The sequence below is a fragment of the Cervus elaphus genome, chromosome 18 (assembly GCF_910594005.1).
Source record: "Cervus elaphus chromosome 18, mCerEla1.1, whole genome shotgun sequence".
NCBI lineage: Eukaryota > Metazoa > Chordata > Mammalia > Artiodactyla > Cervidae > Cervus > Cervus elaphus.
Window position 1 is genome coordinate 123,200,544 of NC_057832.1, and position 68,911 is coordinate 123,269,454.

The window sequence follows — 68,911 nt, forward strand, 5'->3', positions numbered from 1 at the left end:
AGAAAAATACACTGAAAATGGGGAGAAGTATATAGAAAGGAGAGGAAGAGCTAATGAAAATTAACGACACAGCTGAACTCCAGCCAGAAGTGGATGTAACTTTATGTTACTCAAACGCATAAGCGCTGACCGAGGCAGCCTACGCCAGGGAACAAAGGTTTTGTAAGGACTTTGGTAATCCGGAATGAAATTGATAACCACAGTGAAAGCCGCGACATTAATAAAAAAGGGATCAATGACACAGACAAATATATTTACAGATCATCGCCTCAACTTGAGGCCTGCAAAGCCCCAGATGTATCACTGCTTTCAATTTTATTTATAGATCAATGTCTTAATGTGATGAATAGTTGGCTTGTAAACTAAAAATACTGAAAATCACAAAGTACAACCACAACTTTTTTCCCTTTGCTTCACTCGGCAGAGATGTCAGCCCAGGTCCGCGGCCTGGGGGCAGCTCCTTCCTTAGTCTTCTGTGAGTGGGCGTCACCTGGTGAGCTTACCCTGCAGCGAACAGAACAAACCACAAGCTCCGGCCCAAGGACGAGCTTGGCTCAGAGGCCGGCCTTCTCTGGGAGACCCTCCCCTGGGGGTCTCCCGGTCCACCTGGCCCCCTTGCTCACGCTCAGCTGCCCCCGACTGCTCCTGGCTAAAACGCGCAGCCGGTAGTTGACACGCATGCATGGGTGCTGAGGCACTTCAGTCCTGTCCGACTCTTCATGACCCCGGGGACTGTAACCCGCCAGGCTCCTCTGTCCGTGGGATTCTCCAGGCAAGAATACTGCAGTGGGTTGCCATTCTCTTCTCCAGGGATCGTCCCCACACAGGAATCAAACCCGCATCGCTTACATCTCCTGCACTGGCAGGGGGTTCTCTATCACTAGCGCCACCTGGAAAGTCTTTTTCTTAATATGGTGAAAGGAAAAGACGAGGATGTGAAGATTCACCTATCCACGCCCCAGTGGGATCTGAAGGCGTTTACTCACTCATTTATTCATTCATTCGTTCACTGCCTGCTTCCTGTCTGGAGCTGAGGCAGCCCCAGAGGTGGAAACAACCTGCAGGAAGTTGAAGAAGCCAGAATCAACCTGCTGCCTCCGCAGACGCAGAGGCGACCGCAGGAGTCCCTGGGACGGGGGTCCCACGGGCACAGCAGGCAGGAGCCAGCTCCAGCCACGGCAGGCGGACGGGGAGGCCAGGCCCAGGAGCCCGGCGGTGGGGGCGCAGAGGGGGAGGCGGCTGTCAGGGGACCGGAAAGGCTGAAGCCAGCTCTCAGGCGGAGAGTGGACTGCAGGGGACAAAGTCAGGCCTGGGCCCGGGGTCGATCGGAGTTGGACGGCTGGCTGCTGGGAAGGAGGCGGGCTGGTGAGGGTGCTGCAGAGGGGGTCACTGACCTGCCACCTGTCAGGTGGGCCAAGAGGACCCCCCGAGCAGGTCCCGAAGGGGAGGTCCTCATGAAGGAGGAAAAAGAACAGGCTCCGTCTTGAAAGCAGGACTCCATCTCCAGCCGGACTGTGGACTGTGAGCTATGTGCCCAGTGTCTATGGAAACGGCATGCCAACTGGAAAATCAGAACCCCCCCCACCATGGAAGAGCCCCCGGGCTCCTAGTAGACTCTCCGTGGCCTAAAAGAATACCCTAATTATCTGTGTAACCAAATAGAATCATGCATTCTATTATGCTTATTGGGGTATGACCACAGGCCTATTGATAATTGTCCACTGTTAACTCCCTAGGCTTAAGGCACACAAATCAGGTTAACTTTGATTGTATCTTTCTTTTCCTTTGTTCAGACTAGTTTCAGAGAATTTGGGGAGGTGGGTTTGGGCGTGTACACTTAGGGTATATACACTTTTCACAAAAACTGGTCAGGGTCCTTGGCTAAGAGGACACTCTGCCTTGAGCCCGCCGGTGTAATAAACTGCACTCCACTATCTGCATTGTCCTTCTGAGTGAGTTTGTTTCTTGGAACGCGTGGCTACAACACTCCCACTCTCTATTTGGAGGAGTTGGCCCAGGTTTCTGGTTGGAAATTGACATTATCTGTTCATTCAAAAAATATATTTATACAATTTCCCTAAGCAGGGCTTCCCAGGTGGCACTAGTGGTGAAGAATCTGTCTGCTCATGCAGGAGATGCAAGAGATGCGGGTTTGATTCCTGGATCGGGAAGATTCCCTTGGAGAAGGAAAAGGCAACCCATCCAGATGTTCTTGCCTGAAGAGTCCCATGGACAGAGGAGCCCGGAGGCCACAGCCTATGGGGTTGCAAAGAGTCATACATGGCTGAAGCAACTTAGCACACACTCACACCTAAAAAATGTGTAAGGTGATAACTTTGTAAAACACTTAAATGGTCCCCCCCCCACACACACACACACAGAGGAGTATCTGTTGTGGCACTGTTGAATAGTGCAGTATGTATGTTTTTAAAAGGAAACAAGTATTCACCATTAGCAGATTGGCTCCATAAAGTACGCCCTAAACCCACTGAGCAGTGAGGGACCCAGGGCCAGCAGGTCTCCCACGCTCACTGCAGGGGAGGCGGCGGGGCCCTGGGAAGCTGGTAGATGCAGATTCTGGCCCCAGGCGTCTGGGAGGGCCCGCAACGTGAGTTTCCAACAGGACCCCAGGCAGGCCGCTGTGGAGAGAGGTGACTGAGGTGGGAAAAGCCGAGCCGAACCGCCAGGAGCAGGCGGGCAACTGCTCGGCTCTGTGCCCCACTCTGGTGAGGCGCGATCGGAACGCCAGCTAACACGTGCATTGACTCTGGAAGGAAACGTGTTTCTGGGAGGAAGATGCTTGAGGCAGACCCCCTTTTTCTAATATTTATTTATGAGGCTGTGCGGGGTCTTTGTCGTCTGCACCAACTCTTAGTTGCGGTCTGTGGGTTCTAGTTCCCTGACCAGAGGTTTAGCCGAAGCCCCTGGCACTGGGAGCTCGGAGTCTCAGTCGCTGGACCTCCAGGCAAGTCCCCGGACTCCCCTTTCTTCACCACACATCTAACCATGATATTTCAGGGTTTTATAGCAAGCATGAATTATTTTTGTACCAGAAAAAAACAATATTTTAAAATAAGCAATCAGTAAATTGAAACAAAAAAAAAGTTTGGGAAGCTGAGTGTTCTGGACTGAATGTCTGTGTTCCTCCAAATGCGTGTGTGTTAGGGGGAAGGTGTTACGAGGTGGGGTCTTTGGGGGTGATTAGGTTGTGGGGGTGGGGTTAGGGTCCTTATACCCGGGTCCCCAGATGGGCCTGTAGACTCCCCCGAGGTACAGACAGTGCCTGAGGATGGCCACCAGTGAACCGGGAAGTGAGTCCCCACCAGATACCAGGTTGGGATGCCCGGATCTCTGACTGCCAGCTCCAGAGGCGTGGGGAGCCGATGTCTGAAGTTTCAGCCGCAGTGCATGGTGTTCTGTTGTAGGAGCCCACACGGACTAAGACACAGAGTGGAAGGTTAGACTCCAGCTGTGTATCATCTTACTCTTAATAGATCATCTGTGCTATTATTTTAAAGAGCTGTCAGCAGCCAGCAGTTTGTTTCAGGCTGGGGAGCAAGCGTCTGATGCAACAGCCTCCGTCCACCCATCAATTCTGAGTTGCCGAAGGCAGCCCTGCCAGCCGCCCGGCCGTCGCTTCGAAACGCAGCCCCGTTCTGCTCATCCAGCCTCTGCCCACGTCTTCACCGGCTCCCCACTGCACCCAGCATCCAGCCCAGGCCACCCCCAGGCCTCGCCCACTTCTCCAGCCCCACCTCTGGCCCGCACTTGCACACACACACACACACACACCAGCACTCAGCCCCACCACTCACCGTGGCCTGTGTTGCCCACGCATCAGTCCCGGTCATCTGTGGGCTCGTTCACGTTTGCAGCCAGATGTCGAAGCCCCCTCGTCCCCTCCGGCCAGCCCCTCTCACCAGAACCAGGGGAAAAGGCACGAGCAGTCCAGTGCCCCCAGGCCTGCAGCCCCGTCGGGGCTCCGAGAGGTGCAGCTCCCTCAGGTGTGGGGCAGACAGAGTCGCTACAAAGGCCACCTTCCCCGAGGATCCTGGGGCTGAAAAACACCCCCAAGACTGCCCATATCAAGGCCCCACACCGTCTTCGAAGTCATGGCTTCAGAGCAAGAAAACTCCTGAGCGAAAGCCGGGCCCTGGTGGGAGCAGAGGCGGAGGACCTGGGAGCCACTGACCCCGAGCCTGGCAGGGTACCAGCCCCTCCCAGAGCACCCAGCAGCAGTGAGCGATGAAGTTCAGTTCAGTTCAGTCGCTCAGTCGTGTCCGACTCTTTGCGACCCCATGAACCGCAACACACCAGGCCTCCCTGTCCATCACCAGCTCCCGGAGTTTACTCAAACCCATGTCCATCGAGTCGGTGATGCCATCCAGCCATCTCATCCTCTGTTGTCCCCTTCTCCTCCCGCCTTCAGTATTTCCCAGCATCAGGGTCTTTTTGGTTCCTGTTAAAAGGGGTGGGCACAAGGGTGACTGGCTCCCTCCCCCAGTCAGCACCAGAGAAATTACTGGAGGACTGCGGGGGGTGGGGGGGGGACCTGCCCTGGGGCCCCTCCTGCTGCCCCTCACCCCCACACGCCAGTCCTCCACCTCACTTCTCTCCAGGAATTGAGGACACTGGTCTGGACGGTCTCAATGCAGAGCGAATTAGACACCGCAAACGGCTCAGCCTTTGACGGCGGGTGAATCCTCGGGAAACAAGCCCTCCCTGGGGAGACCTCCGCACCCACGCGCAGGTGACCAAGAGGGACAGACCAGGAACGAGAGCCCCGCAGAGCTGCTGGGGGGGGGGGCGGGGGGGGGGGGTAGGACGGGGTCAGTTTCAATGTGGAACGAGTTACTTCAAAACTGACTGATGTTAGACAGCCCTGTGGGATGGGGCGCAGATCATCCCACTTTGCAGGTCTCAGAGCAGCGAGGTCAGGATCGGAACCCCAGCTCTGGCTGGCACCTCCATGCGGGCGTCCTCCCGTCACCATTCAGCCCTGAGTACTGTGGGCCCCAGCTCCCGCCTTCCCCGCTCCGTGCTCCTTTCCCGGTACAAACCACCCGGTTTAAAGCAGACATCTACAGGTTCGGTGCTGAGGCCAGAAGCTGGGAATCTAGGTGTGGGCGGGGTGGGCTTCCCAGGGCTGCAGGACAGGCCTCTGCTGTGGCCCGTCCTGGGAGCCCCAGCCCCCTGAGTCCTCACCCTGCCTCCAACCTCCCCGTGGGCCTCCCCAGCGGGAGCTGGGACTCCAGTCGCCGACTGTTCGGAACCCTTGTCCTTGGATGCAGGGCCTGCCCAGGCCAGCAGGGCCTCCTCCCACCCTTGTATCTGCAAAGGCCCTATTTCCACAGCAGGTCAGGTCCCTGGATGCCAGCAGACTTGAACTCTGGGGGCACCAGTCACGCCAGCAGGCACTCGTCCATGGCGCAATAACGAGGAACATCACCCAGGCAATCCCAGCAACACCAATGAAGCACAGGGGCTTCTTCACCCGGAGCCTGGAGGGCCGGAGGCCTGAGGCCGGAGCAGTGAGCACGGGAGGGCGCTCCCGCGATCAGCGCGCGGTTCCCACGGTGCCACCCGCCCAGGTGCCCGTTCACGCACCTCCCCAAGCATCCACCCCCTCAGAAAGCGCCGAGCCTTCTTTACCATCATCCCTAAGCTTTTCATTTTTAAGTAATACTGTGTGCTCACGAGCCCCTCTTGTGGGCTTGTGGGAGAGCCTGGAGGGACCCACCGTTCAAAACAGGCGGGGTTATTAGCTGCTTTGTTTTTGGTTTGACCACAGACGTTTGCATCTAAGACCAAATATTTCTCTTTTTGAATTTTAATTAATAGAGTTATTTTATGCCTGTTTTTTGTTTTGTTTTCAATCAACGTTTTCTTTTTTACCATGTATCTCGATTATTCTTTGCAGCGGCAGTCCTCTCGGTTTTTATGTTTGCATAGTGGTCTGATACGTGAAGATATCGTGGTTTGCTTACCTGGTTTACTATTGACAGACATCAGGGTTGTTTTCTGATTGTGAACCGCGCGGCTCCCTGCACTGCCAGCCTCCCGCCAGCAGGGGGAGGCGCCTCGGCCCGCCCTGCGCCGCGCGCCCCGCGCCGCTCCCCGCCCGGAAGTTCCGTCCCGGCCGGAAATCCCGCGTTGGTGCGTCCCCAAAGATGGCGGCGTCCGCCGGCGCTAAGGTGCCGGCGCGGGGCGGCTTCCGGGGGTGCATGGGCCGCGGGAAGCGCGCAGGCGGGCGCGGGCCGCGCCGCGGGCTGGGGGGCAGTGGGGAAGGGGCCCTGAGGCGGCTGAAGCTAGCCGTGGAGGAGTTCGTGCAGGGGACCGCGGAGGGCGGAACCCCCGGCGGCCGCGAGGGGTCCCGCGCTCCGGGCCGCGCGCGCCCGGGCGGGAGGAAAAGCCGCCGGGAGCTGAGGAGGGAGAAGCGGCACCTGAGGAAGGCGCGCCGGCTCCAGAGGGCGACAGGCCCCGCGCAGGACCCCAGCCCGGGCAGCGGCGGCGGAGCCGGGGGAGCGAGCGGCCCCCGGCCGGAGGCGGCGCGGGAGAAGGCCGACCGGCCGTCCGAGGGGCTGCGGCCCCCCCCGGCTCCGCCCAAGGCCGCCTCGGCCCGGACCCAGGCCCAGGGCACGCCCGGTAGGACCAAGACCCCCGCCGCTGCCGCCGCCGCCGCCTCCGCCTCCCGGAAACGGGCGCTCCTGGCGGCCAACGAGGAGGAGGACCGCGAGATCCGAAAGCTGGAGCGGCGCCTCGGCTTGAACAAGCGCAGGAAGAAGGGCGACGGCAGCAGCTCCGTGCCGCTCAGCTTTGCCCGCGACGGGCTCGACTACGTCCTGGAGGCCCTGGGCTCTGGGGAAAGTAGTGGCTTGTGTGAAAGCGGCAGCGAGGCGGAGGAGGGCGCGGGCCCGACACTCTCTGGGAGTGAGCTGGACACTGACGCCGAGGACGGATGGGAGGAACAGGACCTGGAGGGGGGCAGCGGGCAGCCGGCAGAGGATGCGTGGAGCGAGGAGGAGGAGGACGAGGACCAGGACGATGCCGAAGAGGAAGCGCGTGGAGCCCAGGGCGCAGCCAAGGAGGAAGGGGGCAGAAAGAGGGTCCGTTTTGCAGAAGATGAAGAGAGGCGTGAAAACTCCTCGGAGGGTGTGCGCACAGACGATCAGGTATCGTGTGCATGATCTCAGTCCTCTGGGATCTCCTTCAGACGAACGAGGGTTGCGCTTGGGTGTGGGTCTGTCAGGTCAGTACTCTTGCCTGGGGAATCCCATGGACACAGGAGCCTGGCGGGCCACCGTCCGTGGGGTCACAGAGTCGGATATGACTGGGCACACAGCAGGCAATAGAGAAGGGAGAAGACATCTCTAGAGACCTTTCTCTCCCAGGGACTTGGGGGCGTCCCCACCGCTGTCCTCAGGCTCCAAACCTGACTCCCCTCCCCCTTGCTTTGTTCCACCTCTGGTGTATCCCGGGGACAGCTGCAGCACCTCTGCCTGCCCTCACCTAGTCCTTTTCCTGTCCAGCTGCTCCCGGAGTGAGTCCTGCTAAAGCACAAGTTCAGTTCAGTTCAGTTGCTCAGTCGTGTCCGACTCTTTGCGACCCCATGAATCACAGCACGCCAGGCCTCCCTGTCCATCACGAACTCCCGGAGTTTACTCAAACTCATATCCATCGAGTCAGTGATGCCATCCAGCCATCTCATCCTCTGTCATCCCCTTTTCCTGCCCTCAATCTTTCCCAGCATCAAGCTCTTTTCAAATGAGTCAGCTCTTCACATCAGGTGGCCAAAGTATTGGAATTTCAGCTTCAGCATCAGTCCTTCCAATGAACACCCAGGACTGATCTCTAACACTGGCTTGGTGGAGATCTCACATTGAGGACCAAGTTCACAACCCATGGCAGGGCAGACAGGGGCTGGAGGGGTGGCCCCTCACCTGTTAAAACAGCCTCACCTCAGCGCGCACCTTGTAGAATTACTTCCTTCTCCACCTCTCACTGGTTCAGTGTTCTGTCTCTGTACTCACTATAACTTTCGTGCGCGAGGCCTTTCCTCATTTTCTCACTGATGCGTTTATCTGTTAATGTCAAACATCTCTGGGAACCTTCCCCTCCTTAAGGGTATGATCTGTCTCATTTCTGTCCCTGGTGCCTTAGCGCCTAGTACTCTGAGCAAGTTTCCACGTGCTGTCAGCTCCTCTCTGAGCACTGTCTTTTTGACTGTTCCCAAGTCTCTCTCATAGTTTGTGGAAGTGTAATTGACATACTAGGGGGTGTCTTACGATTAAGTTTCTGTGTGCATAAATGTGCTTTCTCAGTCCAAGCAAGGATCACGCCTTACAAAAAATGTTTCCTAAAGGCTTTGTCACTCAGGTGTCAGGGAGGGTTGGTGATAATGATGAATAATCCCGTAAGTTGAAAATCTAGGAAACAGTGAGCAGTAGGTTGATTTTAGTTTTACCATGTAAACTTAGATACTAGTTTTGAACAAGTTTGAAGTTTTTCCAAACTTTTTCTCCCAACGTTGGTGGTGCGTGTAATCTCGGTGTTTGTGCGTGGCCGTGCCCACTGTCAATTGAGGCTGGCACAAGATGTAGGGCCCTTGGGGGCACAAACCGGAGGTGTGCAGCCAGATCAGCAGAGCTCCAGAGGGAAGAGGGAGGTGTTGACAGTTACCTAAGTGAAGGCATGCTTGTCCAGGGCTGGAGCGGGCACTCAGGAGACACCTGGTGTTCACTAGGCAGCAGTGGGCAGTGGTGAGCGCCTGCCCCATTGCCTGGGAATCCAGTATCTAAGAATAATTTCTTTCTGTCCTTTCAAGCAGAGTCTTGGTGAAAATGGTGGAAAGTACGTCCCACCTCACGTGAGGCAAGTGGAGGAGACAGAGGATGCCCAGAAAAAGGAAGAGCTGGAAAGGCTCAAGAAGCAGGTCAAAGGTCTGATCAACAGGTAACCTCGAGACAGTGCATGCTGTGCCTTCAGGAGACCGGCTCCTTCTGACAGCGGAGGCGCGTTTCTGGGAGTTAACCAAAGCCTGGGGTGCTTATGTTAGCGGGGGCACTTCTCTCACAGAAGCAGTGCGTGTACACCCTCCCATCCCCACCCAGTACAGCGGTTTTTCCACATCAGGAAGTACAGACGTTTATGCCAGGTGACAATGGGAAAGTTGGAATTCTCCCAGCAGTACATGTGGATGTGCTCAGGGTGGTCCCTGCATCTGCCTGGGGACAGCGAGTCAGAATGGCAGCAGACGTCCTTGTCACGGTCTCTCTGGTCTTGACGGGATCCTCTGTGTGCTTCTCTGGGGCCGCATCTCAGCTGGAAGGAGAGCAGTTAGGTTATTTGCAGATCCCAGAGGATTGTGTGTTCCGTACATATGTGCTGGGTTTGGGGCTTGCCTACGCAGAATGGGACCTGCTAGTATATTAGTAACTTTTTCCCTTTTCTTAAACTGACCCCCAAAAACGGCAGCCCTGTCGCTCTGTCTTCCCACTTGTGCGCAGGCTGAGCGAGCCGAACCTGGCCTCCATCAGCAGCCAGCTGGAGGAGCTGTACATGGGCCACAGCCGGAAGGACATGAACGCCACGCTGACCGCCGTCGTGCTGAGCGCCTGCGCCCCGGACACGGCCATGCCCGCCCGGCTGCTCATGGAGCACGTCCTCCTGGTCAGCGTCCTGCACCGCACCGTCGGCCTCGAGGTAGGGCTGCCGCTGGCCGTCCAGGCGCCTCTCGTCTCAGTGGCTGGCTGCTGCGGCCCGGGACACCTTGCCTGTGTGGTCTCTGTCCAGGCTGCGCTCCGTACCCACATGATGTTGACCGGCTTCCAGTGCTGACTAGTCCTTGTTGGCTATTAGTCTCTCCTCCTCTGGACCGCAGTGTCCAGCTTGCCTTCGTCTTCTCTGGGTCCCCGCTGTGACGGTGACTGTTTCCGGTGTCTGAGCACAGGCCTTGTTGGACGGAAGGCCACAGGAGTGTGAGGGGAAACGGCATCAAGTGAGACAGAGGACAGTGCCTGGGCTTGGAGCATCAGTGTCCCTGGGCGGGCCGGGGGCCGCTGTGTCTGTGCCATGGCCCTGTGTCGGGATTCGGCGGACAGTGCGTCTGAAGCGCCCACTGCTCGGAGCCTGGCCTCCTCCCCCCTCCCCCGGGTTTTCGGTCCCTGCTCTGACCCCTGCGTCGGGTCAGGGGCCGCACGCTACAGGGCCTCTTCCTCACCCTTTCATTGACCTTGGCATCCGCTCGCCCAGGGTGGCGGCTTCCGGGGCTGTTAGGGAGCTCTGATGACAGGACTTTATACTGAGGTGGGGGAGGACGTGAATGAGGCCTCCTTTCCCAGATGACATCTGCATCAGAAGAGCTTGTGGATCCTTGGGACCTTACGCGTTACAGGTCTCTCAGCAGCAGCGCGCCCCTTCGGGTCTGACCCCTGTGCGCGTCCTCGGGGCTCCAGGCGGGATGGGCAGGGGTTCCTTCAGCCCCGCTTTGCAGGTGCAGACTTTTTCTTGATGTCTGCGGAATTCTGGTCTCTTCTTTTTTAAGGTCTGTTTGAATGTAGCAGAGTGGTGGTTACTGGAAGAGTGTTCCTCAGGGGCGTCTTCAGTGAGGAGGCCTGAGTTGGGTGTTTACAGTTAGGCCCTGTTCCCGGCTCCTTAGAAACCAGAGGACGTGTCCAGCCTGTCAGAGCTGCCCCTGCAGAGCGCTTGTGCCCTCCTTCCCATCGGCTGCCTTTCCCTGAGGTCCCCCAGCACTGCCTTACTTTGCGGACGACCCCTGCTTCTCGCTACAGTCCATCCTCACTGGGGATTTAACGCAGCCCCTGCTTCTCCAGCCGCCCACCCGGGCGTCCAGGGGTCGGGCTTACTCAGTCTTAAAGTGCCAGTCCCTGCCTATCCTTCCCGCTCTCCTAGTGGGTTAATGCCCCCACTGGAAGCTCCGTCAGCCCCCATGACCTAGATGGTTGATCCTTTCCTTCCATGACTGGCCACCTGCTCTGGTTCTGTCCCTGGGTCACTCACATCCGCTTTGCCTGCCTGGGTCCAGCCCAGCTGCAGTGGTCTGGGTCCCTGAGTCTCAGCTGGAGCATTGCCAACACGCTCCCCACCCCAGGCCCCCGCCCTCCAGGCCCAGACTGAGCCGGAGAAGTGAGCCGTGTTGGATAGCATGTTTTTAGAGATGTGGGTGTGTTCTTAGCAGTTTTCACAACTGTGTTTTTCCGAGGAACCGGAGTGGCTGCTGGCCACAAAAGGCACCTCCTTTGGAGGGATGTCTGAGCACCTTGCTCTTGTTCAGGCTCTCCTCTGGGAAGCTCTGTGCACTCAGACTCGAGTTCTTAAACTTTCTACCTGTGAGATCTCGTATCCTACCACCTGTGTATCTTATGTTAATTTTTAAAGCACTAAGTCTTTTAATACACGTCTAAGCTGAAAGAAGGGCCCCTGAGAATAACCTGCCAACTCGATTCTTGTTTGCAGTCACATGTTTTCTGCTCTTCGTCCAGGTGGGCGCCCACTTCCTGGAGGCGGTGGTAAGGAGGTTTGATGACGTGTATAAAAGCGGGCGAGATGGGAAGGAGTGTGACAACCTATTCACCATCATCGCCCATCTGTACAACTTCCACGTGGTGCAGTCTCTCCTCATCTTTGACGTTTTGAAGAAACTTGTTGAAACTTTCACGGAAAAAGATATTGAGCTGATCCTGTTAATGCTGAAGACCGTGGGCTTTTCACTGAGGAAGGACGATGCTTTGTCCCTTAAGGAGCTGATCACTGAGACTCAGGCCAAAGCCAGTGGAGCAGGTGGCAAGTTCCGGGACCAGACCAGGGTACGCGCCCCTCCTGACCTGCTTCCTGACTGCCTGAACGCAGCCTCGGCACGCGTGCCCCTTCCTTCCCGATGAGCGCTGTATCTCCTGCCTGATCTGGTGTTGCGGCTTTCTCTTCAGTGTGTGAATGAGCCTCCTCCTTTACTCTCAGGGGTTTAAGAACGTTCAGCTGTTCAGAAGAGGCTTACTGGGAAGACCTGTGGTGAGGGGCTCAGGTCAGCGCGCTTGACCGAGTGCTCTGGGCCTGTTTCCCCTACTGGAAGGTGGGGCCGATTGTGACCCCTGCCTCTGCTGGTCTGCAGACTGAGAGGCGTGGAGGAGCTGTGGGGGTCTGGGGTGAGGCAGGGGCCTCGTTAGAGGAGCAGGGATGGCCTCCCTCCAGGGAGCAGGCAGCGGCTGGCCTCAGGGCCTTGTGAACCTCCCAGGGAATCAGAACCTTATCCAGAGGCATGAGGCATGTGATGAGTTCTGAGTAGGTAAACACACGTTTTCATGCTCAGGTCACTTTGGCTGCAAAAAAGGAGAGAAAAGCCACCTTGGGGCGATGATTAGCAGAATTACATTGGGTGTGAGTCTAGGACTTAGAAGTCCTCAGACTTGAGGGGGTGGGAGACAGGGGTCAGAGGTCATGCCAGGTACCCAGCTTGGGTCTCCAGGTGGGCAGTAGGTTGTTGAGAGAGACAGACCGGAAAGGAAGACTGGCCCAGTTCTGAAATCCTGGGACGAGGGCCAGGTTCACTGTGAGGAGGGAGGCGGGGCTGAGCCTTCTGAGGGTCCTGGGGACCGCGGAGGAGGGTGAGGCGCCATGTCTGGTGCGGAGGGTCATGGGAGCCGAGCAGGGGTTCCAGACCAACACCCTGCTTTTGTGTTGGATGCTCAGGAAAAAGGCAGGGGAAAAGGTCAGTTCTTCACATCAGGTGGCCAAAGGATTGGAGCTTCGGCTTCAGCATCAGTCCTTCCAATGAACACCCAGGACTGATCTCCTTTAGGATGGACTGGTTGAATCTCCTTGCAGTCCAAGGGACTCTCAAGAGTCTTCTCCAACCCCACAGTTCAAAAGCATCCGTTTTTCGGTGCTCAGCCTTCTTTATGGTCCAACTCACACATCCATATATATGATTACTGAGAAAACCATACATAGCTTTGACTAGACAGATCTCTAGCTTTGACTATAGGGAGGTCAGCAGACATATGTGTTTAGCTCGTGGTGGCCGGAAGCTGGAGGAAGTGGGCGGGGTCGGGGGCTTGCTGAGGGCTGGGGGAGTGTGCTGAGCCCAGGGGCAGCCCCGAGTGTTCCCTGCATGCGGTGTGGGGGTTGTCTGAGCGCTCATGTTTGGGGGACTCTGCTCTGGGCCTGTGGGAATTCTCACTGCTGTGCTTGCAGCTCTTCTCTAAGTACAGTGTTATTTCCAGTTTGAAAGTTAAAGAAGGAGAAAGGCCAGGAGTGAGAAGGGGGCCCCTGAGGCCAGTGGGGCAGCGGGGAGCCCCGGGTGGGCGGCCACGTTGCTGTCGATGCTGCAAGACGACGGTCCCTCCCTTCCTGAGTTAAGGGCCACCGGTTCCCCCGTTTGAAAGGGCGGCTCCTCCTGCCTGTCTCAGGTCCGCTTCATGCTGGAAACGCTGCTGGCCCTGAAGAACAACGACGTGCGCAAGATCCCGGGCTACGACCCCGAGCCCGTGGAGAGGCTGCGGAAGCTGCAGAGAGGCCTGGTGAGTGGCTGCCGCCTCCCTGGGGAACCCGCCCCTCCTCCCTGGGGAGCACTCCTTCCTCCCTGGGGAACCTGCCCCTCCTCCCTGGGGAGCCCGCCCTTCCTGGGGAGCACACCTCCCTTCCTGGGGGCCTCCTCCTCTCTGAGGAGCTCCTCCTCCTCCCTGGGGAGCCCTCCCCTCCTCTCTGGGGAGCACTCCTTCCTCCCTGGGAGCCCGCCCCTCCTCCCTGGGGAGCTCTCCCTCCTCCCTAGGGAGCCCGCCCCTCCTCCCTGGGGAGCTCTCCCTCCTCCCTGGGGAGCCCGCCCCTCCTCCCTGGGGAGCCCACCTTTCCTCCCTGGGGAGCACACCTCCCTTCCTGGGGGCCTCCTCCTCTCTAAGGAGCTCCTCCTCCTCCCTGGGGGGCCGTCTCCTCTCTGGGGAGCCCTCCCTGTGCCTAAGCTCCCCGGGCTGCGCTATCCTGTGAGAGTCCTCCAGCAGACGGGAGCCACAGGTCAGGTGCCCATCCAGTCGCGGGGGTCCCCAGATGGGTGGAAGCTGCAGGTTTCTGTGGTGAGACCCCCCCTTGTGAGCTGTGGGCGCCCCTGCGCTGAGCCCTCAGCCACACAGACTCAACAGGCGCGTCCTCTGGCCGCGGTCCCACCCAGACCAGAGAGGTCAGCCTGGGGGTGAGGGCTCGTCTGTTGAAATTCCCTGGGACTTCTCGCCGTGGGCCCCTTGGGCAACTCCCTCAGCCCCAGACTCGGTCAGGTCCTGTCACCGCGTCCCATGGATCACAGGCCCCTTGGCGGCGTCCTCGCTGCCGGCCGTGGGCTCTCCCCGGGGCGCCCGTAGGACCGCTGTCCTCCCACAGCGCGTCTGGGGGTGGGCCCAGGGAGCTCACACACGGACAGGTCACCTCTGACGCTGGCGAACCTCCCAGGGGTTAAGTGTCCCGGTTGTCGGGGACTCGGCACAGCGGACCCGCACCGGAGCGCCGGAGCTGGAGCGGGAGCGTGCGGGGCGGTGCCCGCGTGCTGAGCCGCTGCGCCTGCGCGGGCTTCTCTCTTACAGGTGCGCGGCGCGGGCGCGGGGACGGATCCCGAGCTCCGAGTGTCCTGGGACAGCGTCCTGAACGCCGAGCGCGCCGGGCGCTGGTGGATCGTGGGGTCCGCCTGGAGCGGCACCCCGATGGTGGACGGTGGTCCGCAGAAAGATCTGCAGAGTCCGCGCGCGGGGACGGTGCGTGGGGGACCGAGTCCGTACGCGGCTGTCCCTGGGGTTATTTGACGATATTACAGAAGTTGCTGTGGTTTTGTGATCTCATGTAATTCCATTTCTGTTACTTCCTTTGAAAGTATCAGAACGTTAACTGAGAGACTTAGACGCAGAGAGGAGTGAGGGGATGCTAGGCCGTCAGACCCTGGCCGCCCTGCCCTCGCTCACACCGGCAGACCCTCCAGACCTGGTGGGTTCCTCCGGGGGTCTGTTCCGTCTCTTGCTGTTGCAGTAAGGGTGCTGAGAAATGAAGATTCAGCACTGACTCCTGTGGATTTACATGTAACTTACAATTATCCCCGAGGTCAAGCCGCAGGATTACACACATAAGGTTTTAGAAACTCGGTGACTGTACTGAACCAAAGGAGAAATTTCAGTGACTCGTCTGTACGATCTACGCCCTGTCGTCCCTCTTTCCAGGTTAGCTCGAAGATCCTAGAGCTCGCCCGCAAGCAGAGAATGAACACTGACATCAGGAGAAACATATTCTGCACAGTGATGACGAGTGAAGACTTCCTGGATGCGTTCGAGAAGCTCCTGAAGTAAGCCCCGTGTGCGCCTCCTACTTGGCCTGTGAGTCAGGGGCTGGGGCGCCCCCCTCCCCAGCGTCCCTCCTGCTGACTGGCCGCTGGTCACTCTGGGTGCGGACGGCTTACGATCTGATTAGAAGGACCGGGTGACCACCTGACAGCTCTCGGTGGCTGTCGTGAGTCGCTTAACTCTGCTTGTTGTCTTTCTGACTGTGTCTAAGTTAAACCTCCTGTGTGGCTTCCATACTCAGTTGTAACGAGATTTAAAAGCATCTGTGTTCTTTGACAAAGTACATCTAAAAAGCCTAGTATTAATTAATTTTCCTTTATTTGCTTCAAATTCAGAAAGAAATAAAGGGGAGGTATTGCAGGACTGTGCAGACCCCACACAGCACTAAAGGGGTGGGTCTTCCTGTGTCCAGACCCGCCCCCACGGGGACAGCAGGTCGGGCGGCAGGGACCGCGCTGCCGGCCCGCAGCTGAGGCTGCCCCTGGGGGTCAGTTGGCCCGGGGGCCCTCTTCCCGGGCCCAGCGTCCAGTCCTGCCCCCACCTTCTTCGCTCGGCTCACCTCTCCAGACGGCCGGACAGGGCGTGCTGGGAGCGCTATCTGCCTCGGGCTGCCGACATCAGGCAGGTTGAAGGTTCAGAGCTCCGGCTTCTGTCCTCCAGGCTGGGGCTTAAGGATCAGCAGGAGAGAGAGATCGTGCACGTCCTGGTGGACTGCTGCCTGCAGGAGAAGACCTACAACCCTTTCTACGCCTTTCTGGCTGGCAGGTTCTGCACCTACGAGCGGAGGTTCCAGGTGACGGGGCCAGGAGGCCGCCTGCCGTCCACTGACTGCGGGCCCCGAGCCGAGTGCGGCGGGTGGGCTCCCTGGATCCGCGGCCCCAGGTCCCCTTGCCCTGTCACAGATGAGGGTGCCGTGACCTGGTGCACCGGCAGGGCCTGTGTGGTCCCGTGTTTCTCTGATTTGAGGGACAGCATCTCACAAGAATGATAACTGTGAAGTAGTTTCAAACTACTGTGTACACGAAGCCAGTGTAGTTGTTTCTAAGAAGTCTTCAGCTTAAGGATGTTACATCTAAGTGATTAAGTACCATACTTTGGATTATGTTTGTAGTGATTATTCTAATAATTTGTGGAATTTTAACTTTTTCCGCCTTCTTATTCTACTAGATGACATTCCAGTTCAGCATATGGGACAAATTTCGGGACCTAGAAAATTTGCCAGCCACTAATTTTGCTAATTTGGTTCATCTGGTGGCCCACTTGTTGAAGACGAAGTCACTGCCACTTTCCCTCTTAAAGGTGTGTGTCACGTATGGACTGATTCAGGGCACTGACGCCGAATGTATACAGCTGAGCCTTGAGCCATGTGGGGTCAGGGGCACAGACCCCGTGGGGAGTCAAAAAACCCTCTGACTTTACAGTCGCCTCCGAATTCTGGTTCCACGTGTCAGGAGTCACCCCACTTGGGAGTGTGCGGTCCTGCCATGCATTTTAGGGGGGAAGTCCTCGTATAAGTGGGCATGCAGTCCAGAAGTGCGCTCAGGGCCCGGGGCCAGTGTGTTCGATCCCTTAGGAACACACGTGTCCTTGGATCCTGACTCGCCTGGGAAACGTCCTCATCATCCGGGCAGACGAGCAGGCAGCGTCAAGTTGCCGGTAGCTTAGGGCGCCGTGACAGCTGCTGGCTAATCTCCGTGGGGCTGGGGGCGCGAGTTCAGGGCCTGCTCACACACTGGCCACGTTAACCTCCTGTGCCTCTGGGGTGGGGGCTGGGGCGTCAGAGGCCGCGCGGAGCGTGCGGGCCCGCAGCCTCGCCCCACAGCCTGCCACGGGGCCACGGCACAGACCACTCTGGCTTTCTCGTTGCTGAGGGATCGCGCCTTCTGCTTGCTCGAGTTTCAGCCCAGAAGGGACAGCGCACGGCATGTCGCTCAGCTGCAGTAGGTCCTGGAGACGCCCCTGGGGCAGGCCGGCCCGTCCTCCCTTCACAGGGGTCTGACCAGGCCTCTGTCTACACGTTCACCCCGCCCAGTTGGTACAGGGTCTCCGAGCTGCGGCTGTCCTTTCCTGTAATTCAGCATAAGCCTGAAATGTGGCCACATTGATCTCTGCACTTCTCAGATTTTATGACTCTTGTATAGCGTCCCACTGTGTAAGGGTGCTGTGATTTTTATGTACACAGGTTTGTCCTTCCTGGACCTAGATTCTGTGTGTGTGTCTGTGTGTGTGTATGTGGTTTTAGTTGGGGTAGTCTCTCTGAGGTGTGGAGTGGTCACACCTGTGTGTGTGTGTGTGGTTTTAGTCAGGGTAGTCTCTCTGAGGTGTGGAGTGGTCACACCTGTGTGTGTGTGTGTGGTTTCAGTCGGGGTAGTCTTGCTGAGGCGTGGAGACGGTCGCACCGTCTCCATTCTCAGGAGCCCTGCTTCACTCGGCGCCCCTGGACTTGACTGAGCTCTGCTGAGTCCCCTCGCCAGCGGGCGCACAGTCTGCACCAGTGATGAGAGGGCCCAGGGCCTCAGCTGGTCGTTTTATAAAACTGGAAATAACCTTAGTTAAGGGGGCGGGGGAGGGGGTAGTTATCCCTCAGACTGTTTAGAAATCATTGAGAAGTTGGCTAAACCAATGTAACTTTATTATTTTTTTATCCTGACTCTATTAGGTTGTGGAATTCAGCGAACTGGACAAACCCAGAGTCCACTTCTTACGAAAAGTGTTGCATATACTGCTAATAGAAACAGAACTTGAAGATCTTGGTTTGATTTTTGCAAGGTTTGTTCCCAGCTTTTTTGATAAAACATATGGAAAAGAAAAGAGAAAGCATTTTCACTTAGGTTGTCTTAGAAAAGCAAGCTTGTCGTGTTTTATGTGTATTTAGGTGCAGCTTTTCAGTTTTAATTTTAATAACATCTTGTACATTAATCTGGGGGACAGGAGACTTGCCTAATGGTGAAATGAAGATGATTTGTGACCGATAGAACATGTTCTGCACTGAGCCCTCTGCTTCAGTGGGAATTGGGCATGTCTCCGTCTCTGGGGTCCCCCCAACGGAGCGAGAGGGCGGCTGGTCACTGACGCGTGTCCCTTCCTCCCCAGGGTGTCAGACAAGCCGGCGCTGGGCCTGCTACGTGAGGGCCTGAAGCTCTTCATTAGCCACTTCCTGCTGAGGGGCGCCCCGGAGGCTGGAGCCCTGCGGGAGCGGGCAGAACTATGTACCCAGGCCCTGCAGGGGCGGGGGGCCCTCAGGATGTAGTGGGTGGCGGGTGGGGTGCCCCTGTCTGCGCAGCGTCTCCTTGTATGGCTCGCGTGAAAGGCGGGTGCAGCTGTAGCCCCGACTGTGATGTGTAAAGTAGTGTATTTCACTCCAGAGCTATATTGCACTTGTATCTTAAAGCATCCTCAAATAACTATTTGTATCTTCGGGAGGGCGGGTGGACGGGGCAGGCGCTAGGCAGTGAGGAGACGGAGGAGTGGGTGTGCAGTGTCTTATTTTTTTCAGAGACAGGATGAGCTCGAGGCTGCAGTCTGAGAGATTGGTGGTGGTTGTATCTTTATGTATATCGGTTAAAAATTCAGAAGTCGTCAGTGAAACGTGCCTGATGTGTTGATACGTGAAGTGTCTGGGAGGCTGGTGTCCTGGGAAGGGGGCAGCTGACCCGGGCCTCGCGGGGTGGACGGTGCTCCTGGCTCCTCACCTCGGGTTCCCACGGGGGAATGGACAGCTCCCCTGAGTGTCACTGACTCCCCGCAAGGCTCAAGTCCCCACGTGAGCAGGCGGAGCCTGTGCCCGCCGGGCGCGCCTGCCGAGCGGGTTCTCGGGCAGGAACTTGGGACAGACCGCGCGGCGGGCATGCTCGGGCTGCGTCTGACGTGCAGGGCCCCCTCCGCTCGCTGCACCCGGGCAGAGCGCAGACACGGTAAATGTCCGTGTTGCTGAGTCCGGGTGAGGTTTATACAGATGAAATGTACTTTTGTAACTTTTCCTCAAGTTTTAAGTTATTTCAAAATAAAGAATTTTTATAAAACATGCATGCTGCAGAACTCATTTTTTCAAGGTCTGAAATACTCTGATGTCTTTTCACGAATTGAGCTAATTTGGATCAGTGTTGCCTCCTTTCTTTCACCTTTAGTCTCTGCCGCGCTGGGTCCTTGTAGCTGCGGGGCGTGTCTCCGGCTGCGGCGTCTCTCCGGCTGCGGGGCGTGTCTCCGGCTGCGGCATCTCTCCGGCTGCGGCGCGTCTCTCCGGCTGCGGGGCGTCTCTCCGGCTGCTGCGTCTCTGCGGCTGCTGCGTCTCTGCGGCTGCGGAGCCAGCGCTCGTTCCGGTGCTGTGTCCTGTCACTGCACGCAGGCTCCAGGGCGCCTGGGCCTCCGCAGGTGCAGCTCCGGGGCCCCGATGCTCCGAGGCACGTGAGATCTTCCCGGGTCAGGGCTCGAAGCCGGGTCTCCTGCCCGGGCAGGTGGCTTTGCCACTGGACCACCAAGGAAGCCCTGAGCTTTTTAAGGAAACTGCTCGGTCCTTACTGTAGAGCGGCGGCCACGTGCCTGGTGGTTTACTTCCCTGTGACGTGCCCCTGAGTTGGCCGGAGGAGCCAGAGGGAAGGGCCCGCACCTGGACCTGGACCTGGACCTGGACCTGGATGGCCAGGGCATCGCTCACCAGAGCTCTGGGCTCAAGGTGCCGACTGGGGGCTGCAGACCGCACCCCTGCCAGGGTGTCAGGGCAGGACTTAGCACCTGCAGCTGGTGCAGAACCTGAGCCCGTCGGATTGTTTCCACTTCCAGCGGTGTGTGCGGCTGTTTGTCCTGAGGCTGCGGTGTCTGAACTACATCCACTCGAGGCCTCTTCCTGGGGCCGCTGAGTAGGAGTGGGGCTTGGTCTCACTCAGCATTTGCTGGGGGCTCCTCCCTGCCACACGCGGAGTTGAGCCCCGGGACAGCTTGAAGGGTTCAGAGACGTCATCGAAGTTCAACAGCCCACGTCCCTGTCGTCACGTGCACCAAAAGCGGCAGGTAGCCAGCCAGCCCCCTCCGGCCAGGCATGGTGAGCTTGCCGGAGGAGGTGACCCTGGGCCCGGCCCTTCCAGCCAGACCCAGGGGTACCGGGGGACGTGTGGGCACCAGCAGAGGGTCAGGACGCAGGGCCGGGCCACGTGGGGCGCTGGGACCCGGACAGACGTGGGACGGGACCGGCGCCTGCAGCCCGCTTGTGAGGAGCGGGCGTGTATCTGCTTAACAGGGGGGAAGCCGTTGAAGGAGCGTCAGCAGGGAGTGAAGCCAGCAAGGCTGCGTTTTGGGGAATACTGCCGGCAAACAGCGGGAGGTGCCGGGTCACCTGGTGGGAAGGCTGGTGGCTCTCGTCCCCTTCCTGGCCCGAGACAGCAGCCGTGAGAAGGAAGATTCTGGAGACGTGACTGATGCACACGCAGCAGAAGTGGGTGCCTTTCAGTGAAGAGGTCGAGGGGGCACTTGGGGCCCTCCCAGTGCCCATCAGCAGCAGGGTCAGGCAGGAGGGCGCAGACACACCGCCCAAGGTGGGGGCCCCAGGGCCGGGTGTCGGAACCCCCCACGGAAGCTGAGTTAGGAGGAGGCCAGGGACAGGGTGCCGCCCGGCAGCTGCTAGTGCAGAGAGCACAACCTGGGAGGACCTGGAGATGGCCCGGGAGCTCCACACAGCTCAGGCCCGTCCCGGGACGGCGGCTGTGACCGCAGAGGGGCTTCAGGCAGACCCCAGACGGGAGCAATGACTGTGAGCCTCTGCAGGGCTGCAGGTCTCCCCACAGGTGACACATTTAAGGTGCGCAAGTGGGTGTGTAGGGAGCATCACACACATCATCCAGAGCGTTCCGAGAGGCCGGGAACCTCGGATCTTCCAGGAAAGGAGCACTGGCCTGAGAATCGGGGCTTTTCCTCTTCTCACATTTCATACCTTACTCCACACGGATGACGCCAGCCAGAGAGGGGTCAAGTTCACACGCAGATGACGTTTATCTCGAGTGGAGCTGGGTAAAATGAAAAATGATGTTTGCATGATAAGATGATGAAAGGGAAAGCAGGGACTGAGTTTAAAACGTTCTGAGGCTGCTGCGTGTGTGTGTGGAAAACAATGCCGTATGTGTGCACGCCGGCCTGGGGAGCAGAGTGATTTTGACCTTGAGCATGTCCAAAGCGGGACGCTTGTCCAGGGCCTCTGGGGGGTTATCATGTCGGCATGCTCGTGTGCTCAAGTCGCCAGTCTGCAGGGGATGGGCGCCCACCCCGCCCCCAGCCCCAGCATGGCCTTTGTCTTTGCTCCCAGCCCTGGGGAGCCAACCTGTGGGCCTGGCCCTCCCCTCCTGCCCCTCACACACCTGACCATTCCTGCTGACAGAGGCATGGGGATTGCCCCTCGAGGGCCCCGTGACGTGCAACCAGTGTGGCATTCATCTGGCTCAGCCCGAGGTCAAAATCAGTAAGAGGACTTAAAAATTACTCTCTAGAGAAAATCATTTATGGTGGACTGTGTGTGTCATTTTACTTGGTCAGAAGTACTTCCTAAGAAGATGGCAAATTCTTCTGCTTTTATTTTTTTGGTTTGTCCATCATTAACATTTTCCCTGTTTGGTTTTTCTCTTTCTTTTGTATGTAATCCACATCCATTTACAAACACATGTTTTGATGGCAACTCTAGAAAGTAAACACGTCAGGTCAGGACGCTTAGCTCTTAAGCCCTCAGCCTGCATCTCCTGAGGACGAGGACACTCTCATACATCTTGAGTACAGGGGTGCCAGGACCACCCTGAGAACACAGACGTCCTTTCAGGGATGGTCCAGCAGACAGGCCGTTTGCATCCTTCTGATTGTTCTGAAGTGCATTTCCTACAGTGTTTTTGCCCCCTAGACAGAATACAGTCAAGGTTCAAACGTTACCTTTATTTCTCTTTTAATATAGAACACCCACCCCATCCCATCCCCACTTAAATTTTTCTCTCAAGGCCAAAAAAAGGGGGTGGGGGAACTTCCCTGGTGGTCCAGTGGTTAACACTCTGCACTTCCAACACAGGGGGCACTGGTTCGAACCCTGGTCAGGAACTAAGCCCCCACATGCCCCATAGTGCTGCCAAAAAACTAAAATAAAATTCCCTGAGAAACCGGCTCTTTGTCAAGACGAGTCCTGCACGCATCCGGCGGGTTCCGCATGGACATGGCCGGGGCAGCACACTCAGGACCGGCGGCCTCCGGCTTCACCGCGGGACAGAGGTCAGTGCGTGGCTCAGGCCAGTGGTGCTCGGTCACTAGTTACGGCCGAGGCCCGCGCAGGCACATTGTCACCTTCGTGATGATTAAGGGACATTAATCACCAGAAGTTAAGGACATCTTCAGTTCAGTTCAGTTCAGTTCAGTCTCTCAGTCGTGTCCGACTCTTTGCGACCCCATGAACCGCAGCACGCCAGGCCTCCCTGTCCATTACCAACTCCTGGAGTTTACTCAAACTCATGTCCATTGAGTTGGGGATGCCATCCAGCCATCTCATTCTCTGTCATCCCCTTCTTCTCCTGCCCCCAATCCCTTCCAGCGTCAGGGTCTTTTCAAATGAGTCAGCTCTTTGCATCAGGTGGCCGAGGTATTGGAGTTTCAGCTCCAGCATCAGTCCTTCCAATGAACACCCAGGACTGATCTCCTTCAGGATGGACTGGTTGGATCTCCTTGCAGTCCAAGGGACTCTCAAGTCTTCTCTAACACCACAGTTCAAAAGCATCAATTCTTCGGTGCTCAGCTTTCTTCACAGTCCAACTGTCACATCCATACATGACCACTGGAAAAACCATAGCCTTGACCAGACGGACCTTTGTTGACAAAGTAATGTCTCTGCTTTTTAAAATGCTATCTAGGTTGGTCATAACTTTCCTTCCAAGGAGTAAGCGTCTTTTAATTTCATGGCTGCAGTCACCATCTGCAGTGATTTTGGAGCCCCAAAAATAAAGTCTGACTTTATTTTTTGGAGCCCCAAAAATAAAGTCTGTTTCCACTGTTTCCCCATCTATTTCCCATGAGGTGATGGGACAAGATGCCATGATCTTAGTTTTCTGAATGTTGAGCTTTAAGCCAACTTTTTCACTCTCTTCTTTCACTTTCATCAAGAGGCTTTTTAGTTCCTCTTCACTTTCTGCCATAAGGGTGGTGTCATCTGCATATCTTACAATGGAGAAAAAAATGTGGCAAAATGTGAACTCCCTGTTCCCCACCAATATATTTGCCTAGTGGGACAGGCAGGTGCAGGGATGCTTGCCAGACTCAATTATGGCAAAATGGTCATTTTCTAACTCCGTCATCCCTCCTGCATGACTAGCTGGCATTCTTTAAAAATGAGACTTCTAAGTGTTACAGCTCTTTTAGAATTTGTCTAGCAGGTTTTCCGGTTCGCACCGGAAAGCCCAAAAAAAAAAAAAAAAATGAGACTTCTATACTCCTCTGCCTTTTCCCGGGAAAGCTCAGACTCTACCCATCTCGAGCCCACTGAAGTGGTGACAAGTGAGTCTCTGAAAGGCAGTCTCGAGGCGCTGTCAGTGGCCGCGGCGAGCACAGATGTGTTCCCAGCAGAGCCTGCGGGTTGGGTGGGCGGGGGCCCGGTCTCCCGTGCTCTTGGGCCGCTGGCGCGGTCCCCTGCCTGTCGGGGGAGACCCTGCCGGCTGGAGGGAACCCCAGCTCCGTAACCCGGGCCTGGGGTTCAGTCTCCAACCCCTCATCAGCTGGCTTTGCGGCACGGCCCTGAGCACTCCCGTCTCGCCTCAGCGATGGTGACGCTCCTGCCAGCTGCTCAGGCCCGAGGTGCAGAAGGGACGGAGCGCGTCGGGCCTCGCGCGACTCGAGGCCAGCCTCCCCCCGCCCGCCCACAGCGGGCAGCCCCTCTACAAAGCCGCCTTGCCATCTATGTGTCCTCTAGTAGCTCAGGTAGGTCTGTGAGCGCCCGGAATGGCTGAGGTCATTTCTCTGAGCCTCAGGATGGCTCACCAACCACGAAGTCCGTCCGTTCTCCTCTCGTTTCTCTTCTCACGGACGCCGAATCCTGCCCACTTCGAACGGGCACCGTGGGCAGCTGTCCTGGTCGGTCACTCCAAGAGCTCAGTGGGGGCTGCTCCTGGACGGACATTGCTGAGAAATGGGACCCGCTACCGTCCAGCAGCCCCACGGACGGGCCCCGAGGGTCCCCAGCAGGGACGTGGGGGTCTGTCCCCACACTCGGCTTCCCTCTCCCCCCCCCCCCCAAGTCTGCATCAGTAACTTGACCAAAGGAGCTGTGCTTATCAGTTCCGCGGACAGCCTGACCTTGCGGGAGGGCGGGCACGCCTAATTCGCAGCAGAAGGAGATTTTATGACCCAAGATGAGCCCTGCGTCCTTCAGCGGACCTGGTGCTGCGTTTGCGTGTCAGTCAGTCCCCAGGGAGCCCCTCAGCTGGACAAAGGAGGCGCCAGTTAGAAGTCTGAGGGTGGGGGGTCTCTCTGGTTACTTCTCCCCAAAGCGTGCACTGGGGAGGGGGTGTGTCTAAAGGTATTCTGCCTCCTCAGCCCCCAATTTGCCGTGAATAGGATTCTAAAGGCCTGAATCTACTTTATAATTCTTAAACACCACTGGGTGATCCAGGGCATTGTTACCATCTCTGGGAAAGTATCCTTAATGAGAGTGAAACAAGACTTGCAGAAAAGCACAAGAGGAAACCACGGTGCTGAAGGCCAGCCCGGCTCCCAGAGCCCGGCAGCACAGAGAGCCCAGCACCACACGTCCGAAACCCGAGGGCAGGCCTCCCGACTCCTGCTACGGTCATTACCTAACTGCGCCCGGCGGCCAAAGCTCTGACTTCCTACAGAGAGCCAACTGCAAGCAGGTGTGCCTGAGGGCGTAATTATCAGAAACACGGCTTTACAAACACTGGTCTCCCTAAGTACTTCTCCAGGGCTTATTGTGTGCAGAAAAGCAAGTTCCCGTGCCCAGGGCACAGACCCCGCTTATTTAACTCATCAGAAATACAACGTGATTATTTGAGATTTATTTTATCCTTGCCCTCGAACTTTTCACTAGGGGAGGAAGTACTTTTCAGTCTGGTCCCAGGCTAGCAGGTAAGACGCATATTGTGGCCATGAGCACCCATACGGTCTTTGACTTAGATGGACAATGAGTGGGTTTTTTTTTAACTGTTTTCTTAATCAGATCTGATGAGCCCGCCAGAGTCTGCATACCACTTTAGTGACTGCGGGGCTCACTAAAGCTGCCCAGGCCGAGGTGGCCTGCCCGGGTCTGCCCTGGAACAGGGCTGTGCCAGCCCCACCACGAACACCCCCCAGGGCCATGAGACAGGAGCGGGAACACAGGTCAGGCCCGGGGCTGGGATGGCCGTCTCCTCATGCGCCCTGTCTGTCCACACAGCTCGGCCACGGCCGCGGGATCGAGGCCCACCTCCCCCCGGGCTCACAAGCCGCGGGCCCTGCAGGCAGGCCCAGGCCGAGGCTCAGCGGTGCTCCATGTCCCCGTCCAGTCACCTCGTGTCTGGGCCTTGACCTGCCCGCCCGGAGGCCGGGCCAGTCGGGCCTGGAGGAAGCCGGGTCTGGGTCTGCCAGGCCGGCACAGGCCTCCGCTTTCTCCCTGACACCAGTGGGCTTCCATGCCGGCTCCTGGCCCAGCCCCAGGAAGCGAGCGGGCAAAGAAACAACGGGCATGAGGGTCTGTCGTGAGCTGGTCACACCTCTCACTGAGGTCAGTCCAGCCCGGGGGGGCCTGGGCCGCGGACCTGGCTCCCGACAGCAGCGGCCAACAGTGCCTGTCCCCCAAAGGGGACCCGCGGGGGCTCTGCTCCCCCCCCACCTCCTGCCAGCCCGATCTCCAGGCTTGGGGGGCCCGGCGGGGCCACCGGCAGGGATACCACTTACACCCCAGGCCACGGACACCGTGTGACCACTGGCCCTCTCCCCACTGGGTGGGATAATAAAGCACTTTGTTACCTGTGAGTGAGAGGCCTGATAAAAGCAACGTATTATCACCCCACCTGTGATTAGGGGGCATCTGGGCACCAGAGACTCGGTCACATACATGAGTAAACATAATTTATTTCTGTTCCCTGATTATGAAGGTCGCGGTGGTTTAACCCCGTTGGGACCGCCCCCGACACACTATCTGCTCAAACAGAACTGGGAAGGAAAACACCGGCACTCATTAAAAGCGAATTACTTTGTTTTACGAAGATAGAAGAGAGAAGGCCTCACACTATGGGGGCGCTGGGACGGCTCCATGGCCCCCCCGGGGGGCAGACCACCCGCAGGGAGGGCGCTGCTGGGAGGAGACCCAGGGGGTCACTCTTCTGGGAAAACCTGGGACTTTTTAAGCAGTTTTGAAAAGCTGCCAAGAATGCAGTGTGTGACGATTCAGGTGTTTCCTTTACCTGTGAAAATAGGAACAGGAAATATGTCAAGGTAGTGGGAAGATTTCTGATAGCTATGGAGCCCGCCAGTATTGCTGGTTAAATTCAGCAGAGGACTGTCTTAAAAATATCTTTATTGAAGTAGAGTTGATTTGCAGTAGTGTGTAAGCTTTGGATGTATAGCACAGCTTCAGTTATACATATGTGTGTGTATATGTGTGTGTGTATGTATATATATGTGTATATGTGTGTATGTGTGTGTATATATGTGTGTATATGTGTGTGTATGTGTGTATATGTGTGTGTGTCTATATATATGTATATTCAAGTTCTAATGAGCATACGTGAGTGTATGTGTGTATATATGTATATTCAGGTTCTACTGAGCATACGTGCATGTATATGTGTGTGTGTGTATATATATTCAGGTTCTTTCCCTTGTAGGTTATCATATACTACTGAGCATATGTGAGTGTATATGTGTATATATGTATGTTCAGGTTCTACTGAGCATGACTGAGTGAAGTCGCTCAGTCGTGTCCGACTTTTTGCGACCCCGTAGATTGTAGCCTACAGGACTCCTCCATCCATGTGATTCTCCAGGCAAGAATACTGGAGGGGGTTGCCATTTCCTTCTCCAGGGGTCTACTGAGCATGTGTGACTGTATTTGTGTGTGTGTGTATGTATACTCAGGTTCTCCTGAGCATACGTGAGTGTACATGTGTGTATATATGTGTATTCAGGTTCTACTGAGCATGCATGACTGTATATGTGTGTGTGTGTGTGTATACTCAGGTTCTCCTGAGCATACGTGAGTGTACATGTGTGTATATATGTGTATTCAGGTTCTACTGAGCTTGCATGACTGTATATGTGTGTGTATATGTATACTCAGGTTCTCCTGAGCATACGTGAGTGTACATGTGTGTATATATGTGTATTCAGGTTCTACTGAGCATGCATGACTGTATATGTGTGTGTGTGTGTGTATACTCAGGTTCTCCTGAGCATACGTGAGTGTACATGTGTGTATATATGTGTATTCAGGTTCTACTGAGCTTGCATGACTGTATATGTGTGTGTATATGTGTATTCAGGTTCTCCTGGGCATACGTCAGTGTATACGTGTGTATATGTGTGTATTCAGGTTCTCCTGGGCATATGTGAGTGTATACGTGTGTATATGTGTATTCAGGTTCTCCTGGGCATATGTGAGTGTATATGTGTGTATATATGTATATTCAGGTTCTCCTGAGCATACATGAGTGTATATGTGTGTATATATGTGTATTCAGGTTCTCCTGGGCATACGTGAGTGTATACGTGTGTACATAAGTATTCAGGTTCTCCTGGGCATACGTGAGTGTATACGTGTGTATATATGTATATTCAGGTTCTCCTGAGCATACATGAGTGTATACGTGTGTATATATGTATATACAGGTTCTACTGAGCATACGTGAGTGTATATGTGTGTATATGTGTATTCAGGTTCTCCTGGGCATATGTGAGTGTATATGTGTGTATATATGTGTATTCAGGTTCTCCTGAGCATACATGAGTGTATATGTGTGTATATATGTGTATTCAGGTTCTCCTGGGCATACGTGAGTGTATACGTGTGCACATGTGTATTCAGGTTCTCCTGGGCATACGAGAGTGTATACGTGTGCACATATGTATTCAGGTTCTCCTGGGCATACGTGAGTGTATACGTGTGTATATATGTATATTCAGGTTCTCCTGAGCATACGTGAGTGTATACGTGTGTACATAAGTATTCAGGTTCTCCTGGGCATACATGAGTGTATACGTGTGTACATGTGTATTCAGGTTCTCCTGAGCATGACTCCCCGTTCCATGCAGTGGAGGACTCGCGCCGTGGGGGCACTGGCTCTGCCTTCAAAGTGAGACATCTGGCCCCTGCCTCCTGACGCTGCTCTGTTGCCTCCCACCCTCAGGCTCCCAGGGGCGTCCCGGGCAGCAGTGTGCACTGGCGCCCATGAGGGCCGGGCAGTCAGGCCTCAGGAACCCTTGGCGCACAGGAGTCAGCTTGCTGGGCTGACCCGGGCTGCCGAGTGTTGCCCCTGGACTCTTGGGCACAGAGCAGATGGGGCAGCCAGCAGGAGGCCGTGGGACATGGGGCGGGGGAGATGGCGGAGGCCACGATGCCGGGGCAGGCCCCACGTGGTGTCCAAGGGCGACTTCAGCCACAGGGCCTGCGCCGGGAGAACAAGAGGGAGCCCGGATGCGACCCGGAGTCCTTGGTTCAAACGCCCGGGAGGAGACGTGGGAAAACCAGCTTCACTCACTGGAGCCCCTCGACGTGCTCAGACCTACAGGGAACGCTGCGGGAAGTGTCCGAAAGGACTGCAACCTACTCATTCAACAGACCAGGCAGACTCAGAGCTGGACGGCAGAGCACAGGTTCCCGGGTCGGGGGAGGCCGGTGTTTAAGCAGGACAGAGTGAGGCTGTGGTGATGACAGATGGGGAACACGACATTACGATGCGACTGGACACACACGCACACACAACCGAAACACAGGCCTGTACACAGATGGGAGTAAAGGCTTCTCGACCTCCATGAAGCTCAGCGTGGGGGATCGAGCCTTCTCGCCCGGGAGTTTCCTGGTGGCCTCGTGGTTAGGGTTTGGGGCTTTCACTGCCCGAGTTCAATCCCTGGTCGGGAAGCTGAGACCCTGCAAGCCGTACAGCGCAGCCAAATTAAAAAAGAGAGACTTCTCACCAGAGGGGAGGGAAAGAAGGAGCCACACTGTGACCCCAGGAAGGACGCACACCACCCTCCATCTGGCTGGACGGATGCGAGGCCTGAGCCCCATCTTGAACCACAGAGGGAGAGCCATGTGATAAAGGGCCCGGGCGCCTGGGGGTCCCGGGGCCACCAGCCCAGCCTCTGGGGGCCCAGGTGGAAGGAGACGGAGCGAACTTCTGTCCCTTGGGCTCTCCTGCCCCCAGGGGCCCCAGTCTAACTGATAAACAGCTAACTCCGCCCCTGTGTTCAGGCCGCAGGCGGGAGGGGGGGGCCACAGCGGCGAGAATGATGACCCCACGGTCACCGACCAGCATGGGCTGTGTGGACACCTCCAGGGAGCTGCCCACTCCTAGGGACCCACCCAGGCTTCCTGCCCACAACCTGCTCCGCCCTGGGGCCCATGGCAGGGACAGCACGGCTCTGCAGTTCTCCAGACTGGCTCCGAGTCAGCAGATGAGAGTCACTCCACGAATCCGACCTCCATCAGGGTCCGGGAGCCATCAGTAGGCCAGAGCTCACCCCGGAGTCCATGCGGCCGCGGCTCAGACAGCATCTCCCGAGTGGCAGGCTGCCTTGGATGCAGCGGCCTGCAGCAGCCACCCCCAGCCCGTCTCTCTGGGTCAGAGGTTCGGGTGGGACTCGGTGCTCCCTCCCAGGCCTGCCGTCGCCCTGCGTGTCACCTGCGTCCAGCCGGCTGGCTCCTGCCCCTACAGGGCAGTGGGCGGACAAGCCCTTTTCAAGGCCCTGGCACGTCCCATCTGCACATGCCCACTGGACGAAAGGAGGCTCAGGGCTCGGGCTACCCAGAGAGGCAGGTTCCCGGGTGGCTGTCAGCTCGCGCGCACTCTCTGTCTGTCCGTCTCTCCGTTCGGCCAGAGTCCCCGATAGAATGATCCCATGGTGTGGACACAGTGGCCCTGGGTCCGCATGACACCTGGCCGACCAGCCCAGCAGGGAAGCGAGTGGTCAGCGGGGATGCCCCAGGCGAGAGGGCGCAGACTTGGGGGCTGACGTGGGGAGCCTCCTCGGGCCCCTCCTCACGGTGCGTGGCCTTCTCCACCGCTGCCCCAGGAGACGGGCGCTGCCACTCTGCCAAGCGAGGCCCTCGGGCACAGAGAGGCCACGCCCCTGCCCAAGGCCGCCCAGCCGCTAAGTGCCCGGGTGTCGCCCGCAGCTCTGCCTCCTGGCTCTCAGCCTGGATTCCCGCGTCCCAGGAATCCCTGCGGAGACTTCCTCCCCAGCCCACACCCTACCCACCACGGCCTTTCCCCGGGCCAGCCTTGAACTGCAACCCTGAGGATCCTCACTGGAGCTTGTGGACTGGTTCTGCGTCCCACCCGGGCCTGTGGCTCTGGAGGCCGAGAGCTGGTTTGTGTAACTGTCCCGTGAGCCTGTGAGTGGAGCCCAGTGCGGGTTTGGCTGTCGAAGCCTCCTCTCCTCCTGTGAGATGGGGACGACCCAGTCCTCCTCCTACGGATGGGGGCGCGGGGTCCTCTGGGCACCGAACACCGGGGTAGCGGGGGCGGTGACAGGCACACATCCAGGCTGGAAGCATGCACAGGCGTTCACGTCCATGGGGAGCGTGGGGGACGCGAGAACGGCTCCTGGAGGCGGGACATGCTGGGTGTGAAAGGCCTGCCTCCAGGTTCCTGTCTGTGCAGCCACAGACCTCGTCCTGCTCCCGGGGGTCTGGAAGCTTCTGTGTCTGGGGTCAGACTCCCTAAAATTGGCAGTGAACCTTTTACGTGAAAACTGTGGCTTTCTCTTCTATTTTCCAGAGTGTTCTTAAAAGCCTGAATTACTTAAGATTAAGAAATCACTATACACCTAAAACTAATACCGTGCCTTAGGTCAATTATATCTCTCAGTGGAAAACAAAGAAAGGAAGAAAACATACCTGAAACCTATTCCTGTCTCTAAACTCCCACTTCCACCACGCACACGCGCACCTCTGTTTTCTGGACTGACTCCACCATCAGGGCTATGAACACTTTAGATCAGGAAGTGAGTATGTGATGGCTTGGCCCCGGGATGAGTACCCTGTATGGTTCTTAAAGGTCTCTAATTCTTCTCTCACAGGCAGGCAGCCTGTGCTGCAGCCCACCTCCTCACCTTCCCACAGTGCAGGAGAAGACGAGTCCTGCATCCCAGGTCTTGCCTTTGGACCTTCCTCCTCACTCTTTTCCTGACACGGAGGCCTTCCAGGCTCACGCACCTCTTACACCATGTGATGCACGAATTTAGTGTGTGTCAGTCTTGTCTTTCCCTTCCCACTGTCTAACTCCAGGAGAGTGGAGATTTTTGTCTTTCACTCACCCATGCACCCATCCTGGTGCTCAGAACTGTGTCCAGCAGAACAGCTGTTCTAAATCTGCCGAACGACTGGGTGGTTGATGGATTTTCTGGGCTGGCTAGTATCTCTTGTGGGTGAAAAGGCTGTGGTGTCACACAGGTGCCTGATCCCAGGGCTTGTGGGAATCTGACAGTTTCCCCCATCCCCAATAAATTAATCACCAGGATAAATGAACCAGGGTGGTGAAAGGTACAAAGCAGGAAAGCAGACCCAGGGTTAAAAAAAAAAAAAAAAAACCACACACACACAATTTACCTTTCCTTTACAGATTTAGCTATTTAAAAAAATCAACTGCAAGCTTCTGGCACTGGCGTCTCTGTTAAGAACCTTGGGCGTGGGTGTCTCCTTAGGAGGACTGGCCCGAGAAAACCCGTAGCGTTCCCCCAGGACGGACACGGGAAAGCGGGCCGTCTCTCCGTCACAGACCCCGAGCCAGGGCGACTCTAACTCTTTCTGTGTATCCTTTTCCAAGGTGCTGTTTCATCACGGAAGAAAACTTGTGCTTGGAACCACGGCTCTGCATCGGAAGGCGATTCCACTCAAAAACCACCAGCATCTTTGCAGACTTGGAGCACTAATCCCGCCCCCAGACGAGCCTCCTTTCCTTCCAGCCCCGGGGTCCCCCGTGGGGCGCCTAGGCCGCCCCTTCCCCAGCCGCCGCGGCCTGCAGGGGCTTCGCGAGGGGGCGCGGCCACCCCTCGGGCGGCCCTCCCCGCGCCCCCGGGATGACCCCGCGCCCCGCCCGGCCCGCGGTGCCCCCCCACCGGCCTGGCGGCGATAAGGCGGCGGCCCTTTGTTCCGCCCCCAGCTGGGTAAACCGCGCCGCCGCCCCTCGCCGCGGCCGCCGGCCGGGGGGCACCTTTGTCCCGCCCAGCGCCGCGGACAATGGCCGGGGAGCCGCACATTGTCCGGCAGCTTGTGTACACTCGGGGCGGCCAGGTGCGCGGCCGCGGAATGCAGGGTCGGCGCGGGGCCGGCGGGCGGGGCGCGCGCGGGGGGCCCCTCCGCCTCCCGCCCCGGCCCCCCACCCCCCGCCTGCTCGGGGGTCCCCCGCCGCCTCTCGGGGTGCGGGAGGGGAGGGACCGGGGCGCGGACCCTCGACGGATGACCTGCCCGCCCGGACCCCAAGGTCTACGCTGGACGGGGCGCGGGGGCGGGGGTCCGGGGGTCGCAGGCTGGTTCTCGTTGAGGACACACCTGGCACGTCGTAAAATGATTTACGAAGTGAAAGTGTTAAACGAGGCCACCAGCTGGAGCCCCGACCCGGCTTTATGAGTTTTATTAGGTGCCCTATTATGGAAAATAAACTTTAATCCGACCATAAAAACCAAATCTGAAAAACATATTTGCCTGCAGTCTGGAACACTGCGGCGATCTGGGCTGAGTCACACCTCCGAGAGGATTAGTTTTATTGAGGGAGACACCAGGCACCGCAGGACTTTGATACGGGTGGGGGGCGCCTGCGTCCCACAGGCAGCGGCCCCCCCACATCTCCCACACCCGGCGCTGCATCCCCGGGCCCCTCCCCGCGGCGGCCCCCACCCCCGGGGCGCGGTCCCGGCCCGGGGTCTGCGGGGGGCGAGGTGGGGGCACAGGGGAGGCCGCAAACCTGAAGATGCTCGTGGAACCGGCCTGGGGCTCACCGGGCTCCCCTCACCGCGAGGGGGCGGCGGGAGAAGGGCCCGCGGCGCTCCGGTCCTGGGGGGGCTGGGGCTCCCTTCCTCAGCCTTCCCGGGATCCCGGGATCCCGGTGTTCTACAGCAAGTGAGCCCTTTCTGGTGGAGCGATGGGGGTGTGGGGGAGGGGAAGAAGAGGAGGAGGAGGGAGAGGGAGGGGAGAGGGGGAAGGAGGCCTGTCCTCTGTTTGGTCCTCCTAGCCACGCGAAGGGTCTGGTACAGTAGCATTAACTATACACATACTGTGCAACAGAGCCCTAGAATTTTTTCATCTTGCAAAACTGAACATCCTCCTCTTTCTCCCGCCCCCAGCCCCTGACAACCTCCTTTCTATGTTCTGTCTCTTTAAGAAGTTGACTATTTGAGAACCCACATATAAGCAAAATGGACTTCCCAGGTGGCGCAGTGGGAAAGAATCCACCTGACAATGCAGGAGAAGCAGGAGGCCTGGGTTCGATCCCTGGGTCAGGTAGATCTCCCGGAGGAGGGAATGGCAACCCACTCCAGTATTCTGGTCAGGAGAATACCATGGACCAAGGAGCCTGGGGGCTACAGTCCCGGGGTCACAGAGAGTTGGACACGACTGAGCACGCACGCTACTACACACATATACGTAGAATTATGTACAAATTAGAGTGTGTCTTTTTGTGACTGGCTTGTTTCACTGACCACTATGTCCTCAGTGTTTATCCCTGTTGTAGCAGGTGTCGGAATTTCCTTCTTTTTAAAGGCTGAACACTATTCCACCATTTACATGTGGCTCCCATTTTCTTATCTGCTCATCTGTTGACAGACACTTAGGTGACTTCCACCTCTTGGTTATCGTGGTGACGTTACAATGAGCATGGGTGTGCAAATATCTCTTCCAGATCCTTTTCAATTCTTTTGGATATACACATGGAAGTAGGGTTTCTGGGTCATATGGTAATTCTAGGCTTTTATTGTTCTTGGTTTGGGGTTTTTTTTTTTTTTTTTTTGAGGCCCCTCCATAACACTTTTCCACAGTGGCTGCAGTATTTTACATTCCTACCAACAGTGCGTGGGGGGATCCAATTTCACTACACCCTCCCCCACACTTGTTATCTCCCTTCTCTTTTCCATAATAAATCCTAACAGGCAGGCGGTGAGAGCTCATTGTGGTCTTGAGTTGCATTTCCCTGAAGATTGGTGATGGGAATTCCTGTGCTGGTGGACCATCTGTATATTTTCTCCAGAGAAATGCCTTTTCAATTCCTTTGCCTATTTTTAATCGAATTGTTTTTTGTTGTTGAATTGTAGTTCTTTATATATTCTGGATATTAATCCCTTATCAGAGATTTGGCTTGCCAATACTTCCTCCCTTCCCAGGTGGCCTCTCATCCTGTTCATCGTTTCCTTTGCAGCACAGGAGTTTTAACTGTCGACATAATCCCATTTGACTATCTTTGCTTTTGCTGTCATACAAAGTCTTTCCTGCTGATCTTTCCAGGCTGACTTCAGCCTGGGTGCAGGGTGCAGGAAGGCCAACCTGAAAGGAACAACCCCATTTTGTCGACTTTCTAGCCATTTCTGCACTTGAGACTCTGAGCATAAGGCTCCTCAGGGCCTCGGACCCTGGGAGGGAGCTCTGCGACGCCTGGACCTGTGATCGCTGGGTCTCTATCACACAGAGAGCTTTCACCACATTTTCTCACACACGGTGGAGACAGTGACCCACGACGAGGTGCTCTATCTGAGAACTGACGACCCCCCCCCCCCGCCCGCCGCCCCTCTCCTCCATCACGGCGAAGAGAACCCGCGCCCAGAGTGGCGCTCTGGGTGGACAGGGGCCGACTGGGTTCCCAAAGGGCAGGGTTCGCCTTGGGCGGGGCCGCGCTGTCGGGAGCAGCAGGGCCCGCAGGGCCGACTTGTCTGGAAGCAGGGCTTCGTCCCCCTCGGGGCCCGACTGCGGAGACCTGGCTCGGGGTCTTGGGACCCGGGTCCTCCAGGCGGCTGGGCCTCTCTCCCCCCAGTGCGGGGAGCGGGGCTGGCGGCAGCTCACTCGGCGGAATGAATTGTTCGCTGTGCCCGGAGTGGGTGAGGATGAGCCAGTGATTATATTTAAATTTGCTATAATTGATTTGGGGAAGAGCTACTGTGACAAGAACGAATTGATCATTAAATTTATTAGCGAGATAAATTCCGTCGCGATTAAGCCGCTGGCTGGAGACGCTGGGGCCGCGGGCGGGTCCCGCCTTCCCGGCCGCCAAGTGTCCGCGCCAAGCTGGGCTGGCTCCGCCGGGGGGGGGGGCGCGGGGGCGGGAGGTCGTCACCACTCTGCCTTCCCGCCCTGCTCTCTGCCCCCCTGTCGCCGGGGGCGCGAACGGTTCCCGGGCTTCAGGAGGGTCCGGCCTTGGGGTGGGGCAACGACCCTCTGCCGAGGCCGGACGCCCACTCCGCTCCAGAGCCGCCGCCGGTCGGGGGAGGGGGTGGTGTTGAGACTGGGGAGGGGGGGCGCCGACGCCGGGCCAGCCGGAAGAGGGGGCGCAGGGGCCTATCCCCCAGATGTGCAGCCTGCCGGGCCGAGATGGCTTCGGGCTGAACTTGAGCAATGTGGTAGAAATTACAGCGAGATGCACACGGAGGGCGGGTTTCCTTTAACCCCCAAGGCCTCTTTCTTGTCTCCGCCCCCCCCCGCCCCCGTTTCCCACCCCTCTCCTGGGGCTCTCGGGCTTTCCCCCCAGTTGCAAACCCAGTCCCGGATCCCCCACCTTTGGACCCCGGGCGGCCAGGCCCGCGCCCCGCCGCCCGCGCCGACAGCTGCGCCGGCCCGGCTCCCAGCAGCGCCGCGCCCCCGGCCGCGGCTGAGCCCGCGTTTTATGGAAGGAGCCGGGGTGATAATGAGCTGCCAGCGAGGATATTAATCTCACCCGGCCCTGAAGTCGAGGAGTGGCCCCGCTCGCCCGCGCGGTAATCACCCAAATGAAACTGCAGGCCCTTCTGAACTCATTTATCTGCCGGGAGTAGGGGGGCCCGCGGAGGGGGGAGGGAAGGGGGAGGGGCGCGCCCCGGCCCAGGTGCGGGGAGGAGTGAGACGCGGCGGAGCGGGGGAGGGGGGAGGCGGAGCGGGGGAGGGGGGAGGCGGCTGCGGGGGGCAGCAGGGCCCAGGCTCACCTGTTTCCTCCCGGCCCGGGGCGGCCGGCCGGCCACGCGGGGGAAGGGGCGCCGCGGAGGGCGCGCGGGCATGTGTGCCACACATGGCGAGGGCTCGGCTCTGCCCGTGATGGATGGCGCGCGCGGTAGGGCTGATTAACCCAGGGCCGCCGCGGCCCGGCTGGAGCGTTCTCGCCTTCCGCTGCGGTCCTCGCGGGCGGCTGTTTGCACTGATCCGGGAAAACCAGCCCTGGCCGGCTCGAGGCGCTTCAGGAGAGAGGGCCGGGGTCGGAGAGGAGACGCGACGCGCTGTCCGAAGCCATCCCGGGCAGGGCGCGTAAGCAGCGCCGCCGGCAAACGGACCCTAGAGACCAGTGTAGTCATTTGAAGCTCCTTTTCTGAAACATTCAGAGTGTGTTTCCACTTCTGGGGCGCCAGCAAAGCAAGAAGATCCTCATAGAAATAGGAAAACAAACACACGGCGTCCAGTTACTCCTTTGAGATGCTCGAATCCTCAACAGATGTGAGCCGGCACGTGGACGCGCGCTGACACCTGGCCTCGGGGACTTTTAGCGACACCTGGTACTTGCGACTCCCCAGCAGCCGGAATCAAGTCCCCCCGACCCCTGGCCTCAGGGCCTGGAGGAGGTGGCGGTCCTGACACCCATTCGCGATTCTGATTTTCACCTTCTGCTGTCAACTCAGGAATACGGCCCACCCCATCATTTCAGCAACAAAAACAGTAAAACTTGCTTTCACAACTCCCCTCAAAAGACTTGCACTCTCATCCAGTAAAAAAAAAAACCAATTTATTTTACATTCCATCGTGGACGATGGCAGAAGCTAAATGATAATTTAGCATGCGTAAGTAGACATTTCTTTATATATATATATTTATAAATACAATATACAAAAATAAAGACAATACAGTTTTGGGATGTCCAGCAGTTTGAACGCTCATGACATAAATTCCCCCCTTCCCAATATACATAAGCACAAAACATTTTTTTCTTTTTCCAACACTCAGAAGAACGGTGTATCCGGAGAAGGTTTCAGGTTTAGGAGGTCGTTTAACACTGCAGGTTTCCGACATCACCATTCGGGATGAGGGGAGCCGGGAAGCACCCCCGATGGTCGGTTCTTCTCAGAAACACCTCCCCCCAACGCAAGCCAAATTAAAAAGTACAAGAGTTCGAGTTTGAACCTGCTGGGCCTCCCTCTCTCAGTCCCTTGAAAACGACCCAAAAGGGCGGTCCCCAGGACCCGGCGCCTCGGCTCGCGGGCCTGGGGGCGCGGATGAGGTCGCGGCGTTCTGGGCCGCCGGCGCGGGGCCCCTACTGGGGCGGGGGCTGGTGGCCGGGCCCGCCGGGCCGCGGGGGCGGGGAGTCGGCCCCGGAGGAGCAGTCGGAGGAGGCGGCGCGCGCGCCGGCGCCGTTGCTGTAGGGGAAGCGGTCCTCGTCCTCGTCGTCCTCGTCGTCCTCGGGCTCACTGTCCCTCAAGTCCCGCAGGCGGCGTGCGCCGCCCTTGTCCCCGGGCGCCGGCGGCCCCAGCGGCTCCTCGTCCCCCGGGTCCTCGGCGCCGCCGCCTTTGCCCGCGCCGCCGCCGCCCTTCTGCTTCTCGGCCTCCTGCGCCGCCTGCTCTTTGGCCTTCTTGCTGCGCTTCCACTTCATCCGCCGGTTCTGGAACCAGATCTTCACCTGCGGGCGCGCGCGGCGTGAGAAGCCGGCCGCCTCCCTCCCTGCCGGTCGGTCTCCTGCGCCCCGGCTCCCGCACCTGCCTGCGCTGGAGCCCTGCGCGCCCGCCATCGCCAGGGCCCGGGTGGGGTTCCCGTTAGAGGGCTCAGGAGCTCCGGAAGATTCGGACACGGACTGGGGGCTCTGAGGAAGCGCAAACCAAGACCCCCCCCCCCCGCCCCCGCCAGCCCCGAGGTCTTCCACCTGCACCCTCGGTCTGCGTGGGAAGGGCCAGGGCAGCTATGCTGCCCACCACTGAATCTCAAGATGCCCCCTCCTCTCTTTCTCTTCCCCGAACGAACAAAATTGCTCCAATATGGCTTGAGGACCACCTGCTTCCGAACAGGGTGTGTGCGTGAGCGTGTGTGTGTGTGTGTGTGTGTGTGTGAAAATTCCTGGGCCCACCAGAACCAGCTGAATCAGACCCTGGCATAGGAACCCTGGGGGGAGATGTGGACTCTGGGGGAGATGTGAATCCACACCCTAAAGGTCAACAGGCGCAGCTCCAGGTGCCCAGGGAGGCCCAGGGTCAAGAAAGCAGAGGCGACAGGATCCCTGGGAGGCCAGGACGTGCAGACAGGATAGGGTCCCTGGGAGGCTGGAACGAGCCAGCAGGGGGGTGCGGGGGGTGCAGCGTACCTGGGTCTCAGTGAGCATCAGTGAGGTGGCCACCTCGAAGCGTTTGGGCCGCGACAGGTACTTGTTGAGCTTGAACTGGTGCTCCAGCTCCAGCAGCTGCTGGCTGGTGAAGGCGGTGCGGGGCCGACGGCACTTGCCCAGCAGGTTGGACTGCGCCTGGGCTGGGGTGGGAGAGGCCATGAGGCTGGCACCCCTCACACCCCACTTGCCCACTGCTCGGGCCCTGCAGAGTTGCTCCTCTGTCTTCAGTGTCAGCATCCCCTCCCCAGGGAGGCCCTAGAGCCCCGGACCCCACCGCCAGGTAGACCCAGACCGTCTGGGTTTAATGGGACCAAATCTTTTCATCCCAGGCAGGGCCGGGTATCCTATCGACCAGGCTCGCCTTGCCTCCTCGGGTGGGCGTTGGTGCAAAGCAGGTGGACAGAAAGTCAAGTAGCAGAGGCCCAGAGACCACCTCCTGCCCACTCTGCCCAACGCCTTCCCCCCAACTCAGGCCAAACCGACACAGGCCCTGGGAATCACTTCCTGCTTCTTCCGGGTGCAGAATTCCCACCACCACCTCCTTACGTACAAAGCGAGCAGAAGGAGAAAAGGGGGAGAAAGAGGACGAAGGGAGGAGGGAGGAAAAGGACCAGATCCTGGGCCTAAGCATGTGTTCCTCCCGTAAAGTGTTTTCTGACAATGCTGCCGGTCCCCAGGGGCAGAGACTGGGGCAATTGGAAGCCTTTCAGGACAATTCTCATTACGCAAATTAAAGGCCCGGGCACAAGGGGGATCCGGCTTTCTGTGTGTTCAAGGAGCTCTCTCTGCTTTATTTACATAATTTCACACGGTTACATCACAGAGAATTTTATGACCTCAAAACGAGACTTCCCTTGATTTCCCAGGAGCCTGACAAGTGTTAGACAATAAAAGAAAGGAAAGAAGCAGCCAGCCTGGGGCAGGCCAGCCCAGGCTCCCCTGGGATGGGCAATTTGCTTTATGGGAAGGCCCACGCCCCCTGCTTTAGTTAAACAAGGCCCTGAATTCCCAACTTGACAATACATTAGAACTTTAATTAAAACGCTGGCTCTGAAGGGACCATTTGGGAAATGCCATCCGATGGCTGAGACACCAGTTAAAGGAAACCAAACAGGTTTTCCAGCGAGAACCCATTCTGGCATCCTTGCCTGTTCATATTGCCCTTTAGGATTCGGTGTTCAGATTCTTTCTCTGAACTTAAAGCTGGATGGGTTTTAATTAGCTACCTCCGGGTCAAGATTAGGAGTAAGAATGCGCAAAGTGTGTTGGCAAAGCGATGGGGTTTCAGTTGACTTTCTGGGCAGCCTTGGGCTCCACAAAGGCCCGAGAAAACAGCCAGGTGGTCAGGGAACTCAGTTCCTGGGGGTCAGCCAGTGTGGACAACCCCTACCCCCGGGCCCCCCATGGCAGGAGACTAAGCCTGCCAGGTGTTGGGAGATGCACGTCAGAGTTGAAGACAGCTGGGTGGCATTTCATCAGAAGGGGTTGCTGGGTCAGAGGCTGGGCCCCTGAGGGCTCCCTGGGTTTGGTGGACCGGGGTCAGCAGTTCAGATGTGCCTGAAGCTGTGGATGCCAGCTTGCCCTCTGCCTGGCCTGGGGCAGGGACGGGTGGCTCCATGGAAGGGAAGGGTGGCTATCAGGGCCTTCTGGGAGCTGAGCTGGGCCGGCCTGGGGCACCAAGGGCAAACAGCGCACACGCTGGGCTTTTCTCACCCCGCTGTGACTTCTCCAGCCTTGTGGGATCCTAGCTTTTCTCTGTTTAGTCACAACCATCACTTCTAGCAGAGGAATCTGATTTCTGGCAAGTGTTTATTTCTGTTTTCTTTTTCGCTCCCCCCACCCCTCCTCGATGCCTGCATCTCCCTAGTCTAAACAAATCCACTCAGACGGAAACAATGGGGTCTCTTTGTTTGGGTGTTTGGCCGCTTGAAGGGTAAAGCCTCACGCATCTTCCACTGAGCGGAGCCCGGGTGGAGCCAGCCGACCCAAGATCCACACTCTCCGCAGCTCCAGTCCTGGGCCGCGGCCGGCGCACGCCAAGAAAGCCTGAGAGGCCCAGGCCCCGGCGAGGTGTCCCGCCTGGGTGGCAAGTTTGCTGCCCACAGTCGGGCAGCTCTGGGGTGGGGGGTGGCCAGCCCTCCCCGGCTGTAGTCTCGGGGAGGGGTTCGCGCTGTGCTGGGCGCCCTGAATTCGAGGTGGGCGCCTGCTGCTCAAAGCCCCTTGGGGAGTACCCCAAAGTAGGAGGGTGCATCTCCGGCCCACTTGGAGCATGCCATCTCGGTTCAGACCCAGCCACCCGCCTTCCCGGGCATCTCCCCACCACGACCCAGCACCTTCCAGAGGCGGGCACAGCCCCGCAAGGGCCCCAGCCTTATGTCTCCAGCCTCTTGAAGCTCATTCCTCCTTTCCTACTCTGGGAGGTCTGCCTCTCCTGGGAGGGACTCGGAGTCTCTCCAGAGCCCAGAATGCGGGACCTAAGTCACGTCCGTTTCTCTGAGCATAAAGCCCTGGTTTCGGTGGCCTCCGATTCCCAGGCACGCCTAACTCGGCTCACCTTCCCCCACCACTTCCTTCTCCTCTAGCCTACCGGTTAATCATTAGATTTTAGTCTCACACCTCCAGCTGCCCCTTCCCGTTAAGAGAGGAAGAGAACAAGGACCGCGCGTGGCCATTTTAATCGATCGCTGGCGATCCCACGCCGCGCACCCCGCGCGAGTCCTCGCAGGCCCCGAGTGGAGCCGAGGCGGCCTAGGGGCACGTCCACAGCTCGCTCGGGGCAGAGAGCCGGGGCAGGAGATGCCGGGCGGAGGATGCGTGGGAGACCTTTCTGCCCGTGCTCGCCACCCCCGCTGCCGCCCCTTTTCCTCCTCGCTCCATAGGCTCGGGGTTGAGCGGTACTCACAGTTGAAGTCCGGCATCTTGGGCAGGATCATGCCCGCGGTGGACGCACGCAGCCACTGGTCCAGCTGGAAGGTGCCGGCGCCCAGCTTGATGGGGTCAGCGGGGTGCGCGGGGTGCGCGCCCTGCACCTGCGGGTACGAGTAGGAGAGCGCCGGGTGCTGTCCGGCCAGCGCGGCGGCCGCCGCCGCCGCTGAGTAGCCGTAGACCGGGTGACCGTAGAGCGCCGCCTGCGCCGGGAGCCCCGCGCCGCCCTGCGCGCCCCCCGGGTGCAGCCCCAGCGCCAGGCCCCCCGCGGCCGCGGCCGCGGCTGCAGCGGCGGCGGCGGCGGCGGCGCCGGGGTGCGCGTGGTGGTGGGGCCCCCCGGGCCCGCCGCCTGCCCCGCCGCCCGCTGCGCCGCCCGCGCCGCCCGCTCCCAAGAAGCCGGGTTTGGGCAGCAGTGCACAGTGCGCGGCCAGCAGGCGCGGCGGCGAAGGGCTCTCTGCGCGCAGGCGGTCGGCGGGCGCCGCGGGCGGCTCCGAGGACGCCGGGCTGCAGCTGCCGCTCGCCCCGCCACCGCCGCCGCCGCCGGGTCCAGCTGCGGCGGCCGCGAGCGACGTGACCAGGGCCAGCGGCGCGGTTTGCGCCGAGGCCGCTCGCGGGGGGTCCACGGCCAGCAGCGCGTCGATGCGGAAATTTTTGGATTTTTCCATCGGCTCGTTAGGGGCCGGCGATCGGCGCCGGGCGGTGCGGGACGCGGCCGCGTGCCGGCTCTCGGAGTCCGTGCGCGGCGGCCGCCGGCCCCGGGGCTCGGTATGGTTACGATTATTTGCCAGTAATCAAAGTGGCCGCCGGAAACTCAGCCGAGGGCGACCATGGCCCGAGAGTCTCCTCCGGGCGGGCCCGCCGGGGCCGCGCTCACTCGCGTCCGCACAGAGCCCACGCGAGCGCTCGGCGCGCCGGGGCCCGGTAGCCCGGCTCAGCGCTGCAGCCGCAGGCGAGCGCGCCGCTGGGGCCTCGCGCCCCTCCGCGCACTTGAAGCGCAGCGCGGCCGCCGATTGGCGCACGCGGCGGGGCCGGGGGCGGGGCCCAGGGCCGCCATTGGCCGAGGTCCGCACCTGTCAGCGCCCCGGCCGCCCGCCGCCCCGCCTTTGCGTCGCGGGGTCCTAAAGGGCGCGAGATGCCGGGCCGCGGGGGCGGGGCGGGCGGCTCGGGGGCGTGGGGGGCGCGCCCCTAGGGTGCCTGCTCGCGCTCCTACGGCTGCGGAGCGGGCCGGCAGGTGCTGGCCGCCCTACCCGAGTCCAGCGTGCGTCCTGTCCCTCCTGCCCGCCAGCACTTGAGGGTGCCCACTTCTGCCGGGAGAGCCCACGCGGCTTCCACATCTGGCGGCTCTGCTTGCAGAGGGTCCCCGGCCGCGCGGTTGGGGGTGGGGGGGAGCGGCTGTGTCCCTGCCGCCAGTCCCGCACCTTCTCTGGAACTTCTGTGCGGCTCAGGTGTTGTGTGTGTGGTGGGGCGGGGGGCGCACACACATACCCTCGCCCTCAGCCCTCTCGGGTCCAGGTGAAAATCTGCAAGACCCAGGTGGGCTTGCAGGCATCGCCCACCTGCCCTGGGGCAGGCCCTCGACTACACAGCTCTTCCTCTCGGCCAGGGACACCCGGCCGTGCGAACGCAGCACGAGGCGCCCACCCCGGCCTTGGAGAACCCAGCAGGGCCGCAGGCCTATGAGGCTGGTCACTCTGATCCTGCTGCCCCGAGGCCCTGGGCCGGACGATGCAGGCTTTCTCCTGCCTGCAGCTCTGGGAAATTGGAGGAAAGGGATTCCCTCATCCGGAGCAGGGCACTGGGGAGAGAGTCCAGCCATCACCTCCGTCCCCCATTCGCACTTCACATATTTACAGTAAAAAACACTTCCAAGGGCTTTTCGAAGCGGAAAGAATGACCGTCCAGAAGCCCAGCGGCCACCAACGCCAGGCTTTGTCAACAGCTCCACTAGACCTAGTTATCTTCTCCAGACCGACGTGAGAATTCGAGAGGGAGGGAGCTGAGGTTCTGGAAACCTGGCTTCCCCTGCAGGTGAGAGGTGACTAAAGGACAGGAAGGGGCTGTGGGAGGGGCCGAGGACCAAGGGAAAATAAAACACAGGGCCAGGTAAACTTTACAATTAGCAGGTCAGGTTGCTACAGAGAGATTATTAGCGGTAAATGCAGGGACCAAGTCGCTTGCCTTCAAAGGCTTTTACCCAGGTGAGAGTGGATCACAGTGACTCCTGGCTCCAGGGGTGAGCAGTGTTTCCTTTTCACTGTAACAGGGTAGATCCGAGACCCACAGGACTAGTAGGAAGATTAGGAGGATAGGGGCAGATAAGTGACAGCAACTGGAATAAATGTTACACAGTTTTGCAAGAAACAGTCTTAACTTGTCAGTAGAAGCGGCAGCTTTGACATGGTGTTTATCTTCTCTAGATCATGTCTCTGTGGTGGTAAAAGTGCAGTCGTCCTTCCTCTGAGTGGAGAGAGGGGTGGATTCATATCCCTCGAACACCTACTGTGTGCCACAGGCTTTCTAGAATTATCTTACTTTATCCTCACTGTGATGCCTGATGAAGGATTTCTCATCTGTTTCACAGAGGGCAGATTCAAAGAGGTTGAAGCTTTCATCCCAGCAAACTTGTTAAGCCTCGGAGTTTGAAATGAGATGGATCTGACTTCAGGAGCTTCGCATTCCCACCTGCTGTCCCCAGCTCTCCCAGCGTCCCCAGCCCTGTTCCCCATCCTGTGTGTTCTGTCTGGGGGAAGGAGGGTTTTACAAGGAGACCTGAGAGTAGCCAGCAGTTCTGGACAAGAGACCTTCACCCTTCGAGGGAGGGTGACAGTGTCTTTGTTGCCACTCTGCAACACTCTCGATCACTCTTTACGAGATAAGAGTGAGCAAAGAACGAATGTGGCCACCCCTCTGATGGGGGCATTTAGCCCCAGGGCTGGCTGCCTTTTCCCATCTCATCACCTTCCCCTCCTCCACGTGCGCTGCAGGTCGGCTGGTGCTGAGAGCAGCGATTTAGAAGGTTGTGGCAGGGGCATGGCTGCAAGGTAAACGTCCCAAAGTAGACCGCCTCTCTGCAACCTGAAATAACCACTGCTAGGGCTGTCTTAGTTGGTGATGGGGTATGCGGGCTAGACTTCATAAATCACCCCATCTTTGGCAATAAAATCATTCTTTTTTAAAAAATATAACTCCTAGAGGACTTCACATTACCATTTTTTTGTTCTACAGTAATTATGCTCCCAAACTTGCAGAACCTTCACCTTCGCTGGGCTTCTCCTGTGCCTGGACTGGCTGGTAACACTGCCTGAACAGACAGAGTGGACACTGTATGTGGGACCCGTCTTCAACCGGGTCACCTGGTTACCCTGAGTCCACACCACCTGAACGGCCCAGGTTGCCCTGGGGGCCTCTCTAAATGCAGTGTGATTGCAGATGTAGAACCTTCTTTATCTTGATGAGTTTTTCTTTGTCTCGAAAAGTCAGGGTTAGACAAAATGGACTCTACATGCTAAAGGACTCTAAAATGGTCACACACACTGTTTATGTTAAGAATTAGGTAATACAAATGGGAGGTCTCTGTGAAGTCGTATGGGAAGAGAGAGGCAGAGAGATGAAGAGGTCTGGGAGGTTTGGGGTCTTTGTGTGGTTTACGACGTGTGAAGCTGAGCACACGGGTCCTTCCTGTTTCCATCATCTGTATTGACCCAGCCCAGCCAGCTTTGAAGGTTTGGGGCAGACAGGAGCGGCTCGGTCTGGGGAAGGGCCTCAGTGAGAGATCAAAGGTCTGGTCTGAGCGGTACCCCGGCCTCAGCCTCTGTCTCTGGTGGTGCCGGGGCCACAGGGAGGACCCTCCATTTCCCAGGAGAAGCAGTGTCCCAGGCTGCACCTCCCATCAGGCCGCCTCCCAACCCTGCCCCTCCGCTCCGGGCGCCCCTTTAACACCGAACACTGCCTGCACCCACCTTCCTCGCGAAGAAAGAACTGGAGATGTTTACAAACCATTGCTGTTGTCATCCATGTCTATTCACGTGCGGAACGGTATATGTGGAGGTGGGATAAAACCTGTATATTCACGTGTTCAGATGATGGGAGGCAGGCATCTTTCTTCATCAGTTACATTTTGCCTCCTTCCACGTGAAGGGGGCAGGCACAACAGAGCAGGAACGTGAGGGCGACTCTATCCCGCTGGCCCTGGGACACAGGCGGGGAAACGACTTTTCCTGGGAACCGCGCTGCCCAGCTCCCCCCACAGCCCCCAGAGCTCGAGATTTGCAGAGCTGAGACCAGGGCGGGTGCAGGTGATTCAGCCTGACCCGCCCAAACCATGCACTGCTCCCGGGACTAACTCTGCTGAACTTCAGCCGAACCACCACGCCGGGCGTCCTTCAGGAAACAGGCACCAGGGCGCTGTGTCGCCTGCCGGGGTCAGGATCTAGGCTTGCAGTGGCGACGGGACTTGAACGGGGCAGTCAGGTTACCCTGCGAAGATGCTGGTGAGGAATCCCCGTAGCTCTGTCACGGCGGAGGGGCAGGAGGGCGAGGCAGGAACCGCGTGAGACGCTTGGGGACCGCGCAGGGCCTGGGGACCGGGCGTGGGAAGGGCTGGGGTCACCAGAGGGCGAGCTGGGGGGTGGGGCGGGCCGCACAGGTGTCCCCCGACCCCCCAGCAGCAGAGCCGGAGAAGGGGGGGCAAAGGTGTCTCATAGTTAGCACGCCCTTTGATTTGCCGACCTCCTCCTAGACCCGGGCGCTCGGCCTGTTAAAGGGACTGGGAAGGGCCCGCAGGACATGCTGGCTGTTCCCCACGCCAGGCTGCATGTAGCCCAGTACCTGGGCTGGAACCCAGCTCACCTCCGGGCGTCCCTGGGGTCTCAGTCTGTCCCTTTCCAACTGACTCAGTCTCAAACCAGGGGCTGATTGCTGAGGGCTTCCTAAGAAGTCCAGAAGATGCTGCAGGGTTTAAATTCCCATCATTGGAACAACCCAGCAAGCTCCCAGCCTTCTATTTTTGGAAATTTCCTCCAAACACAAAAATATCTGCCTTACTCTGGGACTTTGGGCAGCCTTCCAGCTTCCCAGGATACCAGGGAGAAGGGATAGACGTGGGGTATCCTTAGAGTGTTCCCAGCCCCTACAGGTCTTCTTCCACCAGGGAAGGAGAGATATATCCAGTCGTTCTGTTGCACAAATTCGAAGCTCCCAGGTTACAAAGAAAAACAATATTTCCCCCAAAATTCAGGAGCAGGGAGGAAGCTCATTGGAGACCCTTGAGGGGGTAAACAACCCTCAACTGAGATGAGTAGCTTCCCTGAGGAGACCACATTTTGGCCAGAGGATTTAAATTCTATGTGATTTAACTGCAGGTTCATGCAGCGGCCTCCACCTCGTGCTGTTGGCAGAAACAAGGTACGTGGCAGGCACACCTGTGAAGCCAGCTTTCTCAGAGTGCAGAGGCCCGCAGGACCCCCAGACCTGCAGCTCTCGTGAGGGAGCCCTGAAGCTGGGTGAGTTCTTATTTTAAAACTGAGAACAAGGCTTATCTGCACTGGCAGAGCCCAGCTTTCCGGTCTCCCAGGGGATGTGTCTGGTCCCTGAGGAGCACCTTGCTAAGGTTCGGCCGTGCTGACCCACCTCTCCACCCTCAGCACCCCACCACCCCCAGGGCGGAGGGGCTGCAGAGCCCAGGCCAGCAGGTCTGGCCCCGGGAGGTCAGACGGCACAGGCTGGTGTCCACCCCAGCCTGGACCCTGACTGCTGAGCCCCAGGCAGGGACCACAACGCAGGGAAGAAGTGCAAACACATGGAAGACGTTGCCTGGGGGCGTTTTAACGCTTCAGTGCATGCACTTTTTAGTGCGGTCTGACTCCAAATTATGGCTAAATAGTAGTGCGCTAATGTCCAGATCCACGGTGGGTAATGGCAGGAAGTCGCTGCTAATTGGTCTATTTAGAAGTTGCTGAGGTGGCAGAAGCTGAGGCTGCTGGCCGCTGGGGGTGCGGGGAGGCTGAGAGAGGTGGGTATGGAGGGAAGCTGGACCTCCTGCTGCGCCCGCCCAGAGCTGGGGGATCTTTCCCAGCACAGGCAAAGCTGTCCGGTCAAGTTCATCTCTTTCAGCCCGGCCCCAGCATCTCCTGCCAGGTGCCCGCTCAGAGCCCCAGGATGGCTCTCAGGCTTGCGGTGGACTTGGGGTGTGTATTTGCAAACAGGAGGCGGTTGGTCTGCCAAGGACACCGTCCCTGGGCTTCCCTGCCCCATCACAGCCCCATCCAGGTTTCCTAAACAGGGGTCCGTGGGGTGTGGTCAGCAGGCAACTCCCTGCCGTCCCCCCAGGTGAACAGGGAATGTGTCCCCCAAGAGGAATCTGAGGCCCCAAGAAGGGCTGGTAATAAGTGTGGCGGGGGCAGGTTTTCCAGCGCCTCCTCTGCCTGCCAGGATGTCCAAGTGCTCAGTCCTGAGTGCCTCAGGGCACCTTCAAATAGCCATTGTCACTGTGGAAAGTGTACCCATGCCCCCATCTTACAGACGGGCAAACTAAGGCTCTGAGAAAACAGGCACTTTGCTCCAGAGCCCACAGCAGAGGCTAGGCTCTGCTTCCAGCCCTGCAGTCCTGGGGCCTCACACCACAGCCTGGTCAGTCACTCCACGCATCTAAATAACCCCTTTTCCCACCGACCTTTGACCCGGCCAGGCTCCTACCTGTGGGACCTGACAATGGCAGGGAGGTGGCATGTTTGCTGCTAAACAACAGAGGACCCACAGCCCCCCTCTCCCTGACCCGGCTGGCCTGGGGCTTTGCGCGAGCGCTGCACCACCCACACCGCCGAGACCAGGGGCAGGACGGCAGGCGCGCTCGCTGCCTTCCCGCGGTCTCCGGGGCCCTGTGCGGCGGGCAAGATAATTTGGCTAATGAACTCGTTAAACGGCCCCTCGTGACCCGCCTGGCCTCCCCTCGGCCCATCTGGGAAATTCCACTGAAAGGCTGCGGAGGGTCCTGCGCCGCACCGTCTGTCGCTGTAAGAGGCGCGCACTCGGCGACGCTGCGCCCCTGCATTAAAATAATTACCCGGAGGGACAGGTGGCCCTCTCCCCCGGGCGCATCTGGGCCGCGGGGCCGCTGCCGAGGGTGGGGAGCGGCGGAGGGGGCCCTTCCTGGCCCTCAGCGACCCAGTCGGCCGAGGCCTGAGCCGGGAGGCCGGGGACCGCGCCCCCCCAGGCTCAGGGGAGCGGCCGCCGCGAGAGCGCCCGGCGGGAACGCCGGTCCGGCCGCTAGCCAGGGCGCAGCGGGGGCGGCGAGCACCGGTCCGGAGGCTCGCGGGCGGAGGGGGCGGCTCTCCGTGCGCCTCCGGCCCCGACAGGTGCGGGTTTCCAGGCGGGGTGGCTGGGCAGGAGGTGAGGAGGTCCCCGCTGTGCTGCTAAAAAGAGCGGCGCAGCCCAGGCGCGGGGCCAAGCCTATTGCCAAAAACACATATTACACTGCGACATTCTGTAAATGAGATAATGATACATAAACCCGGATGATAGATGTGACGTGCCTGGGATGTCTTCTCTAAATTAGCTGCTCGCATCGACTGCTAATAATGGTGAGTTTATGAAAGCAATTTCAGTGCAAAATGCGAGAGGGTCTTCTTACTCTAATCAGCCTGCCTTGGTTAATGGATGAGGGGGTCAGGCTGAGAATTATTGACACGCCCGTGCCCTTAACCTGTTTCCCAATAAAGCTGATTAGTTTTTGTCAATTCATCAGCTAACCACTCTTGCCGGAACTGCATCAAAGCCTTATTTGCTCAGGGGAAATCAACAAGTCACACATCAGCCCCATTCAGGGGGCTGCAGATCCAGGACCGTCCTGGGGCCCAGGGCTACCCCTGAGGACCTTGCACCCACCCCTCCCACCCCCCGACGTCCAGAGCGGGACTCCCCTAAAGTCTGAGCAGCGGGCCTGGAGGGATACAGCAAAGGCGCCTGGCCTGAAGACGCGCCTCCACTGCCCCTGAGGGCCAGGGAGAGGCCTGCGGCCCAGCGCCTGCCTTCCGTCCACCCTTCTGGGTCCTGGTGCTCCAGGTTTGGAGCGGGTCACGTTGGGGGCGGGAGAGGGATGTCACAGGGGGTGCAGGGCAGAGGGCGTGAGTGAGGGGCTCTCTGCCACACTTCCTTCCTGCGTGTGCCCACCAGGGGACCCTGGATTCTGCAGGGTCAGCGCAGGCCCGAGCATGCCCACTGGAGGCAGAAAGGTGTTCGGGGGCGGGGCTGCCCCTGACCTCAGCCCCGTGGGAGAGGGCGCCAGCTGCCTGAGAGTGCACCTGGGGTGGGGCTCAGGCTTGCTGCCTCCGCCTACGCCCCAGGTGAGCCGGCTGCAGAAGAGGCCCTCCAGGCCTGGGGCTCCCACGGAAAGGAGAGGCAGAGGGGCTTCCTGCTGGACGTGACCTCAGCGCCCCGGCTTGCAGGTGGGGGAGGAAAACCTGCGCTGTCGCTTTAAGCCCCCAGCAACCGCAGCCTCCCAGCCCCATCCCCCCTCGATTTAATTTCATTAAAACAGAGCATGAATATTTCTATTAAACCTAAAATGAAATATGAAGCCATTTAGACTCTGCCTGCACCAATCACCCAGATTTATGACTTTTATTCATCACATCAAGAGCTTGGAAAAATGAATTTTCTTCACCCAGGAAGGAAATAAAACCTCAGGCTTGGTCATTTCCAGAAAGCTGTTAATTTGACCATGTGGTAATTACTTTCACAATTAACTGAAATACAAATCAACTTGACAAATCGGGCTAGTTTATATATTAATTAGCCTGCTTAAATTTATTCATTATGAAAAGACAATTTAGGGGGACCTGCGGTGTCTGTTTTATTGCAATAAATTATTGTTAGGAAATGGGTCTAATAAAATATCCTAATATTTAAGGATATTGTATACGCGGGGGTGGGGAGATGCTTTATTGACAATTTCATTTTCCAATTAGTAATTTTGTTGTAATCTATCTGCGAACCGGGGACTCTCGCAGAGGCAGGGCTCTGCTGGCCTGGGCGGACCTAGGCGGCGGTCCGAGCTGCTGCGGGCAGAGACAGGAGCGATTCCACGGGGAGGGCGGCCGGCGGGTCAGACGTGAACGTGCGGGTGTGGGGCACAGACCCCGGCACCAAACCCGGGAGGACGCTGCGCTAGCCGGCCCTCCTCCTCCCAGCCCCGGCGCGGGGGGCTGATTTAATAGAATGTCGATAGAATCATTCGATGCCTTTTAGCTTGTGATCTTTATAAATGTCCCTCTATTAAATTAGAAAATGATTCTCTTCTCGTTTAATTGTATTCTTTCGTTTCTTATTTCCAATTAATTAGTCCTATCGACGTTGCAATATTTTAAGTGACTCGAGTCCGTTTCCAGTTAGAATATATGGGTCAGCACATGCAATTTTATACCCGACAGAACTATATAATGCGGGTTTTAACTACTGGTCCCTCATCTGTCTTGAACATCTGGCCGAAATGGGCCGCCGGGCCTCCCGGCAGCGCCCGGGTCGGTGGGCACCGGGGTCTGCCCGGGCTGGGCTCCGCGGCCACCTCCGCGCCCGGGGCCTTTGCGTGCTCTCGATTTTAACCCTGCCGCCTCGGGCAGCGCTGCAGGGAGGAGCCCGTCGCCTCTCTGGGGGCTTGGGCCGCGGCCACCCCGCAGGCTCCGGGTGCGCCGGGCGGCTCCCGGGCTCGCCTGTCCACCGCCCTCTCGCTCCTCGCGGCCTTGAAAGGCCTGAACATCGTTTTCAGAAAACGGCGTGGCCGAGTCTGACTGTCCAGTCTCTTGGGCTCTGCGAGGGAGCGATGCCGCCGCCCCGACAGCGGCGTTCCTTCCCCACAACCATCCGACGGCGCAGAAGTTCAGCTTGACCACGGAGGGGGTCCGCCTCTCCTTAATTAATTGATGAATTAACAAATTTCTCCCGGGAAGAGGAGGGTGTCCCGCCGGCGCCCCCGCCCCCGCGTCCCCTCCCCGCGACCCGGGCGATGGCTAGGGACCAGCTGGCCTGTTCGAGCCCCCGCCTCGCTCCCAACCCGACCCAGCCCTCACCTCTGCTCACCCCCATCCATCCCCACCCCTGCTTCCCCCTCCCAGCCTCAAACGCCGGGAACTGGTGCGAGGGGGCCGACCTGCCCAGCCGCGGAAGAGGAGGGCGGGGCAGAGCCCACACCGCCGCGCCAGCCCCGGCCCTGTCCTTCCCCACTTGGTGTCCATGCTCGTGCCCCAGGGTCGGCTTCTCGGCTCCCTGGAGTCCCTGCCGAGCGGGACCTGGGTGGCAGTCACAGCCGCGTCCCAGACCCAGGGTTAAAGGCAAGTTTCCCCAAACCCCTGCCCCATTCCTGCCTGAGCCTCTCCAGAGACCTCCCTGCTGGCGGGGGCTCCCCAGGCCTCTTCCATTGATGGAAACCTCCCCGGTTTTAAGGCTGGGGTGGGGATGGGGGTGGTTTCCTCCAGCCAGAGTCCTGGGAGCCCCTCACCCTCTTTGCCCTCCCCTCTCTGGCCATTGCAGATAGAAACCGATTTTGCACATTTCTAGCCAGCTGAGTCTCCCCTCCCACAACTTTCTGGACTGAGAAGATCTCTAGGCACCTCAGGTTTCTTCCCCGGAGGGAGCAGAGATTCCGGTTTCCTCTTCAGGGTCCGTGTCCTAAAGGTGGGAACATGACGCCACTCTGCACAGCAGCCCTGGGGCAGCCTCCTGCCACAGCCTCTGTTGGGGACCCCCTTCTGCAGAAACCTCAAACCCTCTCCTCCAGGCCCAGAGGGGTCCTGCTCTTGGGTCTGCTCGCTGAATGCTGGTGGTGGGGGGGGAGGGAGCTGGAGAGGGAACTAGAGAATGAACTTTGTAAGTCTGGGCCTCTGAGTCCATGAGAAGCCAGGCCAGAGAAGTTGGGGCCTTGCCAGGGTCCTGCCTGCCTCCTGACCCCCAGCTAGCCACCTTTCCGTGAGTCGCCCCTCTGGCGAGACACTGCTCCCAGGGAAAGGCAGGAGCTGGTGCCTGGGGTCTTTCCTGCAGTGGCTTTTTTGAGGGGAGAGGAGGTGCCCATTCCTTCAGCCGCTCTGCCTAAGATGGGAAGGGGGAACCCTTCGGTCTGGATGCTACTGGAAAATCTCCAGTACCAAGCACCACAGTAGACTAGCCTTTCCCAGAGCGTGGACAGGGCAGGCCGTCTCCTTTAATTCACCCTGAATCCTTCTGCTAGGGAAGATCAAACTGTGGTCAGCTCGTCTTTCTGCTTATTAGCCGGATTGTGCACCGACAGGTTGGTAGGAAGAGGAGTCCTTGACCGCAGGAGAACACTAGATGGCAAACGCTGCAGATGTCTGCCTGGCTCCCTGTCCACCCTGGGGTCACAGCCATGCCTGGAGCAAAACAGATGGACTTTATTTTCGTCTCCACTGCTTAGCCTGAACATGGTCAGAGCAGGGGCTGGAGACAGGCCAGACCGGGGGCCCGGGAGCACAGGTAACCTCCCTGAGTGAGCTTTCTGCTGGACAAGTGTGTGAGGACGCACTCCCTGAAACTGTAGTCTGGAACACCCCTACCGCCCGCAAACATCTCCCGCCGTGGCTGGAGGGGGTCGAGGATCCAGCCTCGTTCCCCTGCCCCAGGTGACACTCACATTTCTGGTGTCTCAGCCCCAAGTCTATTTAACATGATCCAAGTCAGCAAGTCTTCATCAAGCTTCTTGCACAACCAGCTTGATATTGCAGGATAAAGCAGTCGCTTAAAATACCTTTCCGTGCTCAGGAACTTAATTCCTTCTGAGGGGAGGAAAAAGTATGCACAGGTGAAACAGTCAGAAACACGTCGGAATCCTGCCCCGTGGCGGGGATAGTGCTTGGTGGAGGCGGACCTGCCGCCAGGTCACCTGTGATGGAATGGACCCCAGGTCTGTCTCTCCAGGGTCCTTCTTTTTTTTTTTTTCCAGGGTCCTTCTAAGGGAAGAACCCCAGCTGCACAGTGAACGGTGCGGGAAGCTTGTTTTCTCTGTGTCTCACAATGGAAGCATGACTTCTGCTCCAGCTCTGGGCTCTCGTTCTATTACCCATCACCTTGACATTTTACTTAATTTCCTTGGGTCTCAATTTCACCATCCATGAAAAATGTCTTTTGCCATCCATCCTTAAAGAGTTATTGAAAGTGAATGTATCAGTTTCTCAGTCGTGTCTGACTCTTTGTGACCCAGTGGACTGTAGCCCGCCAGACTTGTCTGTCCACAGGATTCTCCAGGCCAGAATACTGGAGTGGGTTGCCGTTTCCTTCTCCAGGGGATCTTCCCGACCCAGGGATCGAACCGGGGTCTCCTGCATTGCAGGCAGATTCTTTACTCTCTGAGTCACCAGGGAAGCCCATAGCCCAAGTTATTAGGAGGCTCATAAAGTCATCAAACGGAAGGGAATGTTTTAGCATTTGTGGTATTTTAGTATGGCGGAAGCCCAGTGGAGAAGTGGTCATTTATGCTGTTGGAGAATCTAGTCCAGCTGCCATTTGTGGTCTTCAGGCCATTTTACAGGGGAGGGCGTGGAACCTGGGGACTTTGGCTGCTTTGCCCCCAAATCACGCATCCAGCAAGTGGCGGAGGTAGGATCTGAACCGAGGCCTGCATGGACCGAAGCCCCGCATCGCCAAGCTCAGCCTTGTTCCTGCCACAGCGCCCTCAGCAGAAAGGCCTTCACATCAGGCGTCTGTCCCCTGTCCTCGCACCTCACAGCGGAGAATATGCCACCGTGTATGGGGACAGGGTGACCTGTCAGCAGGATGAGACTTCACGTTTCTGTTGAAAAGCCAAGCGCCACTGCTCTGTCAGACCCTGGAGTGCTGGAGCCCAGCCGCCAACAGCCTGGGAGCACCCCAGGCACGGAGCCGGGGGGACAGTCAGGACGCACAGAGACGACCACTGCTGCCAACCAGTGCCCTGCCGAGAGAAGCCGCGGCTGCCAGGGCCAGCCCAGGGGGACGAGCGGGCTCCAGAGCTGTGCTAAGAAGGAGGTGGACAGGAAGGGAAGGGCGGGCAGCAGAGGAACCTCAGGCCGGTGCCCATTCCACACATTAGTGCAGCAGAATTAAATCAGGAGGTGGTTCCCAAGACTGGGAGGCAAGTATTAAACAGACAGTTAAAGAGAAAAATTTTGAAGCTCAAAGAAAAGCCCCAGAAATACAATCAAGAAAATGAAGATCGTAACCAAAAGGGGGAAAAGAGAGAGATGTTCAGGATCTTCGGAATTGGCACATCTCATGGTGAGTCCGGGAAGGGGAGGGGTCCCATGGGGCCAGCAGATGGCTTCCTGACGGTCCCCCCCTACCCCATCTCAGAACAGCTCGCCGGGAGACAGGTCCCTCAAGCTGTGGGGAGATTGTCACCCCTCGAGAGGGCAAGCACCCGGGAACTGACTTAGGCAAGACCTAATAAAATCTGAGGTGGAGAAGGACAGACATCCAGAGCCTGGGGAAGGAGTCAGGGGTGGGCTGCAGGCCAAGGTGACCGAGGCCTGCTGCCAAACGTGAGGTGATGAGCTTTAGTGTTTGTCTGGGGGGCATTAAGATGCCATGAATCATTGACAAGAAACCAAACACCGCTGGATCTATATGACCATTTGGACCTATATTGTTCCAAGTAAAATCAAATTAGAAGCCTTTCCCCAATTAGATTATGCAAACTCAGATTACGCGGAACACAAACAGTGATGTTCCCGAACACACGCCGGCAGCCCGCAACTTACACCTCACGCAGCCCAGATGCTCTGGGGCGGCCGGGCTCAACACCGGCTTGTGTCAACACTGTCCCTCTAGATAATAAATATGAGACCCAGCACACACTGCTTTTAATTGCATCGATAAACTGGGATTAACCCCCCAAGGCAGGCTTCACTATTGCAATTAAATGTCCTCAAATAAATTGTTTCCTCAATAAGCAAATGGAAGGGCTGTGTTTGCCTTGAATAATAACAGGTGTAATATTTTACCGGCCCAAGTTAAGTATTAAGTGGAATCGTGCGCAGCCCTGATTTACTCCCTGAGATCGGAAAGTCATTTTTCATGCGTCCTGTGCCGCTTCAGTACTGTATAAACAGCTAATAAAGCACTAAATCAACCCAGCCCGACCTTGCATTTCACCTAAAGCCGCCAGGCCTCAGAAACCGGGCACCAAGCATTTTCAGAGCCAGGAGAACCACCCCAGGGAAGGAAGCTAGGGGCCACTTTGGGCTTTGCCTTTAGCTTCAGGGGCTCGGAAGTCCAGATTTCTATGAAACCCACTGAGTCATGCGACAGTCTGTGCCACTTTCTGACATGCGTGTTCTCCTGGGTTTTCTGGTTGAAGCAGAAGGATCTGGTAAGGGAGCCGAGGTGCCAGGTGTCGTGACCCTGTCCCCTTCGCTGGTCACGTGCACAGGGCATTCTTAAAGCCAGGATTCCCCTTGCCCCCAGGAATGCTCACCTCCTGCTTGGTGTTTTAGGGGAGGAGGGATACACTTTTAAGGCTTTCGATGTCAGGAGGCAGATTTCAGTCGGTGTGTCTTCGAGGGTACTTAGTGTGTTGGGAGTTGGGGGTGCAAGTCACATTAGTTCTCAAATAACAAGGATCCATTCTTCTAGAATAAAATTGAATAGAGTAATATTCTTCTTCTGTCATGATGCAGGCCAGCATTTTCCAAACAGCGAGTGGTGAGTTGTTAGAATGGGGAATCCTAGAATGGACTATTAGTGGTCCATCTAATTTGATCTTTCTGAGTTTATCTGTGCTTTTCCTCCGAGTCCCAAGATGCTGTTGTTGCCCAACTCTTTGCGACCCCATGGACTGCAGCAGGCTTCTGTCCTCCACTGTCTCCCAGAGTTTGCTCAAGTTCTTGTGAAATGGTTAGATAGTATCACTGAGTCCCAAAATATATCTAGTAATATCTAGTAATGAGAATTTGTCATCTAAGCATTTTGGTGTTCATTATAGATCTACTTTAATAGATTTATCTTTATATATAAAGTTTCTCTGACTTAGTCTGTTTAAGAAAACTTTGTGGGACTTCCCTGATGGTCCAGTGGCTAAGACCCTGCACTCCCAGAGTTTGACCCCTGATCAGGAAGCTAGATCCCACGTGCTGCAACTAAGACTGATGCATCCAAATAAATAAATGTTAAAAAAAAAAGTAGAAAACTTTGCAACATGAAAGACCTCTCTCATTTTTCTCTATAGACCTTATTCTTGCATAGCAAGCTGAATTTAAAATAATGCATTTCTTTTTAAAAAATCAGTTTAAGACATACTGAGCTTCTGGTGCTCATGAGAGAGAGAACACGCGAGAAGCACTGAGCTGAGGTAGTTCCACTTCCAACCAGAGACTCTGACAACTTCAGTCAAGGCAGCCTCAAGGAGAGATAAGGCAAGACTTCTGTGAAGCTTCCACTACACTGAAGTCATTCGAAAGACATGCCCACCCCACGACTACCTCCCCCCACGCCTGGAGACCTAGGGATTCTAGGATTCTAGGGATTATTGATTTACTTAAAGAGCAATTTAGGACACATTTTATTAATACTCTCATCATCAACCTCCCCATCACCCTAACCTTTTCAGTCTTCACCATATCGTTCTAAGTGATTACCAAGCCACACGTATTTTTAGTTAGTGAATCTTTCCCACTTATATTACCACAAGGAAAAATGCTTGGTTGGCTCCTACACAGACAAAAAAAATATGCCTAGGAGTTATTGCATGCCTTAAATATATCAAAATGACCTTCCTTTGAACTGATGCCCTATAACTTAAGAGATGAAGAGAGTTTGGTTTTCCCAATCTATTATAAAGCATTTTTAGGTGATAAAGGATATCAGATGAAGAAGATAAAATGTTTCACATGGAGGACCTCATTCAGAGCACGGATATATCTGCAGATAATTGTAAGCTCCTCAGAATCCTTGATGGGAAATATATTGATAATACAATTTTTCTTTTGAAGGGGATTGTAATGATTGCAAATTTGGTTAAATAATTAAATTAATAAGAACTACTTGATTCAAACATGGGCCTTTTGATGATATACAGAGCTAATAGTATCTGTCTTGCCAGCTAAAGAGGTTTTAAAAGACCATCCTGGCCTCTGCAGGCAGACCACCCTTGGCCCTTTATTAACCCATCAGTGACCTTTCTATTAAAATGCAGTTAAATGCAGTCTCAGGAAATACTAAAGAAAAAAAAAAGTAAAATAGTTCACAACAATATTCTTATTTTATTCCTGTGAATGAAAAAATCATTTTTATAATTATAAAAAGTTTCTGTAAAAGATGGCCTTTTAAGTTTTAGGAATCCATTGCAAAATAGAGGTAAAAATCTCAAATCCCTGTTAAAACATCTCTGAATAGGAGCTCCTAAGACAGCAACATGTAAGGTGAAGCTCAGAACAGCTCAGAACACAAAGACCTGTACTTCGCAGGTGCCAAGTGCTCTTGGGAGCTGGTGCATGGTGGGGAGCGGGGGCAGGCAACCAGGTTCCTGGGTAGGAGCTGGACTTTGGAGCCCGCCCATCCTGGGGACTGTGATGGGACCCGGGTGAGCGGCTGTGGTCTTCTGAGCCTCGGTTTCCTTGTCTCATCTGTAAAATGGGACAATAACCTCCGTCGATCCTAATGAGGATGTCGGGGCAGGATGAAAGCACACGCACGGAGCATCTGGCACGCAGTAAGGGCCCGATCCGCGAAGGTCCCCGTCCTCCGGGATATCTGGAGTCGGCTCACTGTGACTGTGGTGTCAGCTGGAGTCACGGGGGGAGTGTGTCTGCTATGGACTGAACTTCTGTGTGTTCAGACTTACTGTTAATATCATCCCTGTTTCCCGGAACTGCAAACTGAACCCAGGAACTTGCCCAGGGCAGCAGCATTTGAAGTGGCACAGCTGGGGCTCAACCCGGGGAGTTGGTCGTCACACCCTGACGGGGGGCTTTGAGTCTGATCCCCATCGGGACAGGCGGAACTCCACCAGTCAGGCTGGGGACCCGTGAAGGGGGCTTTAGGTGATGCTGTGGCGTCCAGGTGGGTGCTGGGCTTGGGGCAGCTGGACCGCTTCTGGGACGTAGTGGCCACAATGGGGGGACAGGTGTCCTCTCGATGGGGTCACCCTGGCCTCAAGGCCTGGGGGGAGCCAGGCTTCAGTGCCCCAGGCTCACGATATGGCAAGCCAGGACAGGCAGCTCGGGAGATCTGAGCACCCCCTCTGCTTGTCGGGGGCCTCTCTCGCCCAAAGGGAGTCCAGTTTCCCATGAGCGGATGTGGGGTTTAGAGCCCCGGCAGAGGACAGGGACTCACAGGCCTGTGGCCACAGAGAGGGAGAGACGGGGGTCGGGGGAAAGGGGCTGATGGGGGGTAACAGGAGGCCCGGGGCAGCAGCTGATCGCGGGCAGGCACGGGCGGTTCTTCCCGGCAGCCGCCTGCCCCCTGCCTGCCCCTGGGTGCTTCTGAAACAGCTGGGAGCCAGTGGAGCCTTTCCTGGGCTCTGCGGAGAGGTCCAGAGTTCAGTGTTCGGCCTGGCCACCGCGTGTTTGTGCGTGGTCAAGAGCCCCTCTTCCCAGGATAACAAAGCTGCATCTGTTTACAAACAGCCCGCGAAGAGCTGTCCCCGAGTCAGAGTGTCTGTGAGGACACTGCTGGGTTTCCACGGGCCCCGTAACCCCATGACTCAGGGCCACTCTCTGAACACTGAATGCAGCTAAATGCTTTTGAACTGTGGTGTTGGAGAAGACTCTTGAGAGGCCCTTGGACTAAAGAGATTACACCAGTCCATCCTAAAGGAAATCAGTCCTGAATATTCACTACAAGGACTGAGGCTGAAGCTAAAATTCCAATACTTTGGCCACCTGATGTGAAGAGCTGACTCATTTGAAAAGACCCTGATGCTGGTAAAGATTGAGGGCAGGAGGAGAAGGGGGCAACAGAGGATGAGATAGTTGGATGGCATCACTGACTCAATGGACATGAGTTTGAGCAAACTCCGGGGGATAGTGGGGGACAGGGAGGCCAGGCTGCAGTCCACGGGGTCGCAAAAAGTTGGACTTGGCTGAGGGACTGAACAACAACAAGAGCAAATGCAATTTATTAAAAAATGTTTTGTAAAAAATTAATTTCCCAGGAGATTTCTGTATATTACTCTAATTGCTTTTCCTTGACTGACTAATTTTTTAAATAGCAGTTTTATGAAAAAAAAATCCTAGTGTTTCTAGATGAGCAGTGTCTCAGTGGGAACAGGGTTCTCAGAGAGGTTTGCAGTCTTGATATCTGGGTTTATATATGGCCCTCTATTGACACTACCTTTTGATTAATATTGTGTATAACATTCCTTAATGCATCCGCAGAATTAATTATGCAGAAACATTCAGGCGTGCCGACATTATATTGATGAAATGACGTTTTATTGACAAAATGACAGTTTAATACTGAGCTTTCCTCAAGCTGTATATCCAATCAATTGCCTCATTCTGCGAGCGAGCCCATCGGGGTAAGAACCAGGTAAATCTGTCTGTCTGCTCTACGTGTTCTCCGCAGATCCGCGCGGGGGCGGGGAGTATGCACGCAGCATCACCGCACCTCGCGCGGACTTCGGTGAAGCTTTTGGGTGAATACCAGAGCGTGTTCACTCCTGCGTGCTTATCTGGATGATATAATGCTGCTCTCCTTTCATAACAGTCCGCAGTCACAGCTCTTACAGGCCCAAGTTTGCTTTTGCCCCCTCTCGTGGGTTGAATGGTGTCCCCCACACCCACAAATGCTCGTGTTGATGTTCTGCATTGACTCAGGACGTGCCCTATTTAGAGAAGCGGGACTTTACTGATGACCACGTGAAGGTGAGGTCATCAGGGACGGTCCTAGCCCAGTAGCCCCGGTGTCCGCACAGAAAGGGAACCTTTGGCCCCGCCCACGAGTGCGGGGAGAAGGTGAGATAAAGCCTGGAGCTCTGTGGCCCCAAGTCAAGGACCCACAGAAGCCAGGAGAGGCGCCCAGAGCAGACCCTTCTCAGCATGCTTGAGGAGCCTGGCCACGTCCAGACTCCGGCCTCCAGGCTGGGGGCCATGACCGCCGTTTGTCAGCTGCGCGCTTTCTCTGGTCTGCTCTGGCAGCCTAGGCGACCACCGCGTGCAGCTTCCAAACCGTGAGGACCTTTGCTGTTCTTTGGGCACGCAGAGACCCCAGAGCCAGGATTGCGCCAAGGGTCTGCTGCTCAGGCTTTGCTGTGGAGTCCGGTCTCCCGGAACTGGGGTGGTGGTGCCGCCGCTAAGTCGTGTCTGACTCTCTGTGACCCCGTGGACTGTAGCCCATCAGGCTCCTCGGTCCCTGGGATTCTCCAGGCACGAGTACTAGGGTGGGTTTGTTCCTTTCTCCAGAGGATCTTCCCACCCAGGGATCGAACCCGCATCTCCTGCCTCTCCTGCAGTGCAGGCAGACTCTTTATCACTGAGCCACCAGGGAACCCCAGGAGGGATCTGGGTGGTTCCCCTTACGTGGGCTTAGATGACGGTTAAATACGGGTGGGGGTGTGGGAGGGATGGAATGCTCAGGAACCGGTCGGGGCCAGCTCTCAGATCAGAGGTGGGGGAGACTGAAGCTGGTGGAGGCTGGACCGCAGCGTGGTCAGCCACTGCTCAGGGCGCCTCCAGCCAAGCCCTTCACGTGGTCCTGCCTCCGTGGCACCTCCTGAACGAGTGTGGCTGCCCGGGCCTTCTTCCTTTAACCCCCACCCCCCCTCGAGGTGGCCTGGGTAACAAGGTACTGGGTGCTGAGGCTGTGGGATGCAGGCGGGGGGCGGGGGGCAGAGAGGGGCCCTCTCTGGAGCAGAACCAGCATGCTGGCAGGGACAGGAGAGGGCCTGGCAGGGGCATGCAGCGCCAAGGCTGCCTCAAGGACGGTGAGCGTCCCCCCCGACTGGTCACCTGGGGTCAGAAGGAGGTCAGTGGCTGCTCACCGGCAGAGCCACCCAAAAGCCACCTGGCATCTGGTGAGACGTGCTGGTTTCAAGCCATCTCGGAGCCAGTGGGAACCCACATCCCTCTTAAAGCACTATCTTAATTGGCAATTTCAGCAGAGAGGTCCAAGAACGAATGAGGATCATTACTGGGTACAGCTTCATCCGCTCCGCTGTGCCGTGAGCATTTATCAGGAGGGCCACCGATGTATTTATCACGAGGAATGAGGCTGCCAGCCTTCCTTTCGTCATTTCTCCATTATGCCGGTCGATGGCCGACTTGGCAGGCCATCCCTGCCCTTGCGTGGGTCAGGCTTCTCCTTGATCCTGCCAGCGGCGGGCTCATGGGCACCTCCCCAGCCAGGCTGGTGGGCTGGTCCTCCAGCAGGACTCGGCCCTACACCCCCCCAAGCCCACCCCCAGCGGAGTCAGCTCTCCTGACCTGGGGTGTGTGCTGGTCCTTGAAGAATCACTCAGTCAAGCTGGGACCTTGTCCCCGAGATGAGGGTTCGAGCCCTGGGTCGGGAAGATCCCCTGGAGGAGGGCATGGCAACCCACTCCAGTTTTCTGGCCTAGAGAATCCCATGGACTGAGAAGCCTGGAGGGCTACAGTCCACGGGGCTGCAGACAGTCGGACATGACTGAACAGGCACTGGCTGGCTGGCTGTAGATTATAGATACACTACAGAGTGTGGACTCCGGACTCTTTTTGGTCTGACTCTCACTCAGCCTGATTATTTTGAGATTCAGCCACACTGTATCATGTATCACTAGTTCACTCCCCCTTTCTTACATTCTTTTTAAGGTGAAACTGAAAGTCGCTCAGTTGTGTCCAACTCTTGCGACCCCATGAACTATACAGTCCGTGGAACTCTCCAGGCCAGAATAGTGGTGTGGGTAGCTGTTCCCTTCTCCAGGGGATCTTCCCAACCCAGGGGTTGAACCCAGGTCTCCCACATTGCAGGAGGATTCTTTACTGTCTGAGCCACAAGGGAAGCCGTTCTTTTTAAAACATTGTGGTAAAAAGCCCATTCTTGAGTAGTATCTTCTGCCATTTCCCCCATGAGGCGCTCAGCCTTTTCTTATTGACTTATCAAAGTTCTACACGTACATACCGAAGGCCTTCACCCTTTAGTTATCACATTCATTGCCAATATTTTCCCCAGATTTTACTTTATAACTTAATTGTTGCTATTTAAAAAAATATACGTCAATATTTAAGAGCGGTCTTACAGACTGGTCCTTGTAGCAAAGAGAAATGGCACCAGTTCCGGGCCGTCTGAGATGGCCTGCGTCTTTTCGGGAGATCACAGCCCAGCGAAGCCCTGTGCAATGCGACGGGGAGGGGCAGCCCGCCAGGAGCAGCGGTGAGTGGGCTCTGGGGAGACAGCACCCTTCAGGAAGCCCAGCAGCGGGCTGTTTAGTCCAGATTCCCAGGTCCGCATGGCATATGTTCACCGTCCGAAACTCCTTTGCACCTGCGTGCCACCCCCGGTCTGACCCTCGTCCTGCAAATCTCCAAGGGGATTACAGGAACACGTTCTGTCCTCACGTCTGCAGCTGAGCAGACACCCACGCCGACTGTCTCAGCTCCAGTGGGTGGTCATGGTGCTCGAACCGCACCCCCTCACCAGCTCCCGTCTGCCCCTCCCCAGCCTTTGGTGACCGCTCATCTACTTCCTGTCCTGATGGACTAGCCTCTTCTGGATGCTGTATAAACGGGCTCACACGCCATGTGAACTTCTGTGTCCGGCCTCTCTCACTGAGCGTGTTCGAGGATCACACGCTGCAGCCTCCGTCAGGGCCTCCTTTCTTCTTGCCAAACACTGTCTCCTCGTGTGGATGGACCAGGCGACATCTATTCTTTCATCAGCTGGTGGACATTTAGGTTGTTCCTGTCTTTTGGCTGTTACAAGAAATGTTGCTTTGACATTTCGTGGGCAAGCTTTTGTGTGGATGCACGTTTTCATTTCCCCTCGCTCATACTTAGGAGTGGAATGGCTGAGTCATCTGGTAACACAATACAGAACATTTTGAGGAATGTGTGATGCTTCATTTATTTGTCAACTTGGCTGCCCCACGGGTGCCCAGATGTTTGGTTTGACACTGCTCTGGGCATGTCTGTGAGGGTGTTTCTGGATGAGATGAAGGTTTGAAACTATAGACTAAGGCTCATGCTCCCCAGGGCTGGGCCTCATCAGTCACCGGGAGGCCTGGCTGGAAGCACGAGCAGAGTAAAGGGACCCTGCTGCCTGATGAGACTAGCTGGAAAGCTGGTCTTTTCCAACCTTTGCACTTGCTCTTAAGGGGATTCCCTGATGGCTCAGAGGGTAAAGAATCCACCTGCAATGTAGGAGACACAGGAGACTCAGGTTTGATCCCTGAGTCAGGAAGATACCCTGGAGAAGGGAATGGCTACCCACTCCAGTATTCTTGCCCGGAAAATCCCATGGACAGAGGAGCCTGGTGGGCTAAAGTCCATGGGGTCACAAAGAGTTGGACATGATTGTGCGACTAGACAGCAATAACAAGACTCCAGAGCCTCTCTGCCTCTGTGTCCCTCTCCCCCTCTCTCCCCGCCATGTTAGGACACGGAGAGAGGGTGTCCGTCTGCAGCCAGGAGGGGAGCCCTCCTCCAGACCTGCAGCACCTTGATCAGAGACTTGCCATCCTCCAGAACTGTGAGAAGGAAATTCTGCTGTTCACACCACCCCATCATGGTGGTGTGTGTTAGCACCCCTGCTGTTGACCATGGTAACATGGTAACGTACAAGGTTCTCCACGTCCTTACAACGCTTCTATCACCTGCCATTTTATTGCAGCCACCCTCGTCTGTTCGATGTGGTCTGTTATTGCAGTTTTGACTTCTCTTGGGGCTTCCCTGGTGGCTCAGCTGGTAAAGAATCTGCCTGCAATGTGGAAGACCTGGGTTCGATCCCTGCTTTGGGAAGATCCCCTGGAGAAGGGAAAGGCTACCCACTCCAGTATTCTGCCCTGCAGAATCGCGTGGACAGAGGAGCCTGGCCGGCTACAGTCCATGGGGTCACAAAGAGTCGGACATGACTGAGTGACTTCACTTTCACTTCCTAATGTCTAGTGAAGTTGAACATCTTTTCATGTGCTTAGTGGTCACTTGAATATCTTCACTGGAGAATCATCTGTTCAGCTCCTTTGCTTGTTTTTAATGGGTTATTTGTCTTTTTATTATCCAATTGTTAAGAGTTCTTCATATATTCCTGATACAAGTTCTTTTTCTGATGTATGATTTGCAAGAATTTTCTTCCACCTTGTCGCTTCACTTTCTGGATGGTGTTCTTGGAAGAACGAAAGTGTTTCATTTTGACAAAGTCAAGCTTACTCATTTTTCTTTTGTTACTTGTGCTTTTAACATCCTAAAAGCCTAAGAAGTCTTTTTTTTCCCATTTATTTTTATTAGTTGGAGGCTAATTACTTTATACTAAGAAGTCTTTACCTAACCCAGGTTATGAAGATTTGCTACTGTGTTCTCTTCTACAAACTTGATAGTTTGACCTCTTAAATTTAGATCTAAGGGGACTTCCCTGGTGGGCCAGTGGCTAAGACTTGGGGCTTGCAACATGGGGTGCCCGGGTTCAATCCTCAGTCAGGGGGCTAAGACCCCACATGCTGTGACTAAGATGCCCCAACAAGACCAGGTGCAGCCAAATTAATGAATATTTTAAAATATAGGTCCGTGATCTATTATGAGTGAACTACCTTTTGCATGGTGTGAGGGTCCAGATTCATCATTTTGCTGTGGATATATCCTGTTGTCCTAGGACCACCTGCTGCAAAGGCAGTCATTAATATCTCCCCCACTGCGTTGTCGCAGGAACTGAGCGGGAAACCAGCGGACTGTGTGTGTGAGGGCTCAGCCTGGATCCACAGTTCTTTCCTGTCCGTCGACACCGAGCTTTGCCTATGCCTCACTCTCTTGATCGCCCTGCTTTGTAGAACGCTTGTCCATCGGCACGGCGAGTCCTCCAGCGCTGCTGCTCCTCTCCTTCCAGGCTGTTTTGGCCGGGGCGGGGGGGGGGGGGCATCTCCTGGGCCCTCCGCTCAGGCTCCCCTGCTGCCTGTCTCCTCTTGCTGGGACGTGTGGGAGGGAGCCCGTGTGCTGAGTGCAGCCCACCTGTCTGGGTCCCTGCCCAGTGGATGCAGGGCTTCCTGCATCTTCCTTACGGCTCTGTCTTTGAGATCCAGGATACCCTCTCTAGGTGGTTTCTGTGCTTCACCTGATGCTGCTTTTCCGTCATTTTCTCAGATTCCTCCTGTTTCTCCAAGCTCTAGACACTGGAATGCGCCAGGCTCTGCCCTTGACTTTTTTCCTTCCTTAGGTCAAGTCTTTCCTCCGGTGACTTCCTTCAGTCTCGTGGCTTTCAATATCCACAGTAAAGGTCAATAAATATCGGTTGAATAAAATAATAGCTGTCTTCATTTGAATGAATGAATGGGGTAGGCAGAATGGTCACCCTTCCAAAGAACGTACTTGTGCACGTGGGCTCAGCCATGTCCGACTCTGGGTGGGGGTCAGGTCAGCGACGGAAAACCAAGCAAAGAACAAGCTCCTGGAGGTGACCTAACATCTCCATTGTGTCCTCTTTACTCATTTATGTAAGGATGCTCTGACCGCCGTGTGGAGAGGTGGCTGATGAGTGAGCCGACGGCAGCAGCACAACCCCAGCATTTCTGACGGAGCAACTGTGCCCGGACCACCAGGAGGTCACCTGGGCAGATATGTGGGGTCTCCACCCCAGTCTCCAGCCCTGGGGCTGAGCGCCCACAGAAGTGGGGACTGCACCATCCGGGAAACCCAGCTGTTGTAAACACTGCATCAGCATAAAGACCCTCCAGGCCCTGGGGGAGGCAGGGACTAGCATAACGAAGGGAGAATGAGTATTGATATTTTGTGTATCTGCAGCCTGATCCTGCTCTAGGAAGAGAGAGATCTCAGTACTAATGGAAATGTAATTGATGTACAAGTGCGATTCTCCCAGTGACTCAGAGAGCAAAGCGCTGGCTCATAAAATAGATAAGATTGGAGGCAACACCAGGGATCCTGGGGCATTAATCCCAGCTGTGTTCATGGTGCCAAACGCTAATAAGCCAGTGATTGTTCGGATTCACACAGGTACCACCCATATTTATTGTCTCCTCTGGATCAGGCCTGCCTGCTGATGAGTGAATCAATAAGAACCCATCATAATTTCATTTCTTCTCCCTCAACAGCATGTCAATGCACAAGATGACAATCCGGGGGGAGGTCGGAAAAGGCGCATCGGCAGGAGCCCTGAGTTCAGAGTGGAGGATCTGTGATTCCGTGTTTCCTGCATGTAGTCACTCGGGGGCTCTTGCGTGTGGGGCTGCCCAGCCTTGCCAGGCCCCTCCCGCTGTCAGGTGATGGCCCAGGCGATGACCCTTCACGATGCCGGCCCCAGCCCCCACAGGACTGGGGACTCAGCCAGAGGAGGTACAGGTGGCTTTCTGGAAGCCGGGGGAAGGGAGGGGTGGGTAACCTTCCTCTCAGAGGGTCTTGGCAGCGGGCGTCTCTGCCACACGCCCAGCTGCCTCTGGAGTCTGGAACCCTGTCCCCCTTCTGTCTTCTGTTCGAGGGATGGTAGTGGTTCCACTGTCACAGTTTCTGAGAGTCTTTCCGCCCATGCTCAGTGGCCTGGCCCCCCACTCCTGAGACCCCCTCCACCCCGAGTCACCTCCCTTTAGTCCTTGACCATTTTCCTGGTTCAAACCTGGCACCTGTCCCCTCTTAGAGGATCACGAGCTGATCTTGTAAGTCACAGGTGCTTTGGCCCCTTGGTAGAGCCCAGGGACTCGCTTCTCAGAGGAAAGGTTTTCAGGGTGTGATACAACATGTGAAAGGAACGTGTTAGTCACTCCATCGTGTCCGACTCTATGCAAGCCCCTGGACTGCAGCCTGCCAGGCTCCTCTGTCCATGGGATTCTCCAGGCAAGAGTACTGGAGCGGGTAACCATTCCCTCCTCCAGGGGATCTTCCCGACCCAGGGATCGAACCCACGTCTCCTGCATTACAGGCGTGTGGGGGCTTATAAAGGAGAACAATTGTTCTGAAACATATTTATCAGAACATTTGAACAAATGTGTGAGAGTAACATGCTCGCCTCTTAAACATTGACTTAAACCACAAGGTCCCTGGTGCGGACGCCTCTGAAGGACGGACATGTGTAAGACACCTGGTGAGATCTGTGCACAAGTGCGGGGCGGCCCAAGTCTGCAGTCACGTGATAGAAGTCTGCAGTCACGTGATAGTACATGTGTCTGCTTCGTCCTGCTGATGGTGGGTTGTTGCCATTCATAATTAAAGGCCTGTGAAATTCTGGTTGCAGGTTAGTGAAAACAAAGATATTATTTCCTATCCAGGTATAGGGACTCCTGAATTTTATCCACAGAACTCTTAATATATATTTTTTTAACTTTTTATTGGAGTCATGTTGATTTACAATGTTGCGTTAGTTTCAGGTGTGAAGCAAAGTGAATCAGTTATACATAGACATATACCCACTTTTTTGGGGGGTTCTTTTCCCATACAGGTCATTACAGAGTATTGAGTAGTCCCCTGCACCATACAGTAGGTTCTTATCATTTGTCTATTTATATATATATACAATGCAGGAGACCTGGGTTTGACCCCTGGGTTGGGAAGATCCCCTGGAGAAGGGAAAGGCCACTCACTCCAGTATCCTGGCCTGGAGAAACCCATGGACTGTATAGTCCATGGGGTCACAAAGAGTCAAATACAACTGAATGACTTTCACTTCCCTTCACATTTTTATATATAGTAGCATGTCTATGTCAGTCCCAGTCTCCCAATTTATTTGTACCCCCTTCCCCCACCCTTGGTAGCCATAAGCTTGCTTTCTACATCTGTGGCTCTATTTCTGTTTTGTAAATAAGTTTGTTTTCTGTATCTCTGACTATTTCTGTTCATTTGCACCACTTTTCATGATTCCACATGT

At 56.7% G+C, this 68,911-nt stretch overlaps 2 protein-coding genes and 1 non-coding gene across 4 annotated transcripts; 2 read left to right on the forward strand and 1 right to left on the reverse strand.

Moving 5' to 3' along the window:
* Positions 1 to 6,139: 6,139 nt before the first annotated feature.
* On the forward strand, positions 6,140 to 19,353 carry NOM1 (nucleolar protein with MIF4G domain 1). Of its 2 annotated transcripts, none has more exons than XM_043872714.1 (11): positions 6,140 to 7,172; positions 8,825 to 8,952; positions 9,507 to 9,702; positions 11,502 to 11,825; positions 13,425 to 13,535; positions 14,586 to 14,753; positions 15,210 to 15,331; positions 15,990 to 16,122; positions 16,497 to 16,628; positions 17,989 to 18,098; positions 18,423 to 19,353. In XM_043872714.1, the coding sequence occupies exons 1-11, from the start codon at positions 6,171 to 6,173 to the stop codon at positions 18,577 to 18,579; spliced, it is 2,583 nt and encodes an 860-aa protein (XP_043728649.1). In that variant the 5' UTR covers positions 6,140 to 6,170; the 3' UTR covers positions 18,580 to 19,353. The 2 variants fall into 2 exon arrangements, with proteins under 2 accessions (XP_043728649.1, XP_043728651.1); XM_043872716.1 differs by having other exon boundaries at positions 6,141 to 7,172; positions 8,828 to 8,952.
* A 4,326-nt stretch (positions 19,354 to 23,679) lies between these two features.
* On the forward strand, positions 23,680 to 23,741 carry LOC122674976. The gene has a single exon (XR_006335134.1). It is a non-coding gene; the product is annotated as a U7 small nuclear RNA (small nuclear RNA).
* Positions 23,742 to 37,426: 13,685 nt separating this feature from the next.
* On the reverse strand, positions 37,427 to 42,909 carry MNX1 (motor neuron and pancreas homeobox 1). The gene is made up of 3 exons (XM_043872717.1): positions 41,925 to 42,909; positions 39,002 to 39,162; positions 37,427 to 38,326 (listed from the first exon to the last, which is right to left on the reverse strand). Exons 1-3 carry the CDS (start codon positions 42,610 to 42,612, stop codon positions 37,964 to 37,966), a joined length of 1,212 nt encoding a protein of 403 aa, XP_043728652.1. The 5' UTR covers positions 42,613 to 42,909; the 3' UTR covers positions 37,427 to 37,963.
* Positions 42,910 to 68,911: the final 26,002 nt, after the last annotated feature.

What these genes read in the sequence shown, in the direction of transcription:
- NOM1 (XM_043872714.1), top strand. Translation starts at nt 6,171, where the DNA reads ATGGCGGCGTCCGCCGGCGCTAAGGTGCCGGCGCGGGGCGGCTTCCGG. An exon ending in AGTTCCGGGACCAGACCAGG is followed by an intron (nt 11,826 to 13,424) that starts GTACGCGCCCCT and finishes TGCCTGTCTCAG; the next exon opens with GTCCGCTTCATGCTGGAAAC. An exon ending in GCGTTCGAGAAGCTCCTGAA is followed by an intron (nt 15,332 to 15,989) that starts GTAAGCCCCGTG and finishes TCTGTCCTCCAG; the next exon opens with GCTGGGGCTTAAGGATCAGC.
- MNX1 (XM_043872717.1), bottom strand. Translation starts at nt 42,612, where the DNA reads ATGGAAAAATCCAAAAATTTCCGCATCGACGCGCTGCTGGCCGTGGAC. An exon ending in CAAGATGCCGGACTTCAACT is followed by an intron (nt 39,163 to 41,924) that starts GTGAGTACCGCT and finishes CTCCCACCCCAG; the next exon opens with CCCAGGCGCAGTCCAACCTG. An exon ending in TGATGCTCACTGAGACCCAG is followed by an intron (nt 38,327 to 39,001) that starts GTACGCTGCACC and finishes GCGCGCCCGCAG; the next exon opens with GTGAAGATCTGGTTCCAGAA.